Genomic DNA, 72,089 nt, shown 5'->3' on the forward strand with positions numbered 1-72,089 from the left:
GTGCTTTAAATTATGGAATAAATGGGTGTCATTCAAAACCACAACTGATTCTGCAAAGAAAAAAAAAAAAAAAGACCTCATACAGAAATGCTGAAATAAATAAATGAAAAAAAATAAAGTTATGGTTGTTGATGAAAAATCAAAAACATTAAAAAATAAAAAATCTCCAGGCACTTAAAGGGTTAAACATGATGTGACAGTAGCGTACGTATATACTCCCGTATTATAGTAGATATTAACAACTAGTTACCGTACATGGAGATTAAATACAGATCATTCAAAGGAAAGAAATACCACCTGCATCGAAACAACAATTTATAAAGGAAAAGCCATTGTATGGAAATATTAAAATTGTCTATAAATGTAAAAGCTTTAACCACAAACACTTCATAAAAAAAATCAGAGAACAATACAGGAATTATAAACTGTGGCTGTGTTGTAAAATTTTATTTAATTTTAATTTAAGGGTAAAAAAAATCAAAAAGAACGAAAATAAAAAAATATGTAAGTTATTAAAAGGGTTAAACTCGATGTGACCATGGCGTTCTAATATACTCCTTATTATATTAAATATTCACAAATACAAATTTGCCCGGACCTCTAGTCACCCATTTGCAGTCAACTTTCCCTTTCAAATGGCAATCAGGGCCACTCACATATCTAGGAGTCAAAATATCGGCTGACGTCACAAGTTTATTTGCTCAAAATTATGTTCCTGCCCTGCGGTTAGCAGAGCGAGATCTTGAGCAATGGAACAAGCTACACCTGTCTTGGTTTGGTAGGATGAGTGCGGTTAAGATGGACTTGTTGCCATGACTGCTATGTTTTTTCCAAAGCCTCCCCATCTGGCTCCCAGCATCCTTCTTTTCCCGCCTCAAGAAAGTAATTAATAAGTTTATCTGGGAATCCAAGCGGCCCAGGCTATCCTTCCAGTTACTTAGTAGTCCTAGGAAGATTGGGGGATTGGGAGTCCCAGGCTTTCGCCTCTACAGTATGGCTTCCCTAGGTACATGCATACTCAACCTATATCACCACAGGGGTGGGAAGAGATGGGTAGACATTGAACACGACACGCCTGGTTGTAGCCCTCTGGTTTTCATCTGGTCTAACCATACCCCTTCGGCCTTGAGTATCATGCCCTCTTTCTTTATAAGAAACCTAGCTTGCTTTGTCAGACAAGGATCAAGGCTCTTGCGCCTCTTCTCAACCCCTAATACCCTCATACCTCTCTATGACAACCCACTCTTTTCAGCGGGGATTAATAGAACTAAATTCCCACACAAACATAGAGCAGATCATCCGACGATATCAGATTTTAGTTCTCCAACTACTATTATACCTGTCAGTGACCTATTTCAGAACTCCCAGCCCCCCCTCTCCCCCCGATGCATGTTTTTTTCACAGACAACTACGGAGCTATTTTAGCTCTCTCCATCCACAGGGAAACATTTTTAGATCATTGTTGCCCTTCGAGTTGCTCTGCAAGGTGAGGAACCCTCCAGAACATACTGTATCGCTGCTCTACAAAACTTTTATGGAAAGTAGAATTGCGTCAGTAGACCCACCCACCTTCTTCTCTAGATGGGAGGTCGATTTGGGCAGATCCCTGACTACAGAAGATAGAGCAAAAATTTTGCTCTTTACACAGAATTCTTCACTCAGCGCATTGACACAGAAGAGGGGGTACAAGATACTATATAGATGGTACCGTTGTCCCACTGCTGTCCATGCGATGTTCCCAACGACTCCGGACACCTGTTGGAGATGCTTACGAGACAGAGGCTCATACATGCATATATGGTGGTCATGTGAATCCATTAGAGGCTTCTGGTTGGCAGCATTTGATCTCATTAACCGGCTTTCAACGCGCAGAGTCACTCCCTCCCCAGAGCTCGCGCTTTTATCGCTCTGCAACTTTTCGATCTCTAGATTAAAAAAAAGTCTCCTTCAACACGTCCTAGCGGCTGCGAGAAGACTCATACCTAGATTCTGGAAACAGACACAGACCCCTTCTAGGTTGGACTTGATCACAGAATTGAATGACATGTTTAGATTGGAGGAACTGATTGGACAGACCACGGAAACATCAGTGAGAGTCCTAGACCTATGGACTCCATGGATCTTGTTCAGGGATTCGCCTGATAGAGACTCATGGCTAGCCGAGGGGGACTAAGATGAGCAGGAACTGGTCCATCCCTGTTTGGGAGGGGGGGGCCCGCGCAGGCTGGATGACATTTATTTCCCTCAGACTTCCCTTATGCTTGTTCCCACTTGCTTAATCTGTGATCCTTCTTGTTCCTTCCTCTCAAGTCCTTGTTTAATTTTCCCTTCCTACTCTTTTTCTTACTCAGATCTTTCTAACCTACTCACCATCTTAAAACCTCCTGAGCTTCCACGGAGGAGATGTTTATTTTATGTTAACTGTTGGGATATAAATTAGTCTTATCTTTTTGTAATTACATGCCTTCTCAATGTGATTACTCCATATACTGATAAATTGATTTGCAATGTTGATGTTACTTTTTGTGCAAAATTATAAAACTTAATTTGAACTAAATATTCACAAATACAGACTAAGCACAGATCTTCCAAAAAAAGTACAGCCTGCATCAAACTAAACAAGTTAGAAAGAAAACGCCATTGCATGGAAATATCAAAATTGCCTATAAATGTAACTTTAACTACAAATGTGTCGCCCTGGGCAAGCCAGGGGACACAGGTCACAACACCACCACACCCCACATCCCAGGTAGGCACATCTGCTAACTAGAAATCCTTGTTGCCTTCCTCCAAGAGTCTGTTGATGCACACCAGGGGGTGGGCCAGGCGGTTGGCTCCGCCCACCAAGGAGCTCACAACTCTGGAGGCAGGAAGTTACCAGGCAGATAGCCCCGGGCAGGGGAAGAGTGCAGTCTAGCTGAGGGCTAGAGTAAACAAACAACAAGTGAAAGTGAAGGAAAGAAGAGTAGTAAAGGAGGAAAGCAGGAAGTGGTGACAGAGCAAAGAGTGAGCAAGCCTGAGAGCCCAGCTGTGTGTAGGGCTAGAACAGCAAGGTCAGCGACGGCGGTGACTGTCCGGAGGGGGACCGTTTGGAAGTTCCTGGAAGGACCCCGTTGGCTGTGTGCCCGGTGGTCTGGAGCAGTGTTCCGAAAGACAGTCAGCACCAGGGCAGGGGCCTCTCGGACCCCGGCAAGGCTAGGAGTCGCCAAATTTGCCGAATCCGTCAGTGAAGGGGACGTAGATTCCCCCAACAACTAAGTCCCGATTGAAGGCAACAGTCCAACCTGTACAACAGAGGCACCGCCACCGCCAGGGCACCAGTCTCTGAGGGCCAGCACCTGCGGGCAAAGTGTAGTGCTCCTCCGGCCCAGCTTGAAGCCGGGGAGCGGGTTACCGGTGGGGACCCATCGCAACCATCCGTACATACAGGTGCAAGGAAGAGGGACATCACCGTCACCTACCGGGGAAGCAAAGCAGCCGTCTGTGGGACCGTCCTACCAGCCGTTTGGTTTACCGTACAAACTGTGTCCAAGTCTCAGGCTGAGTGAGTACCATAGTGCCGCAAGGCACAGCGCTGCCCCCGCGTCCCTGCGCCCACCAGGCCCTGCACCTCACAAGCCATCACCGGGCCCCGGGATCACCAACCCCTACCCACGGAGGGGCAACACAACACCTGGCTGCTCCCCATCACCATCCCCGGGATCCCCGCCTTGAGCAGCGGTGGTGCTACACATCACCACAACCGTGGGTAGCGTCACGGACATTATCCCAACACCCCAAACAACCCCCCTTTCACTCACGGGCGAGGAGTGCCGCTCGAGAAACCCCGGGATCCGGCCTACGGCTCGAGCCACCACTGAGCAGCTGCCGGACCCGAGCAGAAGGGGTGAGCGCGGTGTGCTGACACCCTGCTCCCCGCCCGCGACTACTTGGCGTCACGAACAGGATCTTACCGCTCTGCCGTCTGGTAGAGGTGCGCCTTGTTACCGCCGGAGGTATCCGACAGAAACATTTCAGAAGCCGCCATCTTTGGCGCGAAAAGTTCCCGCTCGAGCGTCTTCTCGAGCAGTAGAGGCGCGAAGGCCAAAACCCCGCCCCGAGAGAGGAGGGGCCGGAAAGAGCTAAGGGGGACGCGATGGCGGCTGGACGCATGTAGCCGCGGCTACAGAAGCAGGGACGCCAGGACTCTGCGGCCATTTACTGGTTCCTGGAAGAAGCCGCTGCTAAGGATGCTGAGTCCGACCAACAACACCGTGGTCCCCGCGCCTTGCATCGCGGCGCGGGTGGAAGTCCGGACCGTCCAGCTAAGCAGCCGTCTGCAGGTCCGCATGCAGCTCCTCCTGGAGGAGTGGGAGGCTGACATGGTGGAAGTGGTGGCGGCCATACGGAGACGCGAGGTGGAGGGAGTCTTGGAAGGGAGGGTAAGTGACCCACGCCCCTGTGCCCCTAGTGGGTCGGTCATCGCGGCTGAGGGACCCGGTCCATACCCGCTCGCCCTGCTACCTCCCCCGCCACCCGTGTTTGCTGCTGCTGCCCCGCCACTAGGCCCGCTACCACCACCACCGGTAGCGGTACCCTGCCAATCCGCCCCGGCGGACCGACCTGCAGCAGAAGCTCGTGACCATTCTGATACACTCCCCTGGGAGAAGCCGAAGGCTGAGGCCGTCAGCAAAGATGCACCGGAGGCACGGCGGGGATGCAGCTGCCAGGAGGCAGAGGAGGCCATGTCACAGCGGGGTCCCTCGTTACTGAAGGTGCCGGTCGTAGCCGACACGGAGGGACTCTGGCTGGGTCCGTCCCCCGCACACGCTGAACCGGAGCAAACAGAAAGTGCTCCCGGCTGGGAGCGGCGGCAACAGCAGCTGCGCAGGAAGATCGATGCCCGAGAGGGGTGTAGAGCGGATGTGCATGCCCGCATGTATATGGAAGAAGATCGCCTGCAGCGAGCTACCATTGGGGTCCAGAGCGGTGCACCATGTGAAGGTGGCACTAGAGCCCCACGAGTGAGAATGGACTGTTGAGCCGCAAAAGACAGCGGATGCCCGCTGCAGCAGTCCCCGTTGGGACCACCTGCTTGTTGTTTGAAAAGTTGAAAGATGATGAAAAATGATTATCCGAGTTTTCACCTGATTCACCGTGTGATTTGCAACCGGCTGGAGCCGGCACCGTTGTCCCCGTGGGGACCGTTTAACGTTTAAAAATGCATGGGAACTAGCAATGGACAAGCCCGTGAACTCTGCAGGGCAACCACAAACGTTAGTGGCTTGTAAATATGTTGGGTACCGTTACCGTTTCCGCAGGCCGCCTCCGGAGAGGCAGGTTGGAGGGAGGGTCCTGAGCAGAGCAGGCCAGGGCCCAGCCACCAAAGGAACCGGTGGCTACCCTCTGGAGGGAAGGACAGATCCCGCTCGGGTACCGTGTGCTGGACTGTGGGTCAAGGGGTGCTGCCTGGGTTTTAGGGGCAGCATCAGGGCCAGGTTACTTGGGTGGGAGAGAGCGGAAACCGTGACCGTATTCCGTTGAAACGTTAAAAGTGAAATGTGCCTCCCGTCTTGGGAAGAAGTTATTAAAAATGTCATTTATTGTTTGTTTAACCCTGTTATCCCCTTTTTACAGAAAAATAAAACCGGTGTAGGACGGCAGCCCGCGGACGGTCTGCATTTTGCTAAGGGGGAATGTGTCGCCCTGGGCAAGCCAGGGGACACAGGTCACAACACCACCACACCCCACATCCCAGGTAGGCACATCTGCTAACTAGAAATCCTTGTTGCCTTCCTCCAAGAGTCTGTTGATGCACACCAGGGGGTGGGCCAGGCGGTTGGCTCCGCCCACCAAGGAGCTCACAACTCTGGAGGCAGGAAGTTACCAGGCAGATAGCCCCGGGCAGGGGAAGAGTGCAGTCTAGCTGAGGGCTAGAGTAAACAAACAACAAGTGAAAGTGAAGGAAAGAAGAGTAGTAAAGGAGGAAAGCAGGAAGTGGTGACAGAGCAAAGAGTGAGCAAGCCTGAGAGCCCAGCTGTGTGTAGGGCTAGAACAGCAAGGTCAGCGACGGCGGTGACTGTCCGGAGGGGGACCGTTTGGAAGTTCCTGGAAGGACCCCGTTGGCTGTGTGCCCGGTGGTCTGGAGCAGTGTTCCGAAAGACAGTCAGCACCAGGGCAGGGGCCTCTCGGACCCCGGCAAGGCTAGGAGTCGCCAAATTTGCCGAATCCGTCAGTGAAGGGGACGTAGATTCCCCCAACAACTAAGTCCCGATTGAAGGCAACAGTCCAACCTGTACAACAGAGGCACCGCCACCGCCAGGGCACCAGTCTCTGAGGGCCAGCGCCTGCGGGCAAAGTGTAGTGCTCCTCCGGCCCAGCTTGAAGCCGGGGAGCGGGTTACCGGTGGGGACCCATCGCAACCATCCGTACATACAGGTGCAAGGAAGAGGGACATCACCGTCACCTACCGGGGAAGCAAAGCAGCCGTCTGTGGGACCGTCCTACCAGCCGTTTGGTTTACCGTACAAACTGTGTCCAAGTCTCAGGCTGAGTGAGTACCATAGTGCTGCAAGGCACAGCGCTGCCCCCGCGTCCCTGCGCCCACCAGGCCCTGCACCTCACAAGCCATCACCGGGCCCCGGGATCACCAACCCCTACCCACGGAGGGGCAACACAACACCTGGCTGCTCCCCATCACCATCCCCAGGATCCCCGCCTTGAGCAGCGGTGGTGCTACACATCACCACAACCGTGGGTGGCGTCACGGACATTATCCCAACACCCCAAACAACCCCCCTTTCACTCACGGGCGAGGAGTGCCGCTCGAGAAACCCCGGGATCCGGCCTACGGCTCGAGCCACCACTGAGCAGCTGCCGGACCCGAGCAGAAGGGGTGAGCGCGGTGTGCTGACACCCTCCTCCCCGCCCGCGACACAAAAACCTCATAAAAAAATCCTATAACACTACAGACATTATAAACCTTATTTTGCACAAGAGAACCAGGAGTTTGTTGGTCATTAATGGACAAATGTTATTATATACAAAAGAGACACATTTAAAAATACATATGACAAAGTATAATTTTGTGACTGTATATTAATAAAACACGACAAAAAGAATTGTGGGTAAAAAGGTCTGTCACTACAAGGGACTACAAGGTCTATATAGCAACTCCTGATAGTAATGAAAATATCAGGTGCAATAGTGCGCATTACGTACCATCAGGCATCCCTATAAACATTAGTAAGACAATGCAAAAATAAATGGATAAACATACCAAATCAAAGTGCAAGTGCCAGCCCACGGAGAGACAGATTTGGACCCCTAGACAGGACCCCGACGCGCGTTTCGCTTGACTGTAGTACTTCTCAATCATGGGGAAATTATAAACTGTGACAGTATTAAATTATGTAATTTAATGTTAATCTGACGATGGTGTTAATAAAAAGCTTAGCTGGGTAGACATCTGAACTCCTTAATAACTAAATCAGATAATTTTGTTAATTTGATGGTTTAATGACAATGAATATTCAATAAAGACAACAGCTATTCTATTATTGAACCCATCATTAGGGATGAGCAGATCGTATTACTAAACACTCTTCCATAAAACCCTATAGCTTCATAGCTTGGAAAAGTAATAATTTCATAGTTAAAAGAGGCAATCCAGGACTAATTTTATTTTATTTTTTACTATGGGCCTAAAAACTAACAGGTAGGTAGTTTCTATCTACCTGCCTGTTGTGTTTGGCTTCAATTCAGCGACATCTGCTGATGCCAGGTCTACAGAGCAGCAACTTCTCTTCAACTATGCTCTGTTGATGGGGTGTGACTGGTGACATCATTCTGATTGACATCCGGCCTCCCATATTTAGGAAGGAAATGGGCAGCCGGCTGTCACTCACCATGATGTCAACAGTCCCATTGAAAGAGCAGGCTGGAGGAGGAGCTGTTCTCTTGGTGTAGGGCTGGTTGAAGGGCTAGCAAGAGTGGTCAATGACCGCTCTTTGCCGGGGTCAGATAGAACAGTCAAGTAGATTAGCATCTGTGACGACCTGGAAAAACCAGGTTGGCACAGGAGACTGCATCCATCCAACAGATGCAGGACTCTCTCCTCCTTGCCTACCAACACAACCCCACACGCAGGTACAACACCAGCCACAAAGCCTAATTACCCCCCCAGGACAATAGGGACACACCAGTGGGCGGGGCCAGGCAGATGGTGACGCCCACCTAGGGGTTCTGAGGTGTCAGTGGAGAGAATACAACAGTTGAGTCTTGACAGAGGAAGTGAGAGGAGTGAAGTGGTAGTTGGGGGTTGTAGCTCCCGGGCTATCGGACTACCTGAGCTGACTAGGTGGTAGACGGCAGAGCAGGGCCACAGGCGACGAAGATCCAGTCGCGGGAGACCTTAAGTGGACCGGGGCAGGGTTGTAGCCCGCCGGTGCCGACAGCGGGAATCCGGTCCGGAGGCCGTGCACAGTCGGGGTGTCTGGACCCTAGGGTGAGGACAGCTTCAAGCCCCTTGTCAGTTAACCAGCAAGGGACAAGATTCCATATCTTGTCCCACCAGTAAGCCCAGATAGAGCGAGACGGAAGCCCAACGCGGGGGATAGGGCATCTGCAAGTGCCTGCAAAAATCCCAAGGGTTAGATCTCGTGGGCCACAGCTCCCACAGCAAAGGCACCGGGAGCATACTTTTCCCGTTTCATGCGGACTAATCAACACAAAAGACAAAACAATCAAGTGCAGGAGGAAGGGCCCCTGTCCTGTCAAACGGTGTGCGGGACCTGAGCACACCCCTCCGGAGGCTACTGGTATCCAGCACTTGGTTTACTACTTGGACTTTTTGTGACTTATTTCTAAACAGTGAGTACACTGGTGTCATCCGGTCCAGCCTGCAGACGGCGCCCCAGCACTGCACACCACTTACACCTGGGCCCCCGGGACTACACCTCCCCTACTCATGGAGGGGATACCATTCTGCTGCCCCACTCCATCAGCCCCGGGTGCCCCATACCAATGCAGCGGCGGTGCCACCAACAAATCACCGCAACCCATGGGTGGCGTCACTGACAAACTCTTCCCCTGTAAATACCTCCTTTTATACAGTTGTGGGCGACGGGCTGCTGCACGAGTCCCGGATCCAGCTACCACTCGAGCCACAGCCACGATCCCGGATCCGAGTGCCTCGGGTAGCCTTCCCTGACGTGGTCTGTCCCCCCTGCCTACTACACATCCGCATTTATGATAGTGTGTTGGTCCATAGTAATAAAAAAAATAATTCTAGATTAACCCTTTAACTAGTTCATAAGGTTAGAAAAAGACAAATGTTCTCAAGTTCAACTAAGAGATGGGAAATGATAAAGGGGATGGGGTACATGTACACCCACAATGCATGATCCAATCCTCTCCGAAAGAGCTCATCTTTCCTTTCTGGTCCCGGTTGTTGATCCTCTAAATGATATTATTCATTGCATTAAAAAAGGTATAATAAGCTGCATGATTGCCTCTATACAAAGGAAATATACCTTTCTTTTAATGAAAGGGCGGTGTAATGCAACCAATTCTCTAAATAATGTATCCCCTTTCTCTGGATTCAGTTCTATAATTAATAGAGGAATTTTCAACACATCAGAGGAGGCCAACTTTTGTGTTTTTTTAGTTCTGCTTTTACCCTTAATATTCTGTCCTTACTTCATTTTTTTTATAAATATATGTTCAAATATATCTGCCTTTATATTTAGCAGACCCCATATTATATTAGCAGTGTGGTGTTATTCAGATGAAAGACATGGCCCCAGAGGATCCTATGATCAACACTCACTTGATGTCTCGGGTGTGTTACGGGTGACAGACAGTCATGTGGTTTCTGGCAATAGAAGGTCACAGCATCTGGCTGTGCAGAATGCTCTCTGACTTTCTATTGTTCCTGCTGTCAGTATTCATTGGTATAGGTAGCTTTCCTGGTGGGTTTTCATCTCTCCCCCTTTAAGACCCAGCGGAGCTCTCCTTCCAACCCGCTGCTGATTATCAGTATTCTCCATGTGCTTTAATGCTCACATCTTCCCTGGCCTGGTGCTGGTGATATTCAGTTCATCCAGGCTCCTGGTTGCGCAGGAAGCTTGTACTCCTCTGTGGTATTGTTGCTGAAGCTTTCCTGAACTTCTACCTGAGTCATCTATGGATAAGTAGTTAATGCACTTTTTCCCCGCTGTGCATTCTCCTTGTGTTTTCTTTAGTGTTTAGTGGGGTTGACGAAGAGCTCATTGTGACGGGGTATGCAACAGAGCAGTGAGGGACGCCAGGCCAAGGAACAATCCAAAGGGCTTTATTGGAACCACAAAGAATAAGCAGCAAACATAAATATAAATCCTTCAAATCCGCAAGGAGTCCACAACAGAAAAACAAAAGATCCAGGGGCACCGCCTGGTATTCCGATGCCAGGGGAATTAGGGCAATGGTCCTTATATGAGTTCCTTGAGTCCAACAGGTGAACAACAAAACGCAATCCCACGTGGCCGCGGATCTCCAGTCTGTAACAGTCCACACACACAGACCCCAGGATCCAGCCTCAGCTATGGATCCTAGTCCTTCTCCAGCCGAGCTCCAACTAACTGAACTAACATGTTCTTCTCTCCTGGGATCAGCCCCTTAGTTGGGCAGACCTCCCCCTGGCCATTTGATGCATGAATGGACTTTAGACTGCTGGCTCTGTTCTGTTTACCAAGTTGTAGATTGGAGAAGTCCCATGCTGAGAAGAACAATAGATATGCAACCCCCACCAAATCAATGACAATAGCTATTGCTGAAGCCTGAGTGCAATATGATACAGGCTGGGGGAAGGTATGGTCACTTACATCCCAAGACATAGTATTACAGCAAATACAGTGAGAAGGTAAAATACATCACATGGCATCTTATACAAAAATATGGAATGGAGAAAACTACATACATCATGACAATTCCTTCCCCTCCCAACTTGTGTACGTACTAGGGACCTCTACAGGTCACTGGTTAAGTACACACAGGCAGAGCGTTACTTACATGTGGCTTCATGCAGCCACGAATTGGCATCGTAGCTCTCCCACATCATTGCCCAGGAGAACAGCTGCAGGCAGACCACCCATCACCCCAACCACACATCGCCTGACCCCAAAACCAAAGTTCAGATCCACAGTGGCTGTGGGAATAGTCCTCCATTGTCCACCCGCCAGTTCAATGACAATCCCAGGTCCTCTATGGATTGCCTCAGGCCGAACCACTCGGGGATCAGCCAGTGTGAGGAAAGCACCCGAGTCACAAAATCCAACAAGTCTCTGTCCATCCAGCACAACCTCCTGCAAGTGCTTACCTCGATGAGCAGAAGTCGTCATAACTGCGGGTCGCACCCCGTAAACTCCTGGTGGTGCAACATGGGGGGCTGAGTCACTAGGCCAGTCCTCACATAACGGTGCCACATCTTCCTCCATGGCACTGGGCTGTAAATAATTAACAATCCGATTGGGTGCAGGATCAGTCCTCATTTGAACAGCTGGGCAGGAGACTTGCCGATGCCCTGGCTGTCCACATTGATAGCATCTGAGCTGGGTCTCCCTCCATCCAAGGCGTCCTCTTGGGTAAGGGGTAGGGGAACTTGGAGGCCGGCTCCCACCTGAAGGTGCTGTAGGGGTTTGAGGATGATTCCTCCATGGCCTGGCTGGGCATGAGGCCTGCAAATGCCCGGGATGCCTACAAACATAACACCTGCGCTCTGTTACTTCCTCTCCCCGGCGTATTCCAGAAAGTGCAGTAGAAGCAACTGGAGGCACATTAACACGGGTATCAACATGTGGTGGCTTAGAGGAACGGGGAACAATGGGGACAGAATAACTGGGGGCATCCGGTGTTGTGGAGCTGTTAGGCGTCTCTCCATCCTCCAACAGAACCCTCCACTGAGGCTTGATGGTGAGAGCCTCATCAGCGAGAGCAGCAGCTTCCTCCACTGTCGCTGGTTTTCTCTCACGCACCCATTCCCGGATCTCAGCGGGGCACTGGGCAAAGAATTGTTCTTTTAGGATGACCTGCAGGAAGGTCTCCCAAGATAAGGCCTCCTCTGCCTCCAGCCAGCGATTACATATTTGTTTGAGTCTATGAGCATATATCTTAAAAGACACTTCCCCATCACAGGCTAAAGCACGGAACTGAGTCCTGTAAGTGTCTGGGGTCACAGCATAATGTTCTAGAATAGTCTGTTTAATATCCGCATACTCACAGTTCCACCGAGGGTCCATAGCTCTATAGGCTTCAGCAGCTCCCCCCTCTAGGAGCCCAACCAGATGCCGGACACGCTCCCTGTCCGGGACTTCCATTAATCGACACTGATGCTCAAAGTCCTGGAAGAAGCCCTCAATGTCGCTTGCAGCCTCATTAAACGGCTTAAAGTCTTTGCGGGACACTTTGGGAAGTTCCCTCATGATGGGTGCTGGGGTTACAGTCTGTCTGGAACCTCTCGCGGCTTCCACAGCGAGCTGCTTATCCAGCAATGCCATCTCCTCCATCCTGCGCTCCTTCTCTTCAGCTCCACGCATGGCCTCCCTCTTATCTTCTATGGTGGCCTCATCTCCAAGCAGTGCCATCTTTTCCTCATACCACACAACCCATTGACTTTTTTGGGTATTTACCTCCAGCTCCCGTCTTTCTTCCGTTTGCTGTGAGGATCCTTCCTCCACGTCATTTTGAGAGCAGACTCCTTCTAGCGCCTCAATCAGCTGCTCCTTGGAGAGTCCTTTGAAACGAACTCCTACTTCACGGGCCTTTGATTGCAGGCTCCCCAAAGTCCAGGTCTTGTACTCTGCAGTGCTGGTTAATGATGTTGAGCCATTGTCCTCCATTCCTTCTGCTCTGATCCCACCGCTGCCAACCAGTTTGTGACGGGGTATGCAACAGAGCAGTGAGGGACGCCAGGCCAAGGAACAATCCAAAGGGCTTTATTGGAACCACAAAGAATAAGCAGCAAACATAAATATAAATCCTTCAAATCCGCAAGGAGTCCACAACAGAAAAACAAAAGATCCAGGGGCACCGCCTGGTATTCCGATGCCAGGGGAATTAGGGCAATGGTCCTTATATGAGTTCCTTGAGTCCAACAGGTGAACAACAAAACGCAATCCCACGTGGCCGCAGATCTCCAGTCTGTAACAGTCCACACACACAGACCCCAGGATCCAGCCTCAGCTATGGATCCTAGTCCTTCTCCAGCCGAGCTCCAACTAACTGAACTAACATGTTCTTCTCTCCTGGGATCAGCCCCTTAGTTGGGCAGACCTCCCCCTGGCCATTTGATGCATGAATGGACTTTAGACTGCTGGCTCTGTTCTGTTTACCAAGTTGTAGATTGGAGAAGTCCCATGCTGAGAAGAACAATAGATATGCAACCCCCACCAAATCAATGACAATAGCTATTGCTGAAGCCTGAGTGCAATATGATACAGGCTGGGGGAAGGTATAGTCACTTACATCCCAAGACATAGTATTACAGCAAATACAGTGAGAAGGTAAAATACATCACATGGCATCTTATACAAAAATATGGAATGGAGAAAACTACATACATCATGACACTCATCCCATCCGTTACCTATTTGGGGTCCAGCACTAGGGTGGTGAGGGACCGCAGGGATCAGCAGTAGGTTTGGTCAGAGGTCACCACCTCCCCCTTCCCTAGAAACAGTGTTTCCTTCCCTTCCCTTTCGCCATTCGCTTGGTTCCCCGCACCTAGCGTGGCACTTGAACTTATGAGTAAAAGCATGTTGGGTCACTGGTGGACACAGCTAGAAGAGCGCTCCTGCGTATGTGGATCCGCTGTATTCCAATTCATCACAATGGAAAATTCCACCTGATTTGGAGATGGATGTGGGCACCATTACCTCTTGGGCTCCTGTGGCAGCTGGGCTAAAATTAAGTGTCTTTCAGCGTTCTCACATCATTTTTGCCAAGCTCTGACAAAGTGTTCGAAGCTGGGGCGGGACAGGGGTGTGGCAATGGCCACTCATCAAATTCATGATGAACGGTGGTGTTCGCTACACCACAACTCTTACTCCAGCAAAGACTAGAGTAAGATTTGTGTCAAGGCGCACACAGAGGTGCATGTCACTCATCCGGTGCTCCTGAATCAAGAGCATCTGGTGTTGGCCCATCTTATCATCATCTTGATGTATTGGGTTTACACTGTGTGGCATTATTTCATGTAGAAAAATTGTGAGGAATATTATTTTATTCCATGTGACAGTGTGTATGGCATATTTATATGCAAGGGGCCCTGTATGTGATAATACTTTTTTAGCGGTGTGAAATTTGTGATTGTATTCTATGCATCTAGCACTATAGTACTGTTACGGGCCGAGATCCTGCCTAGCCTCGGCCGGATTCCTCCCCATCTGCTTCCCGGTCACGGCGGGCCACTCGTCGGTCTGCTTCTCAGTCCTTGGGTCGAGTTCTGTGTGGTTTTGGGACTAAGTCCAAAGAACTGGGCAACTGCGCATGCGTTAAGTTCTGAGCATGTCTGCCACGTAGCAGCCAGTCCATTGGCTGTGGGTGATGTCACAGATGATGCGGGGATCACATAGTTCTCGGCGTGTGACGTGCCATCACCTGATTGGCTGCGGGTGACGTCACCGATGACGCGCTGGCGTCTGATTGGTTGTAGTGATGTCAGTGATGACGCTCTCTCATCCTATTGGTCCAGGTTCGGTCTTGCCCTGGACGTCACCATCTTCTGGGTGGTTGTTACATGTTAGTTAATAAAAGACCCTGGAGCACGCCGCACGGTGCTCAGTCGTTCTTGTGCATGCATGAGGTAGCCGCCCATGTATGTGCTCTCCTGATGTACTACCATAGTGAATCGCTACCCATACACTAGCGATACTGTACTGCCGCTTCAGCAGCTATCATTCCCTCTGCTCTGCATTGGCCGGTTAGGCACATTCCTCTGGGAGTGGGGTCTGGTTGTGGGTTGCACACAGGCTGTCACACAGGTGCAGGTAGTCAGCGTACCACCATACGGTGTGGCTAGCACCTGGTACCCGCAGGTCAGTGTGGTTAACACTGAGCCAGGACACAGCGGGTGCGGTTAGTGCTGCTGTTATCCTTGTACTGTGTGTGTGTTTAAACCACAGTGTTCTGTCCTTTGCAATTTGCCTCTGTGAGTCAACAGAGGTAATATTGTTAGGACCTCTGTGACTGTTAACGGGGTCCTTCTCCTATTACACATAGGTGTCCTCTGTGATGTAACAAGAGGTTCACTTCCTTTTATAACCACGTGTCTGGTAGTCGCTATAAGTTTAATAGCGTACTACCTTATTTATCATATATTCTAATTTACTTATCTCTGTGAACTTACGGAGACTACTTTAATTATGTTGATTGTTGGCAGCGGTCTAATATCACCGCACAGTGGACCCTGGCTGTCTGAATATTTACCATCTATATTATATCAGACAGCACCCCCGTGACAAGTACATTCCTTTTCCAAGAAGCTGCAAAAATCCTTGTGCATGCCCTTATCTCCCACCTGGACTATTGCAACCTCCTGCTCTGTGGCCTCCCTTCTAACAGTCTTGCACCCCTACAATCTATTCTAAACTATGCTGCCCGGTTAATCCACCTGTCCCCCCGCTACTCCCCGACCTCTCTCCACTCTTCATAGTTTCATAGTTTCATAGTTTTTAAGGTTGAAGGGAGACTCTAAGGCGGGCTTTGCACGTTGCGACATCGCAGGCCGATACTGCGATGTCACACGAGATAGTCCCCGCCCCCATCGCAGGTACGATATCGTGTGATAGCTGGCGTAGCGAAAATTATCGCTAAGCCAGCTTCACACGCACTCACCTGCCCTGTGACCGTCGCTCTGGCCGGCGACCCGCCTCCTTCCTAAGGGGGCGTGTCGTGCGGCATCATAGCCACGTCACACGGCAGGCGGCCAATAGCGGCGGAGGGGCGGAGATGAGCAGGATGTAAACATCCCGCCCACCTCCTTCCTTCCGCATATCCTACGGAAGCCGCGGTGACACCGGTAGGAGATGTTCCTCGCTCCTGCAACTTCACACACAGCGATGTGTGCTGCCGCAGGAGCGAGGAACAACATCGGACCGTCGCGTCACCGTAATTATGGATTACGCCGACGCTGCACCGATGATACGATTACGACGCTTTTGCGCTCGTTAATCGTATCATCTAGGCTTTACACACTACAATGTCGCATGCGATGCCGGATGTGCGTCACTTTCAATTTGACCCCACCGACATCGCACCTGCAATGTCGTTGTGTGCAAAGCCCGCCTAAGTCCATCTAGTTCAACCCGTAGCCTAACATGTTGATCCAGAGTAAGGCAAAAAAAAAACAATGTGTCAAATAAGCTCCAATGGGGAAAAAAATTCCTTCCTGACTCCACATCCGGCAATCAGACTAGTTCCCTGGATCAATACCCTGTCATAAAATCTAATATACATAACTGGTAATATTACATTTTTCAAGAAAGGCATCCAGGCTCTGCTTAAATGTCAGTAGTGAATCACTCATTACAACATCATGCGGCAGAGAGTTCCATAGTCTCACTGCTCGTACAGTAAAGAATCCTCGTCTGTGATTATGATTAAACCTTCTTTCCTCAAGACGTAGCGGATGCCCCCGTGTTCCAGTCGCAGGCCTAGGTGTAAAGAGATCTTTGGAAAGGTCTCTGTACTGTCCCCTCATATATTTATACATTGTGATTAGATCCCCCCTAAGCCTTCGTTTTTCCAAACTAAATAACCCCAAGTTTAATAACCTGTCTTGGTATTGCAGCCCCCCCATTCCTCTAATAATCTTGGTCGCTCTTCTATCTACCTGTAAGATTATGCTATTTATAACCTTCTATACTTTTGCTATCAAGAAAAGCATCCATTCCTCTCTTACATTCATTCAGTGAGTTGGCCATCACCACTTCCTCAGGAAGAGAGTTCCAGAGCCTCACTGCTCTTACCGTGAAGAACCCTCTTCTATGCTGATATAGGAATTTTCTTTCCTCCAATCGAAGAGAATGACCCCTTGTTCTTGTCACAGTCCTTGGTACAAACAGATCATGGGAGAGATCTCTATATGGCCCTCTGATATATTTGTACATATTTATTAGGTCTGCCAATCCCTGCACTGGCTTTTCATTGCCCAACGACTCCCGTTCAAAACCCTAACCATGACATACAAAGTCATCCACAACCTGTCTCCTCCTTACATCTGTGACCTAGTCTCCCGGTACCTACCTGCACGTAACCTCAGATCCCAACAAGATCCCCTTCTTTACTCCCCTCGCATCCCCTCTTCCCACCATCAGATCCAAGATTTCTCCCGTGCCTCCCCCATACTCTGGAATGCTTTTCCACAACACATCAGACTTTCGCCTACCTTGACAAGCTTCAAAAGGAACCTGAAGATCCACCTCTTCCGACAAGCCTACAACCTGCCGTAACCCTCAGTCCGCTATAGCACCACACGACCATCTCCACCCTCAAGTACAGTATCCTCACCCATCCCCTGTAGACTGTGAAATCTTGGGGGCAGGGACCTCTGTCCTCCTGTACAGGATTATTGTACTTGTCCTTACTATATATACTCCTTTTCACATGTAAAGCGCCATGGAATAAATGGCGCTATAATAAATAATAATAATAATAATAATATACGCACTATTACATCTAGTAGGCATGATGGTTAGCATTTTTATAAAGTTTTCTACAAATGATTTTCAGCTAAATTTGCTGAAGAAAAGAATTGCAGGGGTATGTTCACACAATGACTTTCTCAGGCAGATTCCATCTGGAAGCCACCTGAAAAAAACTCACTAAAAAATGGCAATAAAAATAAACAATATCAAATCAACCTGCTTTGCACATTTTCAGTCTTTTGTCACCTATTTTAGTAGACTTAGGAGTACTTTGCACACTACGACATCGCAGGTGCGATGTCGGTGGGGTCAAATCCAAAGTGACGCACATCCAGCGTCGCTGTCGACATCGCAGTATGTGAATCCTTTTACATATGATTAACGAGCGCAAAAGCGTCGTTATCGTATGATCAGTGTAGGCTCCGACATTTCCATAATTTCGCAGCAGCGACGGTACGATGTTGTTCCTCACTCCTGCGGCAGCACACATCGCTGTGTATGAAGCCGCAGGAGCGAGGAACATCACCTTACCTGCGTCCCGTCTGCAATGCAGAAGGAAGAAGGTGGGCGGGATGTTTACGTCCCGTTCATCTCCGCCCCTCCACTCCTATTGGCCGCCTGCTGTGTGACGTCGCTGTGACGCCGCACGACCCGCCTCCATAGAAAGGAGGTGGATCGTCGGCCAGAGGGACGTCGCAGGGTAAGTGCATGTGAAGCTGCCGTAGTGATAATGTTCACTACGGCAGCATCACAAGATATCGCTGCTGCGACGGGGGCGGGGACTATCGCGCTCGGCATCGCAGCATCGGCTTGCGATGTCGTAGTGTGCAAAGTACCCCTTAGGCTTTGAAAGCAGTGAAGTGGCTAAAATAAAGTGACCGGTCCTTTCTTCTTGTGGCTTTGAAATCCGCCATTGTTTTATTTGGAATGAAATAAAGTTATTGGTGAAAGAACTGCAAAAGACGTCAGAAAAGATGATTCCGAAAATCCACCACCAGCGATTTGCTGAATGGTCTTCTACTGCAAAAAAAGATACATTGTGGTATAAAAAACACTGTGTGAGTGGATTTCATGGAGAATGTCAGGGGGTGCAAGGAGGAATACACAAAAAGATAACGTATGGAGGAATATTTATTGGTATAGCGGTGGGTGGAGAAGGGGATTGTGGGCGGAGAGGATTTTGTGATGTGAGACTCTACGAGCAGCATGAATAAAAGGGTAGTCAGACAAGGATAATAAGCTAGGAGGTATTGTATAAGATTCAGGGAGCACACAGAGACGTGGTCAGGAGGAGGTGTGAGGTCAGAAGCCATGGGGTAATGTAAAGGGTTCAGGGAGCAGACAGAGACATGTTCAGTTACAGGTCCGAGGTCAGAAGCCGGGAGGTAAAGTATAAGGTTCAAGGAGCACACAGAGACGTGGTCAGGAAGAGGTCTGAGGTCAGAGGCCGGGAAGTAACGTATAAAGTTCAGGGAGCAGACAGCAACATGGTCAGGAAAAGGTCTGAGATCAGAAGCCAGGAGGTAACTTATAAGTTTCAGGGAGCACACAAAGACGTGGTCAAGAAGAGGTCCGAGGTCAGAGGCCAAGGTCAGAACACTTACACCAGACAGGAGCCAAGTGCACACTGAGCAAACAGGAATTACAACTTGAGAAGTTCAGACAGAGAAAGCTCAGTAAAGAAACAGAGCAATCACCAGGAATGAGGGGCTCATCTGTGAAGGCATCTCCCAAGTGTGAACCATAGTGCTAAAAGACAACCTTTCATCAAGTGCATAAGACACATAGTAGACCACTTTCAAAAGCAAAATGCTCTGCACTGTGAAGCTGTGACAAATGCATTACGCATGCAAAATGCTCCGTACAGCGGAACCATGAGAGATATTACTAGAGAGTATAAGAAGATTTCTGTATTAGAAATAAACAATGCAGACAAATGCTAGTATAGCACTTTAATAAATCACATTCCAGCCACTGAATAATAATGATGATCAGATCAATTCTGATTGCATAGAATTGGGTCAAGTTTGATGAAATTTGCTCCACAAAGCAATTTTTGAGCAACTTGCAATTCAATTCACATAAATTGACAAAAAAATGTGCACCACCATTTTACACAAAGCAAAAGATTACGTTAACCAGAGAAGGCTTACATCACCTCAAGTTCTGCAGTTGCTCTCCATTCCGCCAGCAAGTATATTATTGGAAAGTAAATGGAGGATGTTTTGTAAAATATAGAAGTTAATCCTTCTGACAGCATCATGATATTACCTCTGACAGTGATACTATCAGTTTCAGTGTTCTACACAGTCATCCACCGCTGCCACCATAACAGTTGATGTTTTACATTGTAGACTTTTTATTATGTCAAAGATGACTCTTTCAGGCTGAAGCCTTTCAGTTCTCTAAAGCCACAAGACTCTGGGGCTAAGGAAGATATTTCACAACATTTCTTTTAGGCTACATTCACATGGCCGTTCCGTTTTTGCGGTCTGCAAAACACGGTCCATTTTTTTCACGGATGCATCCGTGTGGCATCCGTGTGACATCCGCTCCATTCCGTATACGGGCCGTGTGTCATCCATGTGTCATCCGTGTGCCTTCTGTTTTTATTGCGGACCGCAAAACACGGAAGCAGCTAGATATATAAATAGATGGATAGCTAGATATAGATAGATAGAGGGATAGATAGATAGATAGATAGAGGGATAGATAGATAGATAGATAGATAGAGGGATAACTAAAGGGATGAATGAATGAATGGAGGGATAGCTAGAGGGATAGATAAATAGATGAGAAAGACATATATAATGTCCCACTCTCCTGCATTTTGTTATCTTGCACCCTTTAGTGTCTTTCATGTAGCAGTAAAGGGTGCTTAGCCTTGTATTTAACAAAAAAAAAAATAATTAAAAAAACGACATGGGGTCCCCCTATTTTTTGTAGCCAGCTTGGGTAAAGCAGACGGCTGCAGCCTGCAGACCACAGCTGGCACCTTCTCCTTGGCTGGTAATCCAAAACAGGGGGCACCCCACGCTATTATTTTAAATTAAATAATTTAAAACAAAAAAACGTGGGGTCCCCCCCAAATTGGATCACCAGCCAAGATAAAGCGGACAACTGTGATATGGTATTCTCAGACTAGGGAGGTCCGCGGTTCTTGGACCCTCCCCAGCCTAACAATAGCAGGCTGCAAGCGCCCCAGAAGTGGAGCATCCATTAGACGTGCCAATCCTGGTGCTTTTCCCCAGCTCACCCATTGCCCTGGTGCGGTGGTAAACGGGGTAATATATGGGGTTGATACCAGATGTGTAATATCACCTGGCATCAAGCCATGGGGTTAGTAATGTCACGGCGTCTATCAGATACCCAACATCAGTAACCCAGTCAGTAATTAAAAAAAAATAGACGACAAACGCATTTTTATTTGAAAAAACACTCCCCAAAACATTCCCTCTTTCACCAATTAATTGAAAAGAAAAAACAAATCCGGGTCCAGCGTAATCCAATAAGGGGGTCCCACGATGATCCATACCATAGTCACTGTCCCAGTCAATGAAGAACAGAATGTTCCCCATTGGCTGGGAGAGCTGTGCAGTGACCTGAGCTTACATCAATAGGTCACCCAGGTCACTGCAAGGGATGACGAGCGCTGACTTCAGGAGGTTAGCTAGGTACATTACCTGCGGTGATGAACTCAGCTGCACTCTTGACATCAGCGCTGGTCACTGACTTCTATGCCCACTTTCTCAGATTACCTCTCGCTAGCAGCCCGTGACATCACTGCTAATCACAGTCTTGGGCCGCCTGCGAGAGGTTATGTGAGAATGCGGCGGTCAGTGACAAGCGCTGATGTCAGGAGTGCAGGAGTTCATCACTGCAGGTAATAAACTTTTATCCTCCTGACGGCAGCGCTCATCATCCCGCAGCTGCTCGCATTACAGTACGGGCATATGCTGACATTGCAGTACGGGCATACGTGGACACATTGCAGTGCGGGCAAATGCTGAGACACTGCAGTGAGAGCAGCCGGAGCGGGACACAGACTGCAGGGGCACCTGACGGAGGTCACACGGAAGTGCTTCTATGCGGCTTCCGGGGATTTTGCGGGCCCATTGACTTGAATTGAGTCACGGTCCTTATGACGGAATATAATGGGACATGTTCCATATTAACGAAGCGGACATACGGCATCCGATGTGTTTTTTTGTAGGATTGGATACATACGGAAGTTCTTCAGTGTGCCATCCGATCCTACACTAAAGACATTGCAAAAGATGGTCCTGTCTGTGGGTCCGCAAAAAAACAGGAACTGAACAGGACAAACGGAACGGACATGTGAATGAGCCCTTAGATGATTTATTTGAGGAGACAAACAGTTGTTTGTATGAAATGGAATTCAAGAAGATGGAGGACTTGATTCAGTGTCCTAGTTCTGATGAGGATGGAGTCGGGTATCATATCTTGAGCTGCTTCTTTACAGTTAATGGTGTATCTTTAAATCAGAGTTAAAAAAAATAACCTGTTACCATATAATACCCTATGTCTTAAAACAAAAGAAAAAACGTATACAAAAATAATGACAAAAAGCTTCAATTTATTAATAATATTATAGATTTTATGCAAATGCTCTCAATCATATAAAACAGGTTTATATATATCGGTACTTGAAAGTTTGTGAAAATGTCATAATTTTCTAAATATTTGCCTAAATTTGACCTCAAGTTACATTCGTCCTAAAAGTTGTTAAAGAAAACCAAATGAAAAAAAGAGTCAAAATATTTGTAGTTTGTATTTTTTTTTTATTGAGGAAAATGATGCAATATCTCATGTCTACGGGTAGAAAAGATATGTAAACCTTAAGAACTTTTAATATCCTGATATAGAATACATAGTGGATCCTTAGAGTAAAGGGTACTTTACACGCTGCGATATCGGTACCGATATCGCTAGCGAGCGTACCCGCCCCCGTCGGTTGTGCGTCATGGGCAAATCGCTGCCCGTGGCGCACAATATTGCTTACACCCGTCACACGGACTTATCTTTCCTGCGACGTCGCAGCGACGTCACACGGCAGGCGTCCAATAGCAGAGGAGGGACGCAGAGGAGCGGCCGGAACATGCCGCCCACCTCCTTCCTTCCTCATTGCCGGTGGATGCAGGTAAGGAGATGTTCGTCGTTCCTGCGGTGTCACACATAGTGATGTCTGCTGCCGCAGGAACGACGAACAACATCGTACCTGCAGCAGGAACGATATTAAGGAAAGGAGCGACGTGTCAATGAGCAACGATTTTTCACGTTTTTCCGCTCGTTGATCGTTGCTCATTGGTGTCACACGCTGCGATGTCGCTAACGGCGCCGGATGTGCGTCACTAACGACATGACCCCGACGATATATCGTTACCGATGTCGCAGCGTGTAAATGACCCTTAATTCTGGTACACCTAATTAATACATTCTTTGATGCTATCCATTCCTTTTTTTTCCTGTTTTAAGGAAATTTGAATAGTTGATTTGATTTACCTTTTACAATTTTTTTTGCTATAAATGTTGGGGTGTCTGTGTGTTTTGTAGGTTTTAATATTCTTTTCTTTTCTATTTTTTAGTTAGTTCAGTTACGGATTTGGAGTTGAATTTGTGAGGGTGTGTTGAAAAGAAATTAATCAGTGTGGATTTGAACAGTCGCGTCCTCTTGAGCTCTGTGCTTTGTATTATTGGGATCAATTTATTTATGTTAATGGGAATTTTATGATCTATGTAGGGATTTTGTGTAGTATTGGTTGGTCTCCTGAATTTTTTGGTAGTATATTGTATGCTTGGGTATCTTTCTTGAGTTAATTTCTAGATTTGAACACATTTATTGACCCTTTATTTCTTTGGAGGGTATGAGTATAAGTTTTTTCTATCACTATTTTTGCACTAATATCATAGTGCAAAAATGAGGCGTCCAGACGTGGTCTATGGACGTGCCCCCCTTGATTACCAGTTACCTGGGGGCGTGCCCATTGATTGCGGTGCGCCGAGCCATTTACCTTGGACACACCATTGAAAGCGCTACAAAGCTGCCGCAATTATAGGCCAGCTCCATCATTGGACGGCTGGCCTTTAAATAGATTGTGCCCCTTACCATACCTCACCCCTTCTGAGGAAGTAAGACACACAAAACGTACGTCAAGGGGGTCCCGGGGCAGCTATGTAAGATATTTATTTCCTTGTAATGTTTTCCTGAGACTTCTCATACAGCAATGTTAATGGGGATAGGGATTTAACCCTTAAAAGATTAGATTATTTCATCTGCCCTTATTTTGCTGCTATTGGAATCTCTTATATGCACTTTAGAGGCCATTTAACTTTGGGAGTGTCTCTGTGGATGATATTAAATATCAGGTTGTTGCAATAGGATTGTCCACATATTTATTGATATTGTTATTGAAATTTGCAATATATGAATTAATTCTATAACCCTGTTTAAAAATCTTTACATACTGTTTTATGCATTGGTCTTTTAGATAAATTAAAACACACAAATGACTGATTTAAATTTATTTCTAAGCATTGAATTTGTATTTCATTGAATATAAAAAATTAATTTATTTTAGTAAACACTTTACTATATTGCTAGATTTTGTGCATGATTTTTTGGAAGACCAATTAACAGAGAACAGATTTACTTGATTCTGTGGAATGCTGAGAGCTAATTATTGATGATTCAGGAGACCAACTATAAAAATTAGATACATAAATAAAACTTTCTGGGGATTTTGAACATTTGCACTATTATAAATTATTGCATGAACCTTCCCCTTTATTTATAATAACCTTCCGTGATTTATTTTTCTGTCTGGGAATTTGGTATTTTTATCCTTTCTGTCTATATTTTATCAATGTATTGGTTATGTTTATGTTTTTGTGTAATAAAAATTATTTATTTATTAATGTTTTCCGGGTCTTTGATTTTGGAACTAGTAACCTTAAGAACTAATACGTAATTTGAAGGTGAATTTTGAGTCTAGCGAGGGGAGAACATCAATCTCTGACTCTACCTATGTCTAATATATGTTTTCAATTGCTTATGGCAACAGTGTTCTTCACATGCTGGAAAACAAAATGGCGGAGTCTAATGCGATATTCACAGCAGCTGAGAGCAGAGGAGGGATAATATTATTGTTTCTGCAAGGAAAGTCCGTGGCGGATATTCATGGTGATATGTCGCAGACATTGGGGGATCAATGCCCTTCATATTCCACAGGTAAGAACTGGGTCGCCAAATGTAAAACGGGCCACTTCAGCCCCAATGATGAGGAACGTCCTGGACGCCCGAGAGGGGTTGTTGTTCTGGAGATCATCGCTGCAATGCACAACCTCATACTGGAGAATCCACGAATTTCAGCTAAAGCAATAGCAGACATCATGAGGATTTCCCGAGAACGTCTTTGTGTCATTATCCATAAATATTTGGACATGAGGAAGCTTCTGCAAAGTAGGTCCCCAAATGTCTGACAACAGATCAGAGAAGCAGCGAGTGACAACTTCCCGCTCCATTTGCCAGCGTTTCCGGACTGATAAGAACTTCCTGGAGCGACCGGTCACTATGGATGAGACCTGGATTTATTTGTATGACCGTGAAAACAAGGAGCAGTCAAGAGTGGAGGCACAGAGGTTCTCCTCATCCAAAGAGGGGTGCAAAAATCTGCCACTAAGGTGATGGCGTCTGTGTTCTGGGATAAGTAGGGTGTGCTGCTAGTGGACTACCTTCAAAAGGGTTCCACCATCAATGCAAGGTATTACATTGAACTTTTGGAGCAAGTGAAGGCAGCTCTGAAGGCCAAAATGTGCGGCAAGCTGTCCAAAGGAATCCTGTTCCTGCAAGACAACGCCTCCACTCACACCGCACAAGCGACCATGGCAAAACTGGCAGAGCTGGGCTTCCAGCTGGCGACCACCCACCTTATTCACCAGATCTAGGTCCCTCCAACTATCATTTGTTTCCAAACCTGAAGAAACACCTCAAGGGTACCAAATTTCACACCATTTCTGATGCCATGGCTGCTACGGATGCCTGGTTTGAGGCACAACCGAAATCCTTCTTTTTGCTAGGCTTACAGAACGTGGAATACCGATGTAAGAAGTGTGTTGTCATCAGTGGAGAGTGTGTGGAAGAAATGGAAAGTTTCATCATTCTAGCTCGTTTCTTTCTGGGTAAAGCCAAATAGTTATCAGCAGCAGCCCCTCGTACATTGAAGAAAAATTAGTTAACAAATGGACTCCATCAGCAAGTTTTTGCTATGTATTCTGAGAGCAGCATGATGTAGGGCCAGAGAGCCTGGTTCCAATTATGTAAAACTTATTAGACTGTGTGTTGTTGTTCAAATAGAAACCATTTTTTTTGTATCAGAAGAAGATTCTCACTACAGGACTGGAGATCTTATGCCATCTAGCCCTCCTGTTTTCTATAATCTCGACTTCACCACTGATTAGCAGCTTTTCGCTAATATACAGATAACACAGAAAGCAGCCAATCAGTGGTGCTGGTGGAGTTATATACAGCTCAGTCTCTATTGAAAAAAAGAAATTAAAACCCTATGACGCAGATATCACTTCTACAAGGTTCTAACCTGTAATAAAGGGATAGCAGCACTGTTACATTTGTGTTGCCCATTAAGTCTGGAAATGTGCGGGGTTATAGAGCATCTAAGTTGTTGTGCATTGTAGAAAAAATAACAAAAGAATGGCACCAATTTCCTCACAACTTTTCGTGGAACTTTTTGTGGAAAATGCTGACCATTTACTAAACACTAATGCCACCTAGTGAGCTGAGAATGGAAACTGCCCAACGCAAAATGGAAACTGAAATGATCATTTTCGCATGATTTTTCCTCACCATTGTTAGCTTAACTACTTTATTAATCAATCAGGGCGAGACTTTAAAATTGCAGGATATTAACCCCCTAGTGAATGAGCTAATTTTGACCTTACAGGGAACCTGTCACCAGTTTTTCAGCCTATAAGCTGCGGTCACCACCAGTGGGCTCTTATATACAGCATTCTAACATACTGTATATAAGAGCCCAGGCCTCTGTGTAGAAAATCACTGTATAATACTTACCTAACGGTAGCTGCGGTGGAGTTGGGTCATATGTGTGTCTCCTTTCTCCGGTGCCAGTGCCTTCTCTTTCGGCCATCTTCGTCCTCCTTCTGAAGCCTGTGTATATGATGCGTCCTATGTCATACACACTCGCCGATCCTGCGCAGGCGCACTACAATACTTTGATGTGCCCTGCTCATGGCAGATCAAAGTGCGCCTGCGCAGGACTTCAATGCCGGTGAGTGTGTATGATGTAGGACGCGTCATGCACCGCGGGTTCAGAAGAAGGACGACAAAGATGGCCGAAAGAGGAGGCTCCGGCACAATAGAACGAAGATGCCCATCTGACCAGTCTACACCAAACCGACCATTTAGGTAAGTATTATAAAGTGATTTTTATGTTCTACACAGCGGCCTGGGCTCTTATATACAGCATGTTAGCATGTTGTATATAAGAGCCCACTGGTGGTAGCCGCAGGTTATAGGCCCCAAATCTGGTGACAGATTCCCTTTAATGACCAGGCTAAATTTTTCCATTCTGACCAGTGTCACTTTATATGTAGTGAAACTGAAATGACACAGAAGGGGGACGCAGATGGTGTATCCGGTCGTGTTATAGACTCAACCATTATAACCGTTGGTAATGTACATTATTGATTTTTGTTCCTGAAGAAGGAGTCTATGGCTCTGAAACGCGTCGAACAATAAAATCGAACATCTTAATCCCCATTGATCTTCAGTGATCTTTTTCTGACAGAGCGGGTTAACCCTTTTCTTCCATTTTTTCCAACAGTGTCACTTTATGTGGTAATAACTCTGGAAAGTTTCATTAGACTACAGCGATTCTAAGAATGTTTTTTCGTGACACATTGTTCTTTATGTTAGGGGTAAATTTAAGTTGATATTGTTTTGCATTTATTTGTGAAAATATTGGAATTTTAGCAAAATTTTTGAAGAATTAACAACTTTCAAACACTCAATTTTGATATCCTTAACCTAGTCAGTCGTGCTGTACAAAATAATCAATAGATAACATTACCAATATGTCTACTTTACACATGAATCCTTTTTGAAATGTTATTTTACTTTGTTAGGATTAAACATTTTGCCATATTTTATCAAGAAATTTACTAAACCTGTTTGTTTAGGGACCTACCAGATTTAAATGGGGTCTATATATTGGAAAGTCCACAATAGTGAGACCATTTTAAAAATTGCACCCCTCAAATAATTCAAAATTGCTGTCAGGAATTTTTTTTAACCCCTCAGGTGCTATTGACAGGAATTAATGCTAAGTGTAATGAAAACAATAATTTTTCTTCTAAAATATTGTTTAGGCCCATATATTTTTCACTTTTGCAAGGGATAGCACGAGAAAATGGACCCCACAATTTGTAACCCAGTTTCTTCTGAGCACACTGATGTGGTCAGAAACCTCTGGAGAAATGGCTGGGCTCAGAAAGAAAGGAGCACCATTACGGAACACAAATTTGGCTGAAATACACCATGTCGCAATTGCAGGGCCCCTAAGTTACCTAAATAGTAGAAACCTCCACAAGTGACCCCAATTTGGAAAATTCATCTCTCAAGGATTTTATACATATAGTCAGCATTTTCAACCCACAGGTCCTACACAGAATTTGATAACAATAGGTCATCATATTGAAAATTTTCATTTTATTATTTTTTTTAAAAAATGTTTCTTTAGCTCCAAATGTTTCAATTTAGCAAGAGATAACACCAAAAAGTGGACCACCCACTGTCTTCTGAGCTTGGCGATACTCATCAGTAGTGAAAAATTCTGTTTGGAGACATGACAGGGCTAGGAAGGGAAGAAGCGACATTTGGTATTTGGAATATAAATTTTGCTAAAACAGATTGAAGACACCATGTCCCATTTACAGAGCCCCCTGAGGTACCAAGACATCAGAAACTCCCACAATTGGCTCATTTTGGAAATAAGTCCTACAAAGGAATTCATCTATTTGTGTGTTGAGTATATTTGTCACGCTCCCGGTGTCCCAGCAGCCCTCCTTACCCACTGAGCCGGTTCCTGCATCGCACCACCGCTCCATACCCACTGATCCAGTCGTACCTGCATTGCACCACCGCTCTGTACCCACTGATCCAGTCGCACCTGCATCGCACCACCGCTCCGTACCCACTGATCCGGCCTCACCGTCATTGCACTGCTCCTTACCCACTGATCCACTCCACGTGTCCACCGGTCATGGCTGCGCTCCCGCTCGTGCTCTCCTGTGTCCTGCTCCTGGTCTCATGAGTCTGACTCTGAGTATTAGCCTCAGGCCTCTGTATAGGACCAGGCCGCGCCCACTCTCCTGGTTTTATGGACCCAGCACATCTGAAGCAGGAAGTGACCTACGGCTGTGCTGGATATATAAGACTGGCCCTTCCATAGGGGCGTGGCCTGATCAACGTGTCTGGAAGCTTTGTCTTTTGAGCTAGGTGCTCAGGCCCCCTGGTGCCGTGTCCTGTAGACTTCTTGTCTTTGCTCCCTGGTACCTGTGCCTGTTTCCTTACCGTCCTGAAGAACTCTGTGACTCTGCTGACCTGGTTATACCTGTCCCTGCCACGCCAGTGCTCCGGCTGCCGTGTACCCTGCCCCCCGGTGGGATACTCGGTCCAGTGGATCCACCTCCTGGGCCCATCCGTCCTCCCGGTCCTGACAATATTGACCCCGTAGATGCTTTACACAATGTTTAAAAATCTGGAAGTGAAAAAGAAAATTACCGTAATGTTTGGTTTGTAAGATTCACTGAGTTATAAGACGCACCCCAAATTCAGAGAGAAAAAAAAGTAAAAAAAAATGGAACCCCGTCTTACAATCGTCAGGTGTCCCAGATGCTCGCTGCGGACGCAATGAGGCAGGCAACTTCCAGAAAGTGAGTGGCGCGGGCTTCAAAGAAATGGCGCCCGGAGTTGGCGCATGCACAGATGGAGCTCTCGACTCAAGATCTCATCTGGTGCACACGTGTACCTCCGCATGCCATTTTCCTTAAATCTGCTGCTTGGAAATCAATGGGCTGAAGGCAGCGCGCGCAGATGAGATATTGAACTGAGAGCTCCGTCTGATGGAAAAATGTAACCTTGAATACAATGTGAAGGAAATTAGACTCTTTATTGGTTTATCTAAAAACGTCTGAAAGCTGTGCTACTGCACAATGACAGTAAGCATGTTTCAGCGCCTGTAGGGCATTTTGTGCACTTGATGGAATTCTATGAGAATTTAGACTTTATTCTCAATAAACGTAACTATGAGGATCAAGGATGATCAATATGTGGTGATCTGAAAGGTCTCTCTTTGCTCTTTGGGTAGCAAGGAAGATACACAAAGTGCAAATGCTGTTTTTGGGTGAATGGGAGAGCTGGGATAGAACTCATCACTGGAGCCAAAAAAAAGTTGGCCAACGAGACTCAAGGACCGTTGCGGAGAGTTTAGTTGATCCCACTAAAGATCTCCTGCTACCACTCCACATTAAGCTTAGATTGATGAAGCAGTTTGTGAAAGCTCTACCGAAAGAACAAGGCACTTTTACATACAGTGGGGAAAAAAAGTATTTATTCAGCCACCAAGTGTGCAAGGTCTCCCACTTAATAAGATGAGAGGCCTGTAATTGACATCATTGGTGACCACAGCTATGATAGACAAAATGAGAAAACAAATCCAGAAAATCACCGCATCTGACTTGGCAAGGGTTTTTTTGCAAATTATGGTGGAAAATAAGTATTTAGTCACCTAATAACATGCATGATTTCTGCCTCTCACAGACCTGTAGCATCTTCTGTAAGAGGCTCCTCTGTCTTCCACTCATTACCTGTAGTAATAGCACCTGTTTGAACTTTCTATCAGTATGAAAGACGCCTGTCCACAACCTCACACAGTCACACTCCAAACTCCACTATGGTGAAGACCAAAGAGCTGTCAAAGGACACAAAAGAACAAATTGTAGCCCTGCACCAGGCTGGGAAGACTGAATCTGCTATAGGCAAGCAGCTTGGTGTGATGAAATCAACTGTGGGAGCAATAATAAGAAAATGAAAGACATACAAGACCACTGATAATCTCCCTCGATCTGGAGCTCCACACACGATCTCACTCCATGGGGTCAAAATGATCACAAGAACGGTGAGCAAAAATCCCAGAACCACACGGGGGAAACTAGTGAATGACCTGCATAGAGCTGGGACCACCATAACAAAGGCTACCATCAGTAACACACTACGCATCCAGGGACTCAGATCCTGCGGTGCCAGACTTGTTCCCTTGCTTAAGCCAGTACATGTTCAGGCCCGTCTGACGTTTGCTAGAGAGCATTTGGATTATACAGAAGAGTATTGGGAGAATGTCATATGGTCTGATGAAACCAAGTAGAACTATTTGGTAGAAACACAACTCGTCGTGTTTCGAGGAGATAGAATGCTGAGTTGCATCCAAAGAACACCATACCTACTGTGAAGCATGGGGGTGGCAACATCATGCTTTGGGGCTGTTTCTCTGCAAAGGGACCAGGACGACTGATACAAGTACATGAAAGAATGAATGCGGCCATGTATCATGAGATTTTGAGTGCAATCCTCCTTCCATCAGCAAGGGCATTGAAGATGAAACGTGGCTTGGTCTTTCAGCATGATAAAAATTCTAAGCACGCCGCCAGGGCAATGAAGGATTGGCTTCATAAGAAGCATATGAAGGTCTTGGAGTGCACCACCCATGCTTCAATACAAGCAATGCAAATAACTGACACAACAGAACTTTCAAAGATCCTAAAAAAATAAACAACAGAAAATAAGTGGTGTTGTGTAAATCCTATCCAAGACCCAGATTTTTCTGGGCAGAATTGTATTCTTTGGCTTGATCTCACACAGTGGCATTGCACATATACAGAGCCGCTGAATTCTTAGAGCACTTTATTTTTAGTACACAGGCACCATCTGCTGACACCAAACAGAAGTGCCAGTGCTGTTCTCACTGAAGAGGAGAGACTGAAGAAAATAAAGTGCTTCATGTGTTTATGAGTTTAGCCAGCCAGAGAGGAAACATATGAGTAGTGCTCACCTTGGTTGGTTGTTCCAAACAGGCACAACACTCCAGATGTATGCGTGTAAATAAGTATTGAACACACCACCAATTTTGTAAATAAATGTATTTCTAAAGGTGATAATGACATGATGTTCTCTCCAGTTGTCAGTCCACACAGGCAAAGAAATCAAACCACGGATGTCCATAAATTTAGTATTATGTAATAATAAGAAATGACACAGGGAAAACGTATTGAACACATGAAGAACGAAAGGTGCAAAAAGTGATGGAAAGTCATGATACCACCTGAAATCTATCAGTAATTAGAAATCAATTGTGCCACTTAGTGAAAAATAATATTAGCTAGTTTAACTGATGGTCGATAAAAAGGAGTCTCATTACCAAGATTCCAAAGAAGATACATCTCATGATGGGTAAAACCAGTGAGCTGTCTCAAGACCTTCACAACCTTATTGTTGCAAAATATACTGATGGCATTAGTGTGACGCCCCTGGACTATCAGGTCGTCACAGGGTACTGCACGCTCTTTTCCCTTAGTGCAGTATTCAAATCCCTCATAGTTCTAGGTCCCCATCTTACAGTGCTGCCTCCAACAGGAGATCAAATCCTAGGAACACCCTGCACCACACCCACCAGACACATCAGTGGGCAGCTTAAGCGGAATAGGGTCGCCCACCTAGGGGTCAGGAAGGAAGGGTCAGGAGAGTCAGTGAAGTGAAGTGAAGTGGAGAGGAGTGAAGTGGAGGAAGCAGGGAGCGGTGGCTCCCCTGAGTAGCTGTCTAGGTTGCAGGAGGTGGTCTGGATCTAGAGGAGTCGGACCCCCGGTCGCAGGGGATTGAGGCAAGGTGCCTGGACCTGTTGAGTGAACGGTCAGCAGCCTGGTCCTATCACCGGTCTGGGACCAAAGGCACGGCGGGGTACACGGAACCTAGGTCGGGGAGAAGCTTCAGGCAACCCCGCAATTAACCTGCAGAGAGCGGAGCCTTTATGGACTGTTCCCACCACCTCCAGAATCGGGGCACTAGCGCAATGAGGGGGATAAGGTCTTCCATATAAGCAGCCCACTAAAATCCCAAGCGTGAGCCCTGAGAGCAGGCTCCCACACATAGCCCCAGTGGGGAGCGGGGCCCCGGCAAGTTCCAGACTACCGGGCCACCACAATGAATCTAAACTTTGTGCCAGGAGGCAGGTCACGGATCACCAGGCAGCACTGCCGGGGACGGGACCCAGACGAGCTTCTCTTGAGCAGCAGCGGCACCCAGAGACTTGGTTTACCTGGTTGTCAGCATCTGCTTAATGGCTGAGTGAGTAAATGAGTGATCTCCCCGTCACGGCACCCAGTATCATCATCCAGAGCCCCGGGCATACCCCTACCCATGGAGGGTAACGACACCTGGCTGCCCCATTCCATCACCCCGGGTACTCCCAACAACGGCAGCGGCGGTACTCCAAATTACCGCACACCACAGGGGGCATCACGAACTATCATCTCCCTGTAAATATCCCCCTTTTACTTTAGAGTGTGGCCCTTAAGCCTCCGGGGCCGGAGACCCTCGAGCCACGAACGGACACTACCCCCGGATCCGAGCAGTTTGATCCGCTGCTGGGGCAGCACATTAGTCACAGGACAGTTTCTAAACTACTGAAGGCTCCAGTGAGTGATGTTGTGGCCATAATCCGGAAGTGGTAAGAACATAATTTAACTATAAGCCGGCCCCGATCAGGTGCTCCCTGCAAGATTTCAGAAACAGGAGTGAAAAGGGTTATCAGGAAACTTGTCCAAGATCCAAGAACCACCTATTTACTTAAAAAGTAGGTGACGTGTTCAATACACATTTCACCTGCTGTTAGTGCACAGGTATTATATAAAATAGATAGAAATTACTCACCAAAAGCCATGTCCCTATGATGACCCTAGAGCAATGGAGGAATGGCATGCCGGTGAGTCATTCTATTTACAAACTCTTTAAAATGTGAAACGAATCCAAAAGTGATCTAAACAGCGAAAATAAGTTTGTTTGTTTTCTATATAGAAAAAAGCACTCAACCAGCAATATGGAAAAAAGAGCGGCAATTACACGAAGGCAAACAAACCCTCAACCTCACTCATTTTGAAATCAACATTGAGATTATGAAGTTTCAATGTACTGAAGTCATGTATTGTCATAGTATACCGAGAGAGGGAAGTAGACCCACTGTTCCCAGAACCAGGCTGAGGCCTAAGCCACACGGCGAGAAAAACAGTGCGAGTGGAGTGCGATAAAACATGGCATTCCCCTCGGACCAATTCTAGCCTGTGTGTCAGCACACATGGGCGATTATTTTCTCAGCCCTAATCGGACTGAGAAAACAATTGCAGCATGCTGCAGAGGGAATGCCAGACTCTTTTCTCTCACACCCATTCAAGTGAATGGGGCGAGAGAGAAATCGCACTGCACTCACGGTACACCAGTGTACTGCCAGTGCAGTGCGAGAATGGCAATAGCCGGCTATGGAGGAGAGAGGGAGAGAAATCCCTCCCACCCCTCCTGATGCCGGCCCGCCCCCCGCAGCTGAGGTCTGCTCGCATGAACGGACCTCAGTTGCAAGGACACACACATGACACTCGGCTCTGCTGTACTGCCAGCACGAGCTGAGTGTCATGCAAGGGGATCGCAGTAGTCCCCGTGTGGCCCCAGCCTTACTCTGAGAGAGGCGTGACTAAGTGTCTACCCAACCTTCACCAGAGCTCCTGATAGTGACGTTGGACTTGTCTGACGATAGGTACTAGGTACCACTCCTGGTTGTTGTACTCACCGAGGTCAGTGCAAGGAAAAACTAGATGGGGATATACTGCCACTAGGGAATGATAGGGAGGGGCAACCCCTGACTCTTACTTCCTCCACGGACCTTTTTGATTTGCATATTTCCCAGGGGGCAATGTACCTAGGATTTCACTGTCTTGAGCGCCCTCGCTGGCTGCCGGCAGTGTTTTCTCTGGCTGGTCTCCCCGAGATCAGTGATTGTTTTGTTTCGTAAGCAGTCCTAAGCTTCTTGACATCCCAGGATTTGTGTTCACCCTGTGTGGAGATCATGTTCTTATTTGTGTTTTTCCATGGACACAGCCCTGTCTAGTGCACAGGGCAGCAGGAACACTAGTCTTGCTCTAGCTTAAAGCCACAGAGAGGATAAGACAGACAGGGGTAAAAAAACATACAAGGCACTCCAAACTACAGGAAGACGCAATGGAGAATGGACCAGTGAGGCAAGCTTAAAATGAATGAAGGAAGGGAAAACATAACACAGCTTTCACACAGCAAACTCCAGCTACAGTTTCCAAAATGACTTCCTGGTCCGCAGCTCACAGATTCCCTGGAGACTGGATAGCTAAGGAAAGTTATCACTGGCAACTCCCTGGGCTGAGAGAGGAGTCTTTCTAACAGAAGTAATGAGTAAACTCAGAACAGCGCAAACCAGCTCTCATCCAGAATTTATCACACCATACAAACCACTTAACCCTAGCAGTACCAGATCAAGGAGAATCTGCACAGCCAGCAGTATTAGTCTGTGCAAGTGTGCGTGTAGCCCTGCGCTGCGATTTTCTAACACCAGAAATAGGAAGGACCACTCTCCGTCATGGTACTCTCGAGTTATGATGTACGAATTTTAAATGTTTTCCCTTTCAAAAATTTTTCTCTGTCACCTTCATGTCTTGGCATAATTACATAATCTCCAGGCAAAAAACACAGGTGTTTTTCATTGGGTCTTAATTCAGTAAAATGTTTCACTACAGGGAGGTCCAATATATATATATATATATATATATTATATATATATATATATATATATATATATACTAGAAGGTGGCCCGATTCTACGCATCGGGTATTCTAGAATTTACGTATTGTGTAGTTAATGTATGATTTTTGTTATATATATATATATATATATAGATGTTGTTGTGTGTAGTTACCAAGTGTTTGTGTAGGCGCTGTAAATGTTCTGGGTGTTGTCTGGGTGTGGCGGGGGGTGAGAGCGGTGTTGTTTGTGTGTTGCATTGTGTGTGTTGCATTGTTTGTGGAGCGCTGTGTGTCTGTAGCGTTGTGTGTGTGTGTTGCGTGGTTTGTGTGGGTGTGGGGTGTGTGTGTGTTTTGGGGGGAGGTATGTTTTGTGCAATGTGTGTGTTGTGCAGTATGTGCATATATTTGTGTGTGCCACGGTGTTTGTGTGTTGGGTGTTGTGTGTGTGTGGCGTTGTCTGTGTGTGTCGGTGTCTGTGTAGGGCGGTGTTTGTGGTTCCCAGTGTGTGTGTGGTGTGTTGTGCAGTGCGTGTGTGGCGGTGTGTGTGTGTTTTGGGGGGAGGTGTGCACCCCCCATCGTGCTCCATCCCCCATGCTGCGCACCCCCCATCGTGCTCCATCCCCCATGCTGCGCACCCTCCATCGTGCTCCATCCCCCATGATGCGCACCCCCCATCGTGCTCCATCCCCCATGCTGCGCACCCCCCATCGTGCTCCATCCCCCATGCTGCGCACCCCCCATCGTGCTCCATCCCCCATGCTGCGCACTCCTCATTGTGCTCCATCCCCCATGCTGCGCACTCCCGATCGTGCTCCATCCCCCATGCTGCGCATTCCCCATCGTGCTCCATCCCCCATGCTGCGGACTCCCCATTGTGCTCCATCCCCCATGCTGCGCACTCCCCATCGTGCTCCATCCCCCATGCTGCGCATTCCCCATCGTGCTCCATCCCCCATGCTGTGCACTCCCAAACGTGCTCCATCCCCCATGCTGCGCACTCCCCATTAATGCGTGAGGGGGCAGGTCCAGGCCGAGCGGCCAATCCGTGCGGGGGGGCGGGGCCATGGCGAGCCCAGCGGCCAATCCGCTGTTTGTCACCGTAAGGACACAATTTTGGAGCAAGACAGACAGACAGAATAAGGCAATTATATATATAGATGAATACTAGCTGTAGTACCCAGGCGTTGCTCGGGATAGTAACTGTCTCTCTGTCTTTCTCCCAGTCTCTGTCTGTGTGTCACTGTCTGTCTGTCTCGCTGTCTGTCTCTTTCCTTGTCTGTCTGTTTCTATCTCTCTGTCTGTATTTGCATCAGTCTGTCTCAATCTCTGTATCTGTCTGTCTCTCTCTCTCTGTCTCTTTCCCGCTTTGTCTCTTTCTCGCTCTGTCTGTTTCCCGCTCTTTCTCTTTTCAGGTCTGTCTCTTTGCCCATCTGTCTCTTGGCCCGTCTGTCTCTTGGCCCGGCTGTCTCTTGGCCCGTCTGTCTCTTTGGGCAGCTGTCTCTTTTCAGGGCTGTCTCTTTGCCTGTCTATCTCTTTGCCCGTCTGTCTCTTTGCCCGTCTGTCTCTTTGCCCGTCTGTCTCTTTGCCGGGCTGCCTTTCCAGGGCTGTCTCTTTCCAGGGTTGTCTCTCTCCAGGGCTGTCTCTTTCCTGCTCTGTCTCTTTCCTGCTCTGTCTCTTTCCAGGCCTGTCTCTTCCCAGGGCTGTCTCTCTCCAGGGTTGTCTCTCTCCTGCTCTGTCTCTTTCCTGCTCTGTCTCTTTCCTGCTCTGTCTCTTTCCAGGCCTGTCTCTCTCCAGGGCTGTCTCTCTCCAGGGCTGTCTCTTTCCAGGGCTGCTTCTCTCCTGCCCTGTCTCTTTCCCGCTCTGTCTCTTTCCCGCTCTGTCTCTTTCCCACGTCTGTCTCTTTTCAGGTCTGTCTCTTTCCAGGTCTGTCTCTTTCCAGGTCTATCTCTTTCCAGGTCTGTCTCTTTTTAGGTCTGTCTCTTTCCAGGTCTGTCTCTTTCCAGGTCTGTCTCTTTCCAGGTCTATCTCTTTCCAGGTCTATCTCTTTCCAGGTCTGTCTCTTTTTAGGTCTGTCTCTTTGCTGCTCTGTCTCTTTCCCACTCTGTCTCTTTCCAGGGCTGTCTCTTTCCAGTTCTGTCTCTGTCTGTCTCTTCCTGTCTCTCTCTATCCATCTCACCACCAACATCTTTTTACCTCACACATAAGCTTTTTATACTAACAGTTTATTTTGTTCCTATAGCAACCACTGACAGTTGCTATTTATAGCCTGCAGCTCCCATCTCCATTCAGTTTAATGGCTGCAGGATTTTTGTAGAGTAACTGGAAAGTGTGGGGTTAAATTTTCCCGCCCAAACATAGTCTATGACGTTCCCTGGGTCACATGGGGCGTCTGTGCAAAATTTCGTGATTGTAGATGCGAAGGTGCGGATTCCTTTAGCGGAGATACACACACACACACACACACACATACATGCACTGAGCTTTATATATTAGATATATATACAGTATATATATATATATATATATATACTAGCTGTACTACCCGGCTTCGCCCGGGTTAATAACTGCTGTTAACAAAATAGAATGTATTAACAAAAATGTATTCTGCACCCAAACACCACAAAACAAATAGATAGAAATGTAATTATAATGTCTGTCTCCCCATCTGTATATATCTCTGTCTCTCTCTTTGTCTGTCTGTCTCTTTCCCTGTCTGTCTCTGACTGTCTGTCTCTTTCTCCATCTGTCTCAATCTCTTTCCCTGTCTATCTATCTCTTTCCCTGTCTATCTATGTCACTTTCCCTGTCTGTCTCTTTTCCTCTCTTTCCCTGTCTGTCTCATTCCCTCTTTCCCTCTGTCTCTTTCCCCGTGTCTGTCTCTTTGTCTGTCTCCTACCCTGTCTGTCTCTTTCCCTTTCTTTCCCTGTCTGTCTGTTTCCCTGTGTCTGTCTCTTTGTCTGTGTCTGTCTCTTAACCTGTCTCTCTCTTTCCCTCTCTTTCCCTGTCTGTCTCTTTCCCTGTCAGTCTGTCTCTTTGTCTGTATGGAGAGAAGGTATGCACACCAGTGACTATGTAAGGGGAATACATGTAATAGCAGAAACTGCTGTGTGAATACTGACATGAAAAATCCAATAGCTATATGTAAGAATGAAATGGGAAAAATGGAATCTGCATTACTGCCATGAATATATGAATCAAGAGAAATTTAGCTACTGAATTGATCAATGCAATAGAGCCCCAACACTACGCCAAAGTATCTCTCTACGTTGGGGTCCCTAGCTTGTGTGTGTCCTCTCATGCAGTTAAAAAACTTAACATGTATGGGAAGCTGAGACCCAGGCTATTTATGCGTATCATGTGGATTGGCAATAGGTGTGTATGGGGAGGGTTCACAAACGAAAAACTACTAACAAATAAGGAATAACGTTTGGAACACCATTCTATGTCTGAACTGGGTGCAAAAACCTAAAAAAAATCACTATATGGAGATAAGGTATGCACACCAGTGACTATGCAAGGGGAATACATGTAATACCAGAAACTGCTGTGTGAATACTGACATGAAAAATTCAATAGCTATATGTAAGAATGAAATAGAACGTAGAGAAATACTTTGACGTAGTGTTGGGGCTCTATTGCATTGATCAATTCAGTAGCTAAATTTCTCTTGATTCATATGTTCATGGCAGTAATGCAGGTTCCATTTTTCCCATTTCATTCTTACATATAGCTATTGGATTTTTCATGTCAGTATTCACACAGCAGTTTCTGCTATTACATGTATTCCCCTTGCATAGTCACTGGTGTGCATACCTTATCTCCATATAGAGATGTTTTTTTAGGTTTTTGCACCCAGTTCAGACTTAGAATGGAGTTCCAAACGTTATTCCTTATTTGTCTCTTTGTCTGTGTCTGTCTCTTACCTTGTCTGTCTGTTTCTTACCCTGTCTGTGTCTGCCTCTTTCCCTGTCTGTGTCTGCCTCTTTCCCTGTCTATGTCTGTCTCTTTCCCTGGCTGCATTGTGACACGCCAACATTCCATATAAGGGCGTGGCTGCGCATTCTTCTGAAGTTCTGGCTGCACTGTGGGTCCCAGCTCCATTCGCTTTAATGGAGGCAGGTTTTTTGGCAAATAACTGTAAAGAGTGGGGTTAACATTTCCTTTCAAAACATAGCCTATGACGCTCTCGGGGTCCAGAAGTGTGAGTGTGTAATGGGATCAACAATTCAGACTGCATCATTAATGTAGAAGTGGATTTGAATATTGCTTCAGCACTTGCCCACAAGGGGGCAGTGTCAGACTGTGCAACCACAAACACAGAGGTGGGAAATCCCCTACTGCAGCTTGTGTGTTTGAACCAGGAAGAAAAAGTGCGGGAAGGTTGTTCAGCTCCGGAGCTCAGCCAGAGGAGAGCTGCGTGTGGTCTTCCTGAACAGAGGGCTCTTTTGCCACCGGAGTCTTGGAGGAATCACCCTGTGGAAGTGGTTTCTGCCATTCCCGGTCTGCAGGACTTTGTTTTCACCAAGGATCTAACCGGACTGCAGAGCATCGCACCCTGAGTGCAAGTGCAGGGGCTGTGACTTCCCTTCTTCTGTTCGGCGTGCCCCAGGACTAAAAGACTGACTAGAATCTGTTACCAGTGGGAGAAGATCAAAGGAAAAGACCGAGGAGCTGCATCCCTTCAGCGCTGCACCGGGACCCATCATCGTGAGACTCCAGGCCTGAGACGTGGGAGCGGCATCTTCTTCTGGGATAGACTGGTACGTGATTGTAGGGAAAGTTAGGGAAAGTTGCCGCCATTTCTTTGTTGTTTTTTTTCCTTTCTTCCTGCTGCGTACCCGGAAGGAGTGAAGATCCGGGGACTCCACTATACTCATGTGCGCAGATAGTTCGGTTGATTGTATTATAAATATGCTTCCTAGTAAAGAAATGTTACTACCGGTAAAATCTGAGTATGGGGATTTTGTTGGAATAGAGCATACACACACCCGCGGCCCTACCACCGGTCGCTTCATGTGTGCAAAATTTTGTGGCTGTAGCTGCGACGGTGCGGATGCCAATCCCAGACATACACACACACACACACACACACACACACACACACATTCAGCTTTATATATTAGATATATACATATATATATAATATATAAAGCTGAATGTGTGTATGTGTGTGTGTATGTGTGTATGTGTGTGTGTTTGCCGGGATTGGCATTTGCACCGTCGCAGCTACAGCCACAAAATTTTGCACACTGACACTTCTGGACCCCGAGAGGGTCATAGGCCATATTGTGAGGCGAAATTTTAACCCCATGCATCCAATTTACAAAAACAATTTTGCCCCTATCTACATAATGGGGAAAAATTGAAACAAAAAGTGTATCCGCACCGTCGCATTTACAATCACGAAATTTTGCGCAGACACCTCATGTGACCCAGGGAACGTCATAGACTATGTTTTGACAGGATAATTTATCCCCGCGCTTTACAGTTACTCTCCAAAAAACATGGCTCCATTAAAGTAAATGGAGCCTGGAACTACAGGTTATTAGTAGGAGCTGTGATTGGTTGCTATAGGAACAAAAGACATTCATAGTATAAGAAGCTTATATGTGAGGTAATAAGATGTCGGTGGGTGACAGATAGAGAGAGACAGACAGACAGACAGAGAGAGACAGACAGACAGACGGGGAAAGATACAGAGAGATAGAGATAGACAGGGAAAGAGACAGACGGTGAAAGAGACAGAGACAGACGGTGAAAGAGACAGACAGAGACAGACCTGGAAAGAGACAGACCTGGAAAGAGACAGACCTGGAAAGAGACAGACCTGGAAAGAGACAGATGGGGAAAGAGACAGACGAGGAAAAAGACAGACAGAGACAGACCTGGAAAGAGATAGACCTGGAAAGAGACAGACAGAGACAGACCTGGAAACAGACTGACCTGGAAAGAGACTGACATGGAAAGAGACAGACCTGTAAAGAGACAGACTTGGAAAGAGACAGACTTGGAAAGAGACAGACCTGGAAAGAGACAGACCTGGAAAGAGACAGATGGGGAAAGAGACAGATGGGGAAAGAAACAGATGGGGAAAGAGACAGACAGACATGCAGACAGGGACAGAGACAGGCAGACAGGGAAGGAGGAGACAGCCAGAGAGACAAACAAAGATAGATGGGGAAAGACACAGACCTTGATAGAGACAGACGGGGAAAGAGACAGAGAAATAGAGACAGACAAGGAAAGAGACAGACAGGGAAAGAGACATGAAAGAGGAAAGAGACAGGCAGGAAAAGACACAGACAAAGAGACGGGGAGACAGACAGGGAACGAGACAGACCTGGGAAAGAATAAATAGATAACAGAACAAGCGCACTATGAGAAGCATCCGTGGAAACCTTTTAGCATTTAAATAATAAGAACTGCTCACCTTTGCTGGTTGTGCGTCCCCGCACAACTTCAGTGAAAGCTTATCAGTCTGGAGTTCCTCCGATCTGAATCCTGTGTTCAGGCTTAAAGAATCCAGACTTGGGGTATCGTTGTCGGCTACTGAGCTCCACCGGCACCATGGAATTCAGGTTTTTTTTGGTCCTCGATCCTCCAGCTAACCAGCTGGATTCTTTAATGGGTCAGCAGGTCCTTTGCAGCTATTACCGATTCCCAATAGGGAGAAGGTATATGGATAGATTGCTTTCGGTCTAATGCTAAAGGTATATCATGATGAAAGCATTTCTGCTGAAACGCGTTGTATCAATAGGAGTACTTAATTAATTAATAAAGTACAACAAATATCACCAGCAGACGTCCTTATTGCGCTATATTTAGACCGAAAGCAATCTATCCATAGACCTGGGAAAGAGACAGACCTAGAAAGAGACAGATGAGGAAAGAAACAGAGAGATAGAGACAGACAAAAAAAGAGACAGACAGAGACAGGCAGACAGGGAAAGAGACAGACCTGGGAAAGAGACAGACCTAGAAAGAGACAGATGAGGAAAGAAACAGAGAGATAGAGACAGACAAAAAAAGAGACAGACAGAGACAGGCAGACAGGGAAAGAGACAGACCTGGGAAAGAGACAGACCTGGGAAAGAGACAGACCTGGGAAAGAGACACTATATGGAGATAAGGTATGCACACCAGTGACTATGCAAGGGTATTGTCATGTCAGTATTCACACAGCAGTTTCTGCTTTTCATATATTCCCCTTACATAGTCGCTGGTGTGCATACCTTATCTCCATATAGTGTAGATTTTTTAGGTTTTTGCACCCAGTTTAGACTCAGAATGGAGTTCCAGACGTTATTTCTTGATTAGCTCTATAGAACAAGACTGCCCACTGTGAGCTCCACACAGCTAGTGAAGTGAGCAGCGCAATAAGCAGTGACATCACTTAGGTGATTTTCGGTCACAGCTGGAGTACTACACCTGTGACCACAAATCAGGCCACCGTGACTGAAGTGAGCCACGTGATCAGCGGTGATGTCACTCAGGTGAGTCCTTCACCTGCGGCTCACTTTAGTCATGGACTGGGTCTCAGCTTCCCATACACGGTAGGTTTTTTAACTGCATGAGAGGACACACACAAGCTAGGGACCCCAACGTAGAGAAATACTTTGGCGTAGTGTTGGGGCTCTATTGCATTGATCAATTCAGTAGCTAAATTTCTCTTGATTCATATGTTCATGGCAGTAATGCAGGTTCCATTTTTCACATTTCATTCTTACATATAGCTATTGGATTTTTCATGTCAGTATTCACACAGCAGTTTCTGCTATTACATGTATTCCCCTTACATAGTCACTGGTGTGCATACCTTATCTCCATATAGTGATGTTTTTTTAGGTTTTTGCACCCAGTTCAGACTAAAGGTCCAGTCACACTAAGCAACTTACCAGCGATCCCAACAACGATAGGGATCGCTGGTAAGTTGCTAGGAGGTTGCTGGTGAGATGTCACACTGCGACGCTCCAGCGATCCCACCAGCAACCTGACCTGGCAGGGATCGCTGGAGCGTCGCTACACAAGTTGCTGGTGAGCTCACCAGCAACCAGTGACCAGCCCCCAGCGCCGCGTGGAAGATGCTGCGCTTGGTAACTAAGGTAAATATCGGGTAACCAACCCGATATTTACCTTGGTTACCACTGCACAGAGCTACACGTGCAGAGAGCAGGGAGCAGCGAACACTGAGCGCTGGCTCCCTGCTCTCCTAGTTACAGCACACATCGGGTTAATTAACCCGATGTGTGCTGCAGCTACATGTGCACAGAGCAGGAGCCGGCACTGACAGTGAGAGCGGAGGAGGCTGGTATCAAAGGTAAATATCGGGTAACCAAGGACAGGGCTTCTTGGTTACCCGATGTTTACTGTGGTTACCAGCCTCTGCAGAAGCCGGCTCCTGCTGCCTGCACATTTAGTTGTTGCTCTGTCGCTGTCACACACAGCGATCTGTGCTTCACAGCAGGACAGCAACAACTAAAAAATGGCCCAGGACATTCAGCAACAACCAACGACCTCACAGCAGGGGCCAGGTTGTTGCTGGATGTCACACACAGCAACATCGCTAGCAACGTCACAAAAGTTGTTCGTTAGCAGCGATGTTGCTAGCGATGTTGCTTAGTGTGACGGGGCCTTTAGAATGATGTTCCAAACGTTATTCCTTATCTGGGAAAGAGACAGACCTGGAAAGAGACAGATGGGGAAATAAACTGAGAGATAGAGAAAGAAAAAAAAGAGACAGACAGAGACAGGCAGACGGCGAAAGAGACAGACCTGGAAAGAGACAGACGGAGCACATTACTTGGCCAATTTAGTTAAATCTGTGTGGAATATCTGTGGTGATGAAATATATGTTGTGAAATGCTTCTATTAGCTTAGTTTTTGCCTTTTAATAATTACATTTCTATCTATTTGTTTTGTGGTTTTTGTGTGCACAATAAATTTTTGTCAATACATTCTATTTTGTTAACAACAGTTATTAACCCGGGTGAAGCCAGGTAGTACAGCTAGTCTAATATATAAAGCTGTGTGTGTGTGTGTGTGTGTGTGTGTGTGTGTGTGTGTGTGTGTGTGTGTGTGTGTGTGTGTGTGTGTGTGTGTGTGTGTATGTGTGTGTGTGTGTGTCTGGGATTGGCATCTGCACCGTCACAGCTACAGCCACAAAATTTTGCACACTCACACGTCTGGACCCCGAGAGCGTCATAGGCTATGTTTAGAGGGGAAATTTTAACCCCACACTTTACAGTTATTCGCAAAAAAACCTGCCTCCATTACAGCGAATGGAGCTGGGAGCCACAGTGCAGCCAGAACGTCAGAAGAATGCGCAGCCACGCCCTTATATGGAATGTTGGCGTGTCACAATGCAGCCAGGGAAAGAGATAGACACAGACAGGAAAAGAGACAGACACAAACAGGGTAAGAAACAGACACAAAGAGACAGACAAAGAGACAGACTGACAGGGAAAGAGACAGGCAGGGAAAGAGAGGGAAAGAGAGAGACAGGTTAAGAGACAGACACAGACAGGTAAAGAGACAGACAAAAGAGACAGAGACAGACACAGGGAAACAGACAGACAGGGAAAGAGAGGGAAAGAGACAGACAGGGTAAGAGACAGACAAAGACAGGTAAAGAGAGACAAACAGACAGACACAGGGAAAGAGACAGAGGGAAAGAGGGAAAGAGATAGGGAAAGAGACAGACAGGGAAAGAGAGGGAAAGAGACAGACAGGGAAAGAGACAGACAGGGAAAGTGACAGAGATAGATAGACATACAGGGAAAGAGATAGCTAGACAGGGAAAAAGATTGAGACAGACGGAGAAAGAGACAGAGACAGTCAGAGACAGACAGGGAAAGAGACAGACAGACAAAGAGATAGAGAGAGACAGAGATATATATACAGAGGGGGAGACAGACATTATAATTACATTTATATCTATTTGTTTTGTGGTTTTTGTGTGCAGAATACATTTTTGTTAATACATTCTATTTTGTTAACAGCAGTTATTAACCCGGGCGACGCCGGGTAGTACAGCTAGTAATATATAAAGCTGAATGTGTGTATGTGTGTGTGTGTGTGTGTGTGTGTGCGTGTGTGTGCGCGTGTGTGCGTGTGTGTGTGTCCAGGATTGGCATCTGTACCGTCGCAGCTACAGCCACAAAAATTTGCACACTCACACGTCTGGACCCCGAGAGCGTCATAGGCTATGTTGTGAGGCGAAATTTCAACCCCGCGCGTTCCAATTTAACAAATCAATTTTGCCCCTATCTACATAATGGGGAAAAAGTGAAACGAAAAGTGTATCCGCACCGTTACTCTCCAAAAAACATGGCTCCATTAAAGTAAATGGAGCCTGGAACTACAGGTTATTAGTAGGAGCTGTGATTGGTTGCTATAGGAACAAAAGACATTCATAGTATAAGAAGCTTATATGTGAGGTAATAAGATTTCGGTGGGTGACGGATAGAGAGAGACAGACAGAGACAGACAAAGAGACAGACAGAGACAGACAGACAAACAGGGAAAGAGACAGACGGTGAAAGAGACAGACAGACGGTGAAAGAGACAGACAGAGACAGACAGTGAAAGAGACAGACAGAGACAGACGGGGAAAGAGACAGACAGAGACAGACCTGGACAGAGACAGACCTGGAAAGAGACAGACCTGGAAAGAGACAGACAGAGACAGACCTGGAAGGAGACTGCTGCCATATGAAGACACGTACCATCATTAGAATCTTTCCCTGTCTCCCTGGGCCTCCTGATGAACCGGATTAGAGGGCGGAGAAACGCGTCGAGGCAGTGCGAATGCACTTGATAAAGGGAAGTTAATGCATCAGCTTAAAATTATATCTATTCATGTGTACTGATTGTATAGACTGGCATTGTTCCAGAGGTTGGGATTTGCTTGAAAGCAAGTTTAATGTGTTATCTTAAATTTTTGGGATGACCTGGTAATTGGACTATTTTCTCCCCTGCATCTGAATTTATTCTGGTCAAAATTGGGGTATACCAACCTGATCTAGATATCGGGGCGCTGTGGTACCTAGTATCCCTGTTTATTTGATGGATGACCAGTGAACTAGACAGGTTTGGTTTCTGTTCCCTGTGCATAAACCAATGACCAGCTATTTTGAGCATATTATTTAGATAGCTGGTTGGGGCATGTATTATCCCTATACATGAATTAATGACCAGCTGAATTTGAGCATATTAATTGAATAAGGGGTAGTGGTATCTATTCTCCCTGTATATGAATAATGACCAGCTGAATTGGAGCATATTAAACAGGTGGAGCGATATTTTGCCCCCTCCTTAGGCTGTGTGGTGGAGGAAAGAGTCCAACCAATAATATAGAAGTTACTTGCTCAGGCATTTCTCTGCATATGGTAGGGTATTTAATAGGGTAAGTCAGGGATAGCCACCGAGGAACGGGGGCGCCCGGCTAAGTTAAGGTGATTTACCTCCGTCGGTAGGAAGGTGTGAGGTTGTAGGTCCTAATAGGGCCAGATTAATCCCATTTGGGATCCCATACCCCCGGCTTTACTGCCTCTGATTGTATCTGATACAGGGGTGGCTACCCTGGTGTATATTTATATTACCCTGATAAATTTTAGATAGGTGAATCACTTGGGAATTTTTAAGATATATTTAATAAAAATTGAATTTTAAAAGGGATTGTTTTTTCACTATATATGTACTTTCTGACTATCCTAAAAATATTTTTGTTTGGTTGCTATAGGAACAAAAGACATTCATAGTATAAGAAGCTTATATGTGAGGTAATAAGATTTCGGTGGGTGACGGATAGAGAGAGACAGACAGAGACAGACAAAGAGACAGACAGAGACAGACAGACAAACAGGGAAAGAGACAGACAGACGGTGAAAGAGACAGACAGACGGTGAAAGAGACAGACAGAGACAGACAGTGAAAGAGACAGACAGAGACAGACGGGGAAAGAGACAGACAGAGACAGACCTGGACAGAGACAGACCTGGAAAGAGACAGACCTGGAAAGAGACAGACAGAGACAGACCTGGAAGGAGACAGATGGGGAAAGAGACAGACGGGGAAAGAGACAGACGGGGAAAGACCTGGAAAGAGACAGACCTGGAAAGAGACAGACAGAGACAGACAGAGACAGACCTGGAAATAGACTGACCTGGAAAGAGACTGACATGGAAAGAGACAGACCTGGAAAGAGACAGATGGGGAAAGAGACAGATGGGGAAAGAGACAGACAGACATGCAGACAGGGACAGAGACAGGCAGACAGGGAAGGAGGAGACAGCCAGAGAGACAGACAAAGATAGATGGGGAAAGACACAGACCTTAATAGAGACAGACGGGGAAAGAGACAGAGAAATAGAGACAGACAAGGAAAGAGACAGACAGAGACAGGCAGACAGGGAAAGAGACAGACAGGAAAAGACACAGACAAAGAGACGGGGAGACAGACGGGAAAAGAGACAGACCTGGGAAAGAGACAGACCTAGAAAGAGACAGATGGGGAAAGAAGGGGCAGTGGTCAGTTATGTGAAGGGGTTGTGGTGGCTGAGCAGAAAAGACTTGCCTTATTAGGTCTATTTTTTTCTTGGAAATAAGTGGCAAAGTCTTCTGCAGAAATGAGGGAGGTTGGAGGGGGCAGTGGTGGGCGAAGGAGGGAGTTGAAAGTGTTGAATAACTGTTTGGGGTTGTGTGTTAGAGAGGATATGAGGTTTCTGAAGTAGTCATGTTTAGCGGAGGTGAGGACTGAACGAAATGTGTGAATTGCATTTTTGAATGTGGCGAAGTCTTCCTGGGAGTGCGTTTTCTTCCACCGCCGCTCTGCAGCCCTAGACTTTTGCCGAAGTTTTTTAGTGAGGTTGTTGTGCCAGGGCTGTCTATTGATTCGTCTCACTCTGCCATGCACAAGGGGAGCGACTGAATCAATAGCTGATGTGAGAGTGGTGTTATAGAAAGTGGTGGCACTGTCTATGTCGTGGAGGGACAGTATGGAGGACAACGCGTTTCTGGAGTCTCTGCTCCCTTCCTCAGGACATACAGGAAAAAGTACATCAAATCTGCAGATTTGATGTACTTTTTCCTGTATGTCCTGAGGAAGGGAGCAGAGACTCCAGAAACGCGTTGACCTGAATATGTAATAAAAAGTAACATTAATCTTACAATCGGTCATAGTGGTCATTGGCGCGGCTTTGAAAGCCCTACTTCACTACTCTCCGTTATAGGTCAGAAAGGGAACAGAGGTGGGCGAAGATAAGGTCTAGTGTGTGTCCATCTTTGTGGGTGGCAGAGGTGGACCACTGAGTTAAGCCAAAAGATGAAGCAAGGGAGAGGAGTTTGGAAGCAGCTGATTGGCGTGTGTCAGTGGGGATGTTGAAGTCACCCATGATGATGGTGGGAATGTCAGCAGAGAGAAAGTGTAGAAGCCAGGCAGAGAAGTGCTCGAGGAAGGGAGTGGTAGCGCCCGGAGGTCTGGATATGACAGCCACTTGGAGGTTGGAGGGAGAATAGATTCGGACAGAGTGCACTTCAAAGTAAGGCAGGACAAGGGAGGGTAGAGGTGGGATTGGGGTGAAGCTGTAGTTGTTAGAAAGAAGGAGGTCCACTCCTCCACCTTGTCTATTGCCAGGGCGAGGAGTGTGGGAGAAGTGAAGGCCACCGTAGCATAGTGCAGCAGGGGAGGCAGTGTTGGAGGGTGTCATCCATGTTTCGGTGATGCCCAGAAAGGATAGATTGCTGGAGGAAAAGAGATCATGCATGATGTGCAGTTTATTACAGTACATTAAGTGAGAAGAGTTCTTCAGGGGAGATTAAAGAACAAATTGAACAACCTGCAGTGGCAGGGTTCAAGAGGCTGATCAACCTGCAGTGGCAGGGATCAAAGGTACAGGCTATGTGTCCAAGTATAAGGTGGTACATGGACACTGATGCCTAAGATCGCTATATACCCATTGCTAATTAATCATTACCTTCGGCTGTGCAGGGAAGCACCCTGCATAATTCTCCATTCGTGCCCGCACTGTCGGCGTCTGAGATCACTTCCGGTCATGTGACCGGCAGACTTCCGCGCTCCAGTCTGGAACGCATGAGCACCCATTGGATGGGGAAAACGTCAATCAGTGAGGTCACATCCGGTTTAGCGATAAACAGTATTATGATCAAACAAAGCTTCCCCATCCAATTACTCCGTACAGGGGGCACGTCACCAACGTACAGTGGCGACTCCCTGCATAGTATTAGGTTCATGCTCTAGTTGCTGGCGACAAATATCACCTATAGTCATGTGACTAGCAAACTTCCGCGCTCCAATATGGAGCTAATAGAAAATGATTGGGTATGGGAAACGTCAATCACAGAGGTCATGTCTAGTTTGGCAGACCTATCTGTGATATATCAGAATCTATCCCATCCAATCATATTGCAATAGGGGTGTATCGTCACCAATCATGTATATTTGAGTTATCATTCATCTATGAAAACATAGGCTGATGTTTGGTTTTGCTTATTAGCACTAATTGGCGTTATGAGGGTGATACAAACTGTATATGGACAACATACGTCACATGATTGGTGACGATACACCCCTATTGCTAAACCGGATGTGACCTCACTGATTGACGTTTTCCCCATCCAATGGGTGCTCATGCGTTCCAGACTGGAGCGCGGACGTCTGCCGGTCACATGACCGGAAGTGATCTCAGACGCCGACAGTGCGGGCACGAATGGAGAATTATGCAGGGTGCTTCCCTGCACAGCCGAAGGTAATGATTAATTAGCAATGGGTATATAGCGATCTTAGGCATCAGTGTCCATGTACCACCTTATACTTGGACACATAGCCTGTACCTTTGATCCCTGCCACTGCAGGTTGATCAGCCTCTTGAACCCTGCCACTGCAGGTTGTTCAATTTGTTCTTTAATCTCCCCTGAAGAACTCTTCTCACTTAGAGGGAAACGCGTTGGGAGAACGCTTCTTTGTTTGGTTGTGGGGCAGTCAGCTCACTTGGGCGCTGCCCTTGTCAGGGCGGAAGCATTGGCACGGGGCACGACAGGGTTTATATCTTACCATCTCCCAATGCTTTACCCTGGTTTATTCCGCTTCTGATCAACCCTGGATCGGTGTGTCCTGTTATCCCTGGAGAACATCTGGGTGAGACCACTTCAGTTTATAGCCATTTGGCAATTTTACTGCACTTTTGTAATATTGATATATTTTATCTGGAGTATTAAAAGTTAAGTTTTAGTCCCTGCTATTACCTTGTATATATTGGACTATTGGGCAATATTCACCTGCTTGCAGGTTACTGCTGTTATTTTTTATATTAGTGATTGGCATGGCTGGCTTCCTTTCTACAGGACCAGACACGGCTAGTTGGCTTACAGAGGCAAAAGATATTTTTTCTGAAAAAGAATTTATTCAAAAAAAGTATACTCCATCTTACACTGCTGCTTTTAAGGAGGTCACTAGGACCTATAAGGAACAGATTACTAGTTGGTGGGAGGTTCAGAGCCTTGATAATTATATCAAAAGTAACATTGTTCCTAGGGGCCTACGCATCCCCCTCATACCTGCCGCTAGGTGTCGGACTCCTCAATTGATGACTGCCTGGGAGAAGGAGGCCACAGCTAGTTCTCTCAGGTTGATGAAAATCCTTCTTTTAGAAGAAAGGAATAACCTTGAGGTAATTAATAACAAACTCAAGGAACAGATTGAGGTCACGAAAACCTATCAAAACGAGGGTGATTTTTCGATTAAAGAGAACAGCTTGAAAAATTCTATTGAAAAATTTCAGTTTCACTTAAAAGAAAGGAAACATAAACAGTTTAAACGCGACCTACAAGATTTTAAAGATAATAAAGTATATCAATTCATTCCAACTGAGCGTCCGACATCTAGAGAGCGTGAGTCAGACCTATCCTCTACTGAGGCTGAACTCTCGGATACAGAGGGTAAGGGACTCCCCCCCTTTCGCTTGCAACAAAGGGCTAGACGTAACCGGAGAGGACCACAGAGAACTGATCACTCAGGTTATCCACCGATACAGACCAGTAATCCTCCTTTTTTAGACCGCAACTACTCCCTGAGGAGTCGCAGGGGGAAAGATTAGGAATTCAAGTTATCAATTTATCTGATAGAGTCCTCAACCAGACAGAGATGGCGGTCCTTAGCAAAGGATTATCCTTTGTTCCTACTAATGACTTTTCAGTGTTTGATTTTATTAAAGATCTAAACCTTTTCGCCCGCAAATTGCGCTGGAAGAAATTCTTTAGACTAAAGGATAATAAGATCTGTGAGGATTTGGACATACCTCTTGATATGATTGATGATGTGAGGCTTTTGGCTGGGTTGGATGAATCGGTTCCTTCTATCTCCGGTAAAGGCCCATTTACCACTTTGAAAAATGCAAGTACAAGGATGCCACCGAATCTTTCTGAGGTCTCGGCTATTGATATTTTTTTTAATCAAGTAACGAGTGATGTTCTTGCTCTAAGTAAGATTGATCTGAATGGGATGGGTATAGCTCCCTATCGGACTGAGCAAAGGAACAACCTCTCAAAAATTGAGATGCGTGCACTATGTAATTTGGAGAAAGACCCTACTATTACTGTTAAACCCTCAGACAAAGGGGGGAATACAGTTTTGTTGAATACTAATGATTACCGGGACATCTGCTTAAACATATTGCAAGATACTAGCACCTATTGTAAGGTCTCTGGCAATCCTCTCATTGTTGCCAAAAAAACATTGAAGGATATACTTAACAATGCTGAATCTGTTGGCCTGATTAGCAAGGAAGAACTAGCCTTTTTGATACCTGAATTTCCAATGATGTCTACTTTTTATATACTTCCCAAAGTACATAAGGGGGTAAACCCTCTCAGGGGAAGACCTATTGTCTCTGGGGTAGGTAATATCACACAGAACGTTGGGGTATACATAGACAAAATTCTTAACCCTTTTGTCATCTCACTACCCTCTTATATACGGGACAGTCTAGATTTCATCAGCAGAATTGAGGATGTAATGGTGGGACCCAATACGTTCCTTGCTAGTATTGACGTGGAAACCCTATATTCTTCCATTCCACATCATTATGGACTCAAGGCTGTTAAGTTCTTCCTTGCTACTAGGGGGAAACATTTTGATGCCCATAACAACCTGGTTATATCTTTGTTGGACTTTGTTCTGCACCATAATTTCTTTTTGTTTGATGGCTCCACCTACCACCAGCTCAGGGGCACGGCAATGGGGAGCCCCTGTGCTCCCTGCTACGCCAACTTGTTCCTGGGCTGGTGGGAGGATACCACTGTTTTCCAAGAGTCTATGACATCCTTCACTGATATGATTGACCTTTGGGTCCGGTTCATAGACGATGTTTTTCTCCTGTGGAAGGCGTCCCGTGAACAATTCATTGAATTTGTGGGGAAGTTAAATCTGAACCCCCTAGGACTGGCTTTTACCTATGTCATTGATCCCGTTAGCCTGCCTTTTCTGGATCTAATGGTGACAATTGGTTCAGAGGGTAGGCTAAGAACAACAATCTACAGGAAGCCCACTGCCACAAACTCACTCCTCAGGTGGGAGAGTCACCATCCCCCCTCTCTCAAGCGGGGTATCCCTAAGGGACAATACCTCCGCTTGAGAAGAAATTGCTCTGATCGGAACGAGTTTGTGGCGAGGGCTGTTGATTTAAGGTCTCGCTTTTTGAATAAGGGTTATCCAGACCATATCCTTAAAGAGGCCTTTAAATACTCATTGAACCAGGACCGGAACAAGTTACTGACACCAAAGCGGAAGTGTGATGATGAAATGGGTGTGGTCAGACTTATCACGACCTATACCAAGGGTGCCTCTGTTATTAGACAGATCTTGGATCGACATTGGGGGATCCTTGGTATGGACAAGGATGTTGCGGATTACATTAAACCACAGCCAAGCATCACTTTTCGAAAAAATCGGTCGTTAGGTGATCGTCTGACTCATAGCCATTTTGTGCCACCCGTTGAGGGAACCACATGGATCCCCAGCAGACCACATGGTTGCTTCAAATGTGGCTCATGTGTCGCCTGTAAAAATATTCAAACAGGCAAAAGATACACCAGTACATCCACAGGTGAATCTCTGGACATTAGAGAATTCATGAATTGTAAAACAAAGGGTGTTGTGTATCTGGCTACCTGTCATTGCGGTGTACAATATGTCGGTAAGACGACACGTGAGCTCCGGAGACGGGTAGGTGAACATATGGGGGACATTAGAAACGATCGCGATACCCCCATAGCACGGCACATGAATGTACGCCATAGTCAGAACAGGGAGGCCATTTTTTTCATGGGCATTTTGAAAGTTAAACAATCCCCCAGAGGTGGTAATTTCGATCGTGCCCTATTACAAAAAGAGGCGAGGATGATCTTTCGCCTCAAGACTTGCCACCCGGATGGCCTCAATGATCAGATCAATTATGGATGCTTCATATAGTTTCTGTATCTATAGTAGCTAACTGTTGTGTTTTTATCCTCTCCGAAAGGTTGACCCTAGACCATTGACCAGTCTTTATATTTAGCCCCTTACTTGGCATCCACTTTATTATAGGGTTTATTGAGGTCCAGGTTGGGAATGTTACCAGACCCTTGGTATCTTTGGAACAGTTAGATCCAAGATGGTCCGTTTTTGGGAAGGACATTGTTTTTTCTCTCTTCCCCCCCCCCCCCCCCCTATTCTTTGCAGTAGTAGTTGTGGATCACTGATCATAGTTTCGCTATTCATATGTGATTATACCCCTTAATTTAACCTTCTGGTCACCGCATTTTTGGTCGTCTTGGCTAGTATCCTACATTTTAGTTTGTTGATCTGATGAGCTGACGATCTAACTCTTTATAATAATTAGTAAGTTCATGAATTATCCTAGGTGCTCTATTTGCTGGTCATTAGTGCCCTGTATATATTTGAGTTATCATTCATCTATGAAAACATAGGCTGATGTTTGGTTTTGCTTATTAGCACTAATTGGCGTTATGAGGGTGATACAAACTGTATATGGACAACATACGTCACATGATTGGTGACGATACACCCCTATTGCAATATGATTGGATGGGATAGATTCTGATATATCACAGATAGGTCTGCCAAACTAGACATGACCTCTGTGATTGACGTTTCCCATACCCAATCATTTTCTATTAGCTCCATATTGGAGCGCGGAAGTTTGCTAGTCACATGACTATAGGTGATATTTGTCGCCAGCAACTAGAGCATGAACCTAATACTATGCAGGGAGTCGCCACTGTACGTTGGTGACGTGCCCCCTGTACGGAGTGATTGGATGGGGAAGCTTTGTTTGATCATAATACTGTTTATCGCTAAACCGGATGTGACCTCACTGATTGACGTTTTCCCCATCCAATGGGTGCTCATGCGTTCCAGACTGGAGCGCGGAAGTCTGCCGGTCACATGACCGGAAGTGATCTCAGACGCCGACAGTGCGGGCACGAATGGAGAATTATGCAGGGTGCTTCCCTGCACAGCCGAAGGTAATGATTAATTAGCAATGGGTATATAGCGATCTTAGGCATCAGTGTCCATGTACCACCTTATACTTGGACACATAGCCTGTACCTTTGATCCCTGCCACTGCAGGTTGATCAGCCTCTTGAACCCTGCCACTGCAGGTTGTTCAATTTGTTCTTTAATCTCCCCTGAAGAACTCTTCTCACTTAGAGGGAAACGCGTTGGGAGAACGCTTCTTTGTTTGGTTGTGGGGCAGACAGCTCACTTGGGCGCTGCCCTTGTCAGGGCGGAAGCATTGGCACGGGGCACGACAGGGTTTATATCTTACCATCTCCCAATGCTTTACCCTGGTTTATTCCGCTTCTGATCAACCCTGGATCGGTGTGTCCTGTTATCCCTGGAGAACATCTGGGTGAGACCACTTCAGTTTATAGCCATTTGGCAATTTTACTGCACTTTTGTAATATTGATATATTTTATCTGGAGTATTAAAAGTTAAGTTTTAGTCCCTGCTATTACCTCCTCTGAACTATGCAATCAGAGGGGCTAACACAATAAACATTTACAGACAATAAGGCTCCGATCAGTCTAGGAAGCGACAATGGTTATCTTCTCTTGATTTAACAAACAATAGGACACATAGGTTTGGCCTAATTAAGAACAGTTCACCTTCATACCAGAGGCATAAATGCTGACTTGTCACAGTGGTTCCCTCACGCCGTATTGTCTGAGTAGTGTTCTGCCCAAGGGGAAGGAGTGCAGGTGTTGAGTGGGATGAGCCCTGTTCCATGTGGGTCAATGGATGAGAGCACCCACTTACCCTTGTGTCTCCACAATCTTTATTTCTAGTTTTATTCTATCACTTGTTAGACCTGGCTATTTATATCTCATTGTACTTATTTTCGCTTGACTGTCCTTTGCCCTCCTAATGGACAACTTGATATATCTAGTGCATTAGGGATTAATAGGGATAGACCGGGAGATCCATCCTCTGAGCGGGGGCGACACATTTTGTTCATTTTTAGGCTATGTGCCCACGGGGACAGTGACCTTTGGATATATCCGCAGGACATGCCGCAGGAGCTCCCAAAAAACTGCAGCACAACTTTGTCTGTTTCCATGCTGCGGTTTTAATGCGGAATGTCCTGCGGATATGCTGCGGTCATTCTGCATTGAGGATACAGTACCATGGCTTCGGCACTGCATCCTCAATGCAGAACAAGTGCTGAGTGATCGGTGGTTCATACTTACCTCCATCACGCAGCACTTCACTTTCCGGCTGTGTCTGTCTGCACATTGTCGGAGGTGGGCGGGCCTGAACTAGCTCTGGCTGTCACATGACCGGAGCTCGTGCAGGCCCCACCCACCTCCTCCTTCCCGCTCCTGGCTTCACTGCGCTCCAGTCTGCACCCAACGAAGTGACTCTGGTGTCTTCTATCAAGGCAGGTAAGTATGGGACCCTGCGGAGAAATCCGCAGGAATAATTCACATGCTGCAGATTTTTCCACAGGGAAATTTGCATTATTTCCGCTGCGGAAAATAACGCAGCATGGGCACAGCAGTTCCCAAATGCCATAGCAATGGCTGGGGAGTAGCTGTGCTGCAGATTTGAAAAATCTGCTGAATTTCCGTGAAAAAAATCGCAGCAAATTCCGTGAATTTTCCGCAGCGTGGGCACATACCCTAAGAGTGCCAACCTTTGTGGCTAGGCAGTATCAGATTCAGGCTATCATTCTAAGGACTCACCTGATCATTGATTTGTTGCCTGATATCTAATATGTCCTTTAGTATTTATTTGTGATGAACTTTAATATCAAGGGTCCCAAAAAAATTTTTTTTTTGTATTTTTCCTCTCAAATTTTTTTTCTCACAATGTTTTCTGGGGGTAGTTTTTAACATTATCTAATAAAGTATTTTATTAAGGAAATTACCGTATTTTTGGGTTTATAAGACGCACCGTATTATAAGACGTACCCCAAATTTGGTGATAAAAAAGGTTAAAAAAAAAAAAGGGGTCCACCTTATACTCCAGTGTTGTCTTACCGGCGGGGAGGCGGCAGCAGTGGTGGAGTGGAGTCACATGAGGCAGGGGCGGTGCTGGTGGGGGTCAGTGCTGGTATCAGTGGGTCTGTTCTGGCAATGGTGTTTTTTTGCTGGCAACGTAGGCTACTGTGGCTGTGTGGAGCAGGCCGGGGCGGCGGGTGTCCCAGATGCTCTGTTGGCGGTCCGGGCTTCAAAGAAATGGTGCCCGGAGCGTCGTATGCGCAGATGGAACTTTCAGCCGAGAACTCAATCTGTGAATGCGCTGACTCCGGGCACCATCATTTGAAGCCAGAGAATACGGCACAGTCACCACAGCCCGCACAGAGAGGCAACCGACCGGCTGCACAGACAGCCGGCTGCACAGAAGAGAGCCGCCCGCCCCCCCGCACCAATTCTCCACCTCCCGATAAGCTATATTTGGATTTTAAGATGCACCCCTCATTTTCCTCCCAAATTTTTGGGAGGAAAAGTGCATCTTATAATCCAAAAAATATGGTATATGCCTCACATGAGAAGTCAGCCTACTCTGATCAAAATATAGTGTAACATATTACCAATGTTCCACATTGTTAAATGATGATGACCCCTTTAATTTTGTATAGGCCTTTTTGTTAAGAAACCTGAGCCTAATGTATGGATGAATGGATGGATTGTTGGATGAACGGATGGAACTCAGATTGCTTTATGTTACATAATGACTTGCAGTCATGCTGCCTTCTCGAATAACATGCTAATGTGATCTTCACAAAACGAAAATCGTGACCACATTGGGATAATTGCCTTCTGCCCTATGCAATTTTCCAAACAGTGAACTGATGCTGTTTCCATCAGGAACACAGTATGGGCTCCCAACAACGAATGTGCCGCGATACCAATGTATCTCCACCGGAGATCAACTACTTCACTGCTATCTTAGCAAACAGCTTTTCAGCACAGTGTGTTATATCCTCACAAACACATGCGCATGTACAGCACCTTCCATTCTTTACAGCATGAAACCTGTAAAACAAAAATAGCCTTCCGGTAGTGGATAGTTACTGATTACTAGATTTATATCACAAGAATACTGAAATAGAAGCTACTAATTACCAAAATACATAGCTTTCATTTTAGCTGATGGTTCATATACTATCACGATATTCATATTGCTAAATAAGCAAATTGCAGCCCTAATTCCAAAAAAGTATGGACTCTAAAATGTAAGGAAAATAAGAATGCAATGATTTGTGGCTTCTTCTTTACATGATAGAGCTTAAAAGGAGGAATCTGTCACCAATTTGTTCAGTATTGAACCAAAAGTTTCCCCTTCTGTAGCTCCGGGGCTGCATTCTATGAAGGTGCACCTTGTTCCCTGACTCCTCTTGCAGACCCCAGAAATGCCTTTGTAAAAGCTGCCGCAATGTATGTGAATGAACCGTTCTGCTCGGAAGGGGGTTCTTTTTTTGGCCTCCTGTCCCTCCTTTTGCCGTTCTTCGCAGTCCTCCATTGATACGTGGATGACGCCTCAGTCATCATGCATGTAACTGGGCGAAATTGCGTGCCTGCGCAGAGTCATTCCTGGCTCGTGCAGGTGCACTTCGCCAAAAACATTGGTGCTCTTGCATGAACCAGTGAGCGCTCACACAATCTTGCGCCTGTGCAGAGAGCTCACCAGCTCGTGTAAGTGCACCTATGTTTTCGGCTCTGCCCGCAATGGGGCAGGGCAAAGTGCGCCTGCGCGAGCCAGGAAATACTCTGCACAGGCACGCAATTTCACCCAGCTACATGCATGATGACGGAGGCGTCATCCACGTCAATCATCAAAGGAGGACGGCGAAGAGCGGCAAAAGGAGGAACAGGAGCCAAGAAAAGGACACCCATCCGATCAGAACGGTTAATTTACATACGTGGTGGTAGCATTTATAAAGGCATTTGTGGGGTCTGCAAGGGGAGTCAGGAACAAGGTGCACCTTTATAGTTATATCTTTAGTGTTGGAACCAAGAGACAATGGAAAGGGTTAAACGCCGCACTTTTGCATGAGATATTAGTCCAAGGAGTACAAGTTGGTGATGTATTTTCTATAATCTACATACCTATGTATGTGATTTTTTTTCCAAAAAGAGAGGGCTCTCTCCGAAACGTGTAGAAAATATCACTAACTTGTACCCTTGGACTAATTTCTTATACGACAGCGCGGTGTTTAATCCTGTTCATTGTCTCTTGACAACATCTAAATATGACCGAACACAAATGGCATGCAAGTGCTCTTCACATTTTGCGAACACAGACTTAGGCCCCTTTCACACATCAGTTTTTTGCCGTCAGTCAGAATCCGTCGAATTTTGAAAAAAAAACGGATCCGGCGACTGATGCCCCTGTATCCGTTTTTTCTCATCGACTTGTATTATCGACGATGGCTTCACGTTTCATCCATCGTTCGACGGATCCGTCGAAAATTGTTTGTCCGGCGGACTGAGACTACGGCCAAGGTAATGTTTTCTGTCTACGTCGAAAAATCGGACAGTGACGGATCAGTCGCCATCCGTCGTTTGGTAGAATGGCAGCGTATGGGCACAGGATCGGTCGTAATCTGACAAATGGCGGAATCCGGCGACGGATTCCGTTTTTTTTAACTGAGCTTGCTGCAATAGCCCTGCCAGTTCCCAATTAGGAAGGTCGATAAAGCCAGCCAGCGTGTGGAGTCCAGCCAGCGTGTGGAGTCCAGCCATCGTGTAGAGTCCAGCCAGCGTGTGGAGTCCAGCCAGCGTGTAGAGTCCAGCCAGCGTGTAGAGTCCAGCCAGCGTGTGGAGTCCAGCCAGCGTGTGGAGTCCAGCCAAGCGTGTGGAGTCCAGCCAAGCGTGTGGAGTCCAGCCACCGTGTGGAGTCCAGCCAGCGGGAGTTGCAATGTCCAGGCAAGCAATATTTTTTTTTCCATTATTGTCCTTGTATTTCAATAAAGAGCAGTGTAGCTCCTACTTAATTGAAATTTTTTTTAAAAAAAGGTGAGTTAAAAAAAATTTAAAATTGTTCCAAAACCCTGGCATCCGTAGTATCATTTCACCAAGGTAACTTTACATTTTTGGGTTATGTCCCACAGGAAAGCACCTGTGGTGGTTATTTTGGTTTACGTGCAATACAGAGGTGTTTGAGGTTGCATTTTAAAAAACCATGTATACAAATGGGGACTGCAGAAATTGGGCCTTTAATATTTCACCAGGGTTTTTAAAACATTACATCTGTGGTCAATATATATTCAAGTGGGGGTTAGGGATTTAAAGTGGGAAGAAGGGTATTTACTGTGCAATGGTGTTTGCAAGGTACTACTTCGGTGGGTGTGTAATGTTTGTTTGTTTTTTGGGAAATACTGGAGGAGAAGAGTTATGTTTGCTTGCACATATCTAAAACCTTTTAATGAAAGAGGGGGGTGGTATAGCATCTTACTAAAGTAGTTAGCATTTTTTGTTTGGGGGGGCACAGGGGTATTTTTTTTGGAGGGAGGGGTTGAAATCCTAATAGCTATGGAGATACCTTTCTATTTTCTACATCAGCATACAACACAGAAAAAATCTTAGTAGAATAGCTAACAATCGTATTTATTTCTTGCAGAAAGTTGCATAGGCCACCAGTGACATGGCTAGCCAGTCTCAAATATGTCTCCTTCTTGGAGCTCTCCCTCACGACGTCAGAGAACTGAGGTTTTTTGTTTCTTTTTTGTGATAACATTTTTTGTACACGTAACCCTATGCATTAATTCTTGTTTAACAGGATGCTGCATCATCAGAGGTGCTTTTAGAAGGAGACGGACGGGGTGGCGAAAGACCCGGAGCGGGCTCGCAGAAACGGATGGGGTGGAGAAAGACCCGGAGCGGGCTAGCAGAGACAGATGGGGTGGAGAGAGACCCAGAGCGGGCTCGCAGAGACGGACGGGGTGGAGAAAGACCCGGAGCAGGCTCACAGAGACAACGGGGTGGAGAAAGACCTAGAGCGGGCTCGCAGAAACAGACGGGGTGGAGAAAGACCTGGAGCGGGCTTGCAGAGACGGACGGGCTTAGAGAAAGACCCGGAGCAGGCTCGCAGAGACGGACGGGGTGGAGAAAGACCCAGAGCGGGCTCGCAAAGACGGACGGGGTGGAGAAAGACCCAGAGCGGGCTCGCAAAGACGGACGGGGTGGAGAAAGACCCGGAGCGGGCTCACGGAGACGGATAGGGTGGAGAAAGACCCGGAGCGGGCTTGCAGAGACGGACGGGGTGGAGAAAGACCCGGAGCTGGCTCGCAGAGACGGACGGGGTGGAGAAAGACCCAGAGCGGGCTCGCAAAGACGGACGGGGTGGAGAAAGATCCGGAGCGGGCTCGCAGAGACAGACGGGGTGGAGAAAGACCCAGAGCGGGGTCACAGAGACGGACGGGGTGGAGAAAGACCCGGAGCGGGCTCGCAAAGACGGACGGGGTGGAGAAAGATCCGGAGCGGGCTCGCATAGACAGACGGGGTGGAGAAAGACACAGAGCGGGGTCACAGAGACGGACGGGGTGGAGAAAGACCCAGAGCGGGCTCGCAGAAATAGACTGGGTGGAGAAAGACCCGGAGCGGGCTCACAGAGACGGACAGGGTGGAGAAAGATCCGGAGCGGGCTCGCAAAGACAGACGGGGTGGAGAAAGACCCGGAGCGGGCTCGCAGAGTGTAAGTTTCTTACATGCATAGCAGAAACAGATCATCAGACATCACAGTACACCCAACACATAAGCCTACATCCAAGTACATAATGTTTTGTTTTTTTTTTGTTTTTTTTTATAGTCTTCCGATTCTAGGTCTGAAGCTAGAGGTCCCCAAAGCGCCTCCCAGGGTAGTCGACGTGAGCATCTAGGCGGTCAGAGAGTAAGTTTTTTGTTTTTGTTTTTAATATTTTTCAACTTCGTGTGGATGATTTGAGGATACTGTTTTTGTTTTTTGTCTTTAACAGGCTTCACAACGTACTCCCAACTCTGATGGTGAGGAGGCAGGAGGTCTAAACATCGACCCCCTTATCGATGTAGCCTGAGACCGGGAGCCGCTGTGGAACAAGGGGGACCGCCGCCACTCTGATGTTGTTGTTACCCATCGGCTCTGGGAGGAAGTGTGCCACGAAGTGGTTTAAGATTGGGAGAACTTTGATGCTCTGGCCCAGAATCAATCGCGTAAGTATTCACAGTTCAGTAAGTTATGTTGCAGGAGGAAATGTGTTGTATACTAACCAATTTGTGCTTTCACTTTACAGGGGACAAAGTTATGAAGCGGCGCTGGTCACTCAGGGGTCGCTTCAAGAGGGAATTCAACAAAGAGATGCCACAAGTGGATCCGGAGGACGCAGATCCAAGTACAAGTATGCAAGAGCCCTGTCGTTCCTCCGGTCAACTATGGTGAGCAGAAGGTAAATATTCCCCACAACATTTACTAAATAAAAATGTTTACATGTGTAACCTTTTTTTTTTTTTTTTGTTTCAGCCATGGCCAAGCAATAGCAATATATTACATTTTATTTTTCTTTCTACCACAGCACCGTCAGCAGCACTCGGGAGCCTGCGGTGTTGAACCTCTCTGGAGCAATCCCACGAGAGTCCACCACTGAGGAACACTTTGACAGATTTGATCCATCTGCACCTTCCCTCACATCTGGTCCCTCAGTCCCATCCACCAGCGCTGGAGCATCTTGGCAGACTTTGTTACATGAAGCTACTTTTGACAAGGTATCTTTTCTATTACCCCAGCCCTCTGACACTGCTACCACCTATAGAGCACCTTTGGGTTCTGGGCGGCAGCGCCAGAGGAGTCAGGAAAAGAGCCTTGCGCGTGAGTTCTTGCATCTAAACGCATCCTTCCATAACTCAATGAAACTGTTGTACGAGCAAATGAGTGCTGGATTCAACCTCATGCACAACAGTAGGCTTGATTTGAGCACACATCTGGATAGGATGCATTTAGATGCAAGTAAATCGCCCAATCATTCCTTTTTCCAGGCAGTAGTTAAGTGCATAGACAAGCTATCTCCTAACCAGCAGATGCATGTAATGCCTGCCAGTTTGCTCTAGCGCAGGTTAGCTCCCAAGCACCTCCATCTGCCTCGGTAGTTCCTCTCGCACCTGCCCCCCCCCTCCAGCCACTGTACAATACCACCAGCTTTCTGCCCCATACTAGTTCCCAACCACAACATCTGTGCCTCCACTTCCTGCCCAACCTGTACTCCCTGCCCACTACCACCAGTCTCCTTCCACACCCATCATGCCCCAAATACAATCCTCTTCTCCACCCACCACTTCTTCTGTCTCCCAATCCCTCCACTCCACCCCTCAAGCTTTACCAAATCCCATCTCCCGTTTTTTTTGTCCACCCATCCTCTTGGTTTCTCCACCACTTCACCTTCTGTTTTAAGTTCTGACCGTTCACCACCACAATCCGCCCTCCATACTCCCACTGTCGAAGTGGTCTGATCGGTCAGCCCCTCCAGTACGATCTCTACCCCAAACTATCTTAATTTATAATAAATAGAAATATTTTATTTTGGTAAAAAGCTTTATTATATTTCATTTATTTAATGATAAAGTACAATAATTTGGGTAAACAAGGTGCAATACTTTGGGTAACAAGGTACAAAGCTTTGGTTAATAAGAACAATTCATAGTATAATCACAAATATGATAACTGCAACAAGTTTGGTACTCCAACATACATTATATCAAAAGACAAAGATATCAAACCATCTCCTCCTGCCATTCTACTCTTCCTTGGGGTGACATAAAGTACTCTGCAAATTTGTACCTCATTCTTGAAACTGCCACAGGACTTTGAAAAGTAATATTCTGATAATCATACAAGGAGGTTTCTACAAAATTGTCATCCATGGCAATCTGTTCCTTGCATATTAGGAAATTGTGCAAGACCACACAAGCTTTCACCAACTCATCCACACGGAGTCTGTAGGTTAATAACGGTCAACAAAACTCGCCATTTGGATGTAAGAATGCCAAAAGCACACAACCCTTCTTCGTGCTTGTGTTAAGCGATAATTAAACACTCTTTTCGTTGGCGTCAAGCCACTACTTGCATATGGCTTCAGCAGGTGTTGCGAGAGTTGGAATGCTTCATCCCCAACACATACAAACGGCATTGGTGGCCCAGAAATTTGAGGAAGCGGTCTTGGTGGTGGAAACTGGAAGCTGTTTTGATTTAAATAATGCCCCATTACAGACAATTTGAATACTTGAGAGTCATTGGAGCGGCCATAGGCCCCAATATCGACTGCTATGAACTTGTATTGTGCGTCTGCAATGGCCATAAGCACGATGGAGAAATATTTCTTATTAAAATATTCAGAGCCAGATGCATCTGGTTTGACAATCTGAATAGGTTTACCGTCCACTGCACCCAAGCAATTGGGAAACTGACAAATCTTTTGAAAGTTTTCAGCAATGTCCAGCCTACTCTCCGTTGTAGGATAGAACACTAAGAGAACTAGGAGGGAATAAATGACCAATATCATAAGTTTGAAAAAAGATCAATTCAAACAGGATCAGTTCAACAATATCAATATAAACTTTATTAAGTATAAAAAACAGATTTTTAAAAAACTTGAGCAGTAATCCTAAGTTATAAGTTATAAGTATAGACAGGAAGATAGAAGAAAGGTTCAGAGCAAAGGCTGTTCAGGTCTGAGCCATCACCATGGGGAATAAAGATAAAGACTCAGTCCCGGCATGTGAGACTTAGTGTTACCATCCTAGTGGAGATAAACATGCCGATTATTCAGAAGAGCATAGTTACTTACCCATGGTGAAGCCTAGTCAGACCAACAGCCACCGCACCCCAACGCGTTTCGTAGTCTTTTTCAAGGGACTGTGACATGGTGTGTGGTGAGGGAGATCTATTTATATGTGCCCCAAACAGATGATAGGTCAAGCGCTCGTTACCGGCCGCATACAGGGGCGGAGATCCGTCCGGAGCGTCCATCATCGGGCCGTTCCCGGAAGTGACGCGGGCGTAGCAGTGTCGTCACACTGCGCCCGCCTCATCCCGTTGAGGAGGCCGTCATACAGGAAGCTCGGGAGGGGACCGCACAAACGCACAGCGCATGCGTGTCACGGGCGCGGCCATCTTTAAAGAGGGCACTGAGAATGGCAAAATCGTATCTGGCGATACCAAGTAGGAATATGTTTAGTGTATAGCATAAGTAGTCAAGGATGGGCAAGGATGGGAGACACTCCCAGGCATTGGGGATATATAATGGGTAATATGGGAATGATGTATATAATCCCACAAAGCGGCACACAATAGAGAGGGGAGGGGCCAGCTGAGCATCTCTCCTCCTACCAATGCTGCAACAGGCATACATATCACATCCAATAGATGCTTGTCATCAAGCATATCACCCAAGGTCCGCATCCTATCTGTATGCCAGTCACAGCAAAAGGCAAAAAGGAGAAAACAAAAAAGAGGTGATCCCAGAGGCAAAATCCACCCCAAAAATATCACATATTGATGCATCAATCTCCCATATGTAAAGCTATAAAAAAAAACAAGCATCGCCAGATACGATTTTGCCCTTCTCAGTGCCCTCTTTAAAGATGGCCGCGCCCGTGGCACGCATGCGTTGTGCGGTCCCCTCCCGAGCTTCCTGTATGACGGCCTCCTCAACGGGATGAGGCGGGCGCAGTGTGACGACACTGCTACGCCCGCGTCACTTCCGGGAACGGCCCGATGATGGACGCTCCGGACGGATCTCCGCCCCTGTATGCGGCCGGTAACGAGCGCTTGACCTATCATCTGTTTGGGGCACATATAAATAGATCTCCCTCACCACACACCATGTCGCAGTCCCTTGAAAAAGACTACGAAACGCGTTGGGGTGCGGTGGCTGTTGGTCTGACTAGGCTTCACCATGGGTAAGTAACTATGCTCTTCTGAATAATCGGCATGTTTATCTCCACTAGGATGGTAACACTAAGTCTCACATGCCGGGACTGAGTCTTTATCTTTATTCCCCATGGTGATGGCTCAGACCTGAACAGCCTTTGCTCTGAACCTTTCTTCTATCTTCTTGTCTATACTTATAACTTAGGATTACTGCTCAAGTTTTTTAAAAATCTGTTTTTTATACTTAATGAAGTTTATATTGATATACTTGAACTGATCCTGTTTGAATTGATCTTTTTTCAAACTTATGATATTGGTCATTTATTCCCTCCTAGTTCTCTTAGTGTTCTATATTGCCTTTTTGAGGGTGACCATATGCTGTCTTATGATGCATATGATGCATGTGTCCCATCTAGTTTCTTCTCCGTTGTAGGATGTGGGATATATTCCTCATGTAAACATTCCCATAATGCATGGCAGGTGTGTTTTACAATGCCCGATATGGTGGACATCCCGAGTCGGAATGGAAAGGGAATCGCCAGTTGCAACAGTTGCAAGGAATCTGTTAAGGCAAGACAATACAAATTACAAACTAAAATCAACAACATTACAGTTATAAGTCTGCGTTAACAGGAGGAGATACAATAAAAATGGCTTACCGAAGAGTAACCAGCAAACACTCTGCCGATGAAATTGAGAAGCGGCAATAGGTGTCATTTCTACGGATGAGGTCTCCAACACGTGCAATCAAAATATCAAAGTTTTCCGCTTTCATCCGAACATAGTTAAACTTCTCGGGGTTTCCTATCAACTCCATATATAACGTAGAATACACCCCACGTGTCATTCTCAGTGCTGTGATTGGGTGGATCCCAAAACAACGCCGGTGCAGATGCATGATGCGCTTTCTTTTTTGCTCCTTTTCAAGAACGATTGCTTCCAAATGATTCACCTCAAAAGTAAAATCCACATAGATCTTCACAATGTTCGCAATCACACCTTCCATTTTTGCCACTTGCTCTACAACCTGTCAAAGATGGGGTGTAAAAACACTGTATATATAGGTGTTCAGTAGCCAATAACATTTGGGAGCCTCCCATTGGGCATTTTAATAACGGATCAGTCAAAAAACAGAAGAAACGGATGAAAAAACGGATGCAACAGATCCGTTTTTTCGGTGGATCCGTAGCATCAGTTTTTCCACAATCTGCGACTGATCCGTCAGGCCAACGGATTCTGACTGTCGGCAAAAAACTGATGTGTGAAAGGGGTCTTATACTGTCAAGTTTGATCTGTGAGTCTGACCAAAATCTTATATGTGCCTGTGTTTTGGTGTGGACTCCTAGGGCTTCAAAACTTCACGGATGTGTGAACAGCCCCATAAATTAACAGGTACAAGTTCTATTACTAGGAAAAACACTAATAGAACAAATATATGAAAATCTTAAATTTTAAAAAGGGGTTGTCCACGATCACTAGGACAACCCCTTCTGATTCAACGTTTCCCCCAGGTAAAACAATAAAGCCTATACTCACCTTTCCTACCAGCGCCGTTCCAGCTGTTCCGTGGATCACATTCCCGGGACATACGTGATCTTGTGACATTACGCAAGCCCCGAGTTCAATCAGTGCTGGCTTCTGTCTCCCCGCCTTTGGATCAAATGAGCAATCAACAGGAAGTGGGTGTCAGTCACAGCATTCACTTCCAGTTGACGAACTCATATAGTCCGAAGGCAGGGAGACAGAAGCTGGCACGGATTGGACTTGCGTGACGTCCCAATGTCACGTGAGCCCCGGGAACGCGAACCACGGCACCGCTGGAACTGTGCTAGCACTGGAGGGGTGTATAGGCTTTTTTAATTTCTCTGGGGGAAACGTGGAATCAGAAGGGGTTGTCTTAGTTTTGGGCAACCTCTTTAAGCTCGTAATCAAATCAGAGAGCCACACATCAAAATTATATGTAAGAGTGCAAGGTGTTTATCTAGTGAGTCTCTCCAGATAAAGTTTCACGCTACATTTTCCTACATAAATGCACCTAGCTATTGGCAATACTTTTGTAAATGACAATACCCAAGGGTTGCTGCATTTGCTGAAAAGTCTAAAATAACAAATGGCATTTAGCTTGCAGCAATGACCTGTCTCTGCATGACTATGCATCCATTGCCTGCAGCATCTCATTCATTATGCAGCTTGATTTGGACACATTTCTGGTTTGGTCCTGGGAGGGTTTTTTCTGCTCATCATTCCAAATACTAAATAGTTCGGAAAAAATATTTTGATACACAACATGATGTGTCTGAAAGTAATGCCTATAAGTAGTGTCTAATGGTCTTTCAGTTAGTTGTTAGAAACACTACTGTTAGATAATTTAAAGGGAATCTGTCAGCAGGATCAACATCACCTTGGAGGTCCTGGACTTCAGCTTCTCTCCTAGTTCCCTCTGATAGCTTTTAAGGACCTTCCACCTCCCTCTAACTTTGGTACCAATAACAATGTGCACCATGACCGCTGAGTTTACCGCAGGAATCTGTCTATCCGATCCGCGATATGCCAAACCAAGCACCTGGCAGACAACACACTGTTCGGCATTCATGGTATTGGCGACAGATGATACCTAATTATAGAGTCCCCTATCACCAACATCTGTCTGGGCTTTGCTGCACTCCTATTTCCCTCCTTCCTACAGCAGTCACTTTCCTGGTTGCTAGGAGCAATGTCCTGCTGTAGTGATCCTAGTCCTGGCCCTTCATTCCTAATATCAGCCAAACAGGCATATTTACTAGGTTGTGCCAGATCAGGGCTAGGCTCCCTGACACTTTTACTCTTACCTCTCCTTCTTCTGTTACCCAGCTACCTAACTCTGGGTCCTGACCTTCCCCACCTCCACCCTCCTCCATACTACTGGCCCCAGCCAGAGCCGCACAGTGAGCTCTAAACTCCTCTCCAGGTTTGCAATGCCCCTTAGTGTTGTAAGCTGCATATTTAGATCAGTTACCTTGGCTTCCAAATATGCAACATGCTTGCATCGAGTGCAGACATATTCACCCTCGAACAGCTGTTCAAGGAATCTTTGGAATAAGATTGCATCTCAGATCGCAGATATCAAAGTATCATTTTATTCAACCTTATATGACCTGTTTTTGCTCCATCTGAAAAAAAGATGAGCACTCCTTTAAAATGGGGATTTATAAAGCCTCAATACCCTTTGTGTACAGATTCAGGGTAGGCACCCTCCCTCCTGGAAACAAAAATCAAAATCTTATCCTGTATATACTATATAAGAATCACAATGGAGGATGTAATCCAGCCGCAGATCACCGCCTCTTGATTACTTGATTACTATATATTTCTGAAGGTGGAAGTGAAGCCGATGGTAATTGGGAGCGTGCTACAACACCCTGACGTGAGCCCTATGGATAATCTTTTATAATGGGAAGTGTAGTCAGAAGTGAGCAAAGGAATCTGAAGAGGATGTTATGTCTGATGCCAGGACACGATGTATAAAACAAGATGACAAAATCAGACAGTTACACTCTGAAATGCTAAAGCAGGCAAACCATGAATGTAAGAATATAGATATGCATCACTGCTTAAGGAAATATGTAAGACAAAATTTAGATATTTAGCATAGAAAAATGTCCATTTCTATATCTGCCCAGTAGCCATGTTAAGGCATATCTCGTATACTGGGAACCTACACTAAACTGAAGCCTCTCTCTGGGTTACAAACCTCCATGTGTATGGCCGAGTATATGAGATATACCTTGATGTGGCTACTGGGCAGATATAGACATGACCATTTTTCTATGCTAAATATCAAAATTTTTCCTAGATTTCCTTAAAGGGAACCTGTCAGGTGCAACATGCATCCAGATCCACGGGCAGTTCTGTGCATATTAGTGATTCCTGCCTAACCGTTCCTGTATACACCAGATCTAAAGGGATCTTTAGAAAAAGTATTTCTAAAGATTGTTTCTCATATGCTATTGAGTCAGTCTCAAGAGTGTTAGTTCCCCTGGCTAGTTGGCCCACATAGCATGCAAGTAGACCCCTGTGGGCGTATTAACATACTAATGAATGCACAGTGATGCCGCACACATACCTCCGTCTTGATGGCGGCCGGAGGCGGATGGATGCGCCCTACGCATGATCTGGAGTCCCCACAACCTCCGGTGATGCACAATGTACTTCACTGAAGCCAGGAAGCTTACACCTGGTATCAGTTTAGTGCACATGACTGGAAGTCCCCGGGGACTCCGGATCATGCGCAATGCACATCAATCCTCTGCCGGCCACCATCTTGAGTGAGGTATGTGCAGCGTCGCTGCGCATTCATTACCATGCTAGCACACCCCTGTGGGCGTACTAACATGCTATGTGGGCAGAGTAGCCAAGGGAAGTAACGCCCTTGTGACTAGTCCCCTCTACTTTTTCTAAAGATCTCTTTACCTATTCTAGTGTATACAGGGACGGATAGGCAGGGATTAGTAATATACACCCAGAACTGCTTGTGGTCCTAGGTGCATATACAGTCATATGAAAAAGTTTGGGCACCCCTATTAATGTTAACCTTTTTCTTTATAACAATTTGGGTTTTTGCTATTTCAGTTTCATATATCTAATAACTGATGGACTGAGTAATATTTCTGGATTGAAATGAGGTTTATTGTACTAACAGAAAATGTGCAATCCACATTTAAACAAAATTTGACAGGTGCATAAGTATGGGCACCTCAACATAAAAGTGACATTAATATTTTGTAGATCCTCCTTTTGCAGAAATCACAGCCTCTAGTCGCCTCCTGTAGCTTTTAATGAGTTCCTGGATCCTGGATGAAGGTAGATTTGACCATTCCTGTTTACAAAACAATTCCAGTTCAGTTAAGTTTGATGGTCGCCGAGCATGGACCGCCGCTTCACATCATCCCACAGATGTTCAATGATATTCAGGTCTGGGGACTGGGATGGCCATTCCAGAACATTGTAATTGTTCCTCTGCATGAATGCCTGAGTAGATTTGGAGCGATGTTTTGGATCATTGTCTTGCTGAAATATCCATCCCCTGCGTAACTTCAACTTCGTCACTGATTCTTGCACATTATTGCCAAGAATCTGCTGATACTGAGTTGAATCCATGCGACCCTCAACTTTAACAAGATTCCCGGTGCCGGCATTGGCCACACAGCCCCAAAGCATGATGGAACCTCCACCAAATTTTACTGTGGGTAGCGAGTGCTTCTCTTGGAATGCCGTGTTTTTTTTGCCTCCATGCATAACGCCTTTTTGTATGACCAAACAACTCAATCCTTGTTTCATCAGTCCACAGGACCTTCTTCCAGAATGTAACTGGCTTGTCCAAATGTGCTTTTGCATACCTCAGGCGACTCTGTTTGTGGCGTGCTTGCAGAAATGGCTTCTTTCGCATCACTCTCCCATACAGCTTCTCCTTGTGCAAAGTGCGCTGTATTGTTGACCGATGCACATTGACACCATCTGCAGCAAGATGATGCTGCAGGTCTTTGGAGGTGGTCTGTGGATTGTCCTTGACTGTTCTCACCATTCTTTTCTCTGCCTTTCTTATATTTTTCTTGGCCTGCCACTTCTGGGCTTAACAAGAACTGTACCTGTGTTCTTCCATTTCCTTACTATGTTCCTCACAGTGGAAACTGACAGTTTAAATCTCTGAGACAACTTTTTGTACCTTCCCCTGAACAACTATGTGGAATAATCTTTGTTTTCAGATCATTTGAGAGTTGTTTTGAGGAGCCCATGATGCCACTCTTCATAGGAGATTCAAATAGGAGAACAACTTGCAAGTGGCCACCTTAAATACCTTTTCTCATGATTGGATGCACCTGCCTATGACGTCCAAAGCTCAATGAGGTTACAAAACCGCTTTAGTAAGTCAGTAAAAAGTAGTTAGGAGTGTTCAAATCAAGAAATTGACAAGGGTGCCCATACTTTTGCACCGGTCAAATTTTGTTTAAATGCGGATTGCACATTTTCTGTTAGTACAATAAACCTCATTTCAATCCAGAAATATTACTCAGTCCATCAGTTATTAGATATATGAAACTGAAA

The sequence above is a fragment of the Anomaloglossus baeobatrachus genome, chromosome 12 (genome assembly GCF_048569485.1).
Source record: "Anomaloglossus baeobatrachus isolate aAnoBae1 chromosome 12, aAnoBae1.hap1, whole genome shotgun sequence".
NCBI lineage: Eukaryota > Metazoa > Chordata > Amphibia > Anura > Aromobatidae > Anomaloglossus > Anomaloglossus baeobatrachus.